Raw genomic sequence first — 61992 nt, forward strand, 5'->3', positions numbered from 1 at the left:
TAATCTCGTGATTTTGAAGGAATTTCAGAGAGACACCTAAATGAAAAACAATTACTTTTTTGCAGGGAACAAAGAAAAGGTTCCTGAAAACCTTTATGCCCCAACTGAGGAACAAAAAGACAAAGAAGAACAAGCTCAAGAGGCTGTTTCAACAGTGCAGCTCTTTCAGGCTGAAAAGAGGAGCAGGTAAAGATAAAAGCGGCAAAAAAGCCACAGTGGTATTGTTTCTTACTTTGCAGATGTTGAAACCGTACATTATTTAGCAAAACTGGTGAGCATTTGTATGTGTTTGTGGGAATTTTATAGAATGCCATTAAGCAAATTGATACACTCGTTGTGTCTAACACCCATTTACTTTTTTTCTCTTCACATTGGTCAATCATCTTCAAGGCTGCACTGTGGGCAACATAACCCAGGTGACCGTCGGCGACAATTCCTTCCCCTTTGGCTACGATCAGACGCAATTTGACCTCTGCCTAGACATCTCTTTCCTGAAGGACAACATCAACTCTATCTGCACCAAAGTGGACGACAATGACTTCCAGAAAATCATTCTGAAGAAGCTCAACCAGGTCATTTTTGTGTATGAAATGGTTGCTTAGTATGAGGCAGACAGTATTTAGATGTGTGTAATGGAGTTTTTCGAAACAAATAGAGAAATCTTGAGAAATAACTAGACAGGGATTGTTATAGGAATATATCAGAATGTGTCTCACTTTTTTTGAGACATATTTATTGTATTACCTGGTTGTTTTCAGTTGTTATTTGTGAATGGGTTTATCAATTTAGAGGTTATTGTGGTACAGCAGCTGTCATGTGACGGGGCACTGGTAAACGTTGTTTGGATTAATGTATTCATAAGGAAATTCGGTGAGGTTATTATTTACATGATTTCATTTTTATTTCAACTCACCGCCATGTGTTACTCCTCATTCTCTATTCTTCCAGGCATTCCCATCGGGTGTTTCCGATGAGCAAGTCCAGTCGCTCGCCTCAGTGTCTCGTGTGGCATCACTTGAAGACATCTCCAAGTGGAACGTCACCAAAGTTGACACCTTGGCAGCACTCATGAAAGCTGATGATGGATCATGGGAGACAGCAAAGGTACAATGAAGAGGGCCAAAATGTCTGAATTATGAATCGTAAAACTGTCTTATCTGTCTACATTTGTTCACTTCCTGTATCATCTTTAATGTTGTTTAGAGCAAAGCAATCATCACCAAGTATCTGAACACTTCTGGGAACTCCCTGGGAAGCATTGAGTTAAACAATATTGACTCCAACCTGTGCTCGCTAGACACCAGTACACTGAGGACCATCACCCCAGATAGTATGAGGTGGGTTGTAGCTTAAAGATGCCTTAACATGACCCCCGCGAGTGATGATACAGACTAAACACTGTATGTTACTGTCTCCTTGAACCTTGTCAGAAGTGCCAAACCACTGAATGTGACATCATGTTCATCGGAGCAGAAGAAAGTCCTGTATGACATCAGTAATACGTCCTTCAGCTCACAGCATCCCGGCTATTACAATTTGATAACTCCCTATCTAGGTAAGAGTTACCGGTCTTTTCGGCTGTTTCTCTCACTCGTGAAACTGCTCTCTCATCTCCTGTTTTCCGCTCTACTCTGATAGGTGGGGCACCTCTGACAGATGTACGAGCACTGTCAAACCTGAACATCAGCATGAGCGTCGACATTTTCCAGAGTCTGGATTCTAACGTGATCACCGTAAGGATACTAGAGTTGACAACAGAACGGTTTTTGGACATATAGTGTGGTAGACATCTATGTAGTAGTTTTGTTGAGAATATACGTCAATTGAGCCGAGACGGCTTTAATACCAAGGTATTAAAGGAATATTTATGACATTTAGAGAAATATGAATATTTTGTTTCTTGCAGGGAATGAGATGTAAATAAAGAGGGTGGTATTGATTTTCTCATCTATCTATTCCATTAATGGTTGTGGAGAGCCCATCAATGGCAGATGACTTTTTCAAGAATATGCATTTTTGAACATGTTATGAAAACGGTTTATACCAAAAATTACCGAAATTAAGCAACTCCTTTTAAATTCAATATTTTGACGGTTGCTTATATGTTTAAACATTCAGACCAATCTCCACACTGTTTCATTTGTAATGTGCAGGATTTGACTGTGAACAATGTGAAAAGCCTCATGGGTACCCATCTACAAGATCTGAAGACGTTCGAGAACGCTACCATAGTTCAGTCCTGGATAAACAACCAAACGCAAGCAGACCTGGACACATTGGGTGTGGGCCTAACCAGCGACAAAACCAACACGACCACTTCCAGCCCTAGCAGCAGCACAAATGCTGTCACAACCGCTGCCGCCAGCACTGCCGCCAGCACTGCCGCCAGCACTGCCGCCAGCACTGCCGCAAGCACTGCCGCCAGCACTGCCGCCAGCACTGCCGCAAGCACTGCCGCCAGCACTGCCGCAAGCACTGCCGCCAGCACTGCCGCAACCGCTGCAACCGCTGCAACCGCTGCAACCGCTGCAACCGCTGCAACCGCTGCAACCGCTGCAACCGCTGCAACATCAGCTGGAACCAACACAGAAGGTATATGAAGGTACATATTTTGACCTTTTCTCCTAAAGTAGTGGCATTATCTGGAATGAGAGCATTTGAGATTATAGCAGCTCTACTTTGATGGTTATCAAAAAAGTCTACAACTTCAAACCATTTGTCAAGCCACACACACACACACACACAAGCGCGCGCGCACACACACATGTTATTATTAATGGTTAATTGATTTACAGCAGATGAAGTAACACTGCTGCGATCTGCTGCCTGAATTTACACGTTTTAGTTTTAGTTGCATAATCCTTGCTTTGTTTGTTTTTTAACCATGTGAAAAATGACAAGAACCATTTAGAATATGATTCTGCATCTGTATTAAATGTAATTATACTATAAATGTTTGTTTTTTCTTTGCTTTCTAGCACAGCTTGGAAGATACCTAACATCCATATGTGTGGCAGCTCTGCTGACAACTCTGCTGCAAATTCTCCAACAACCAGTCTAAATAGACTAGTGATTTCCTAATCATATTAATAACTAATCAGTAACTATTCAATTATTTTTTTTTAATAATGCTAACATCTTGGATGTGTGATTCATGCACCTGTTATTTATCAATGCCTCAAGAAAATTGTTTTATTGCAACTGTTTAACCTCTGCTTCAGTCTATCCCTTCATGTTGTAAAACTATGTAATTAAACAATGACAGTAATTAGTTTTGTTTTAAATGGTGATCTGGATTATAATCTGGGATTTATTTTAATTAAGCACTGTCAATAATAACATGTATGTTCCATTTTTATGAATTTAAAATGAATCTTAATTTAACTGTATTATATATTATTACAAGTTAAACTGCATTATATATATCAAATCAATAAACACATACTACAAAATATCTAATGTGTGTGTGTTTGATTGACTGTCTCTTGGAGCTGATGTAAAGAAATTTAACAAATGAAATGTCCTGATTCTTATGGATTTTATCTATCACTATCAAATCCAATAGTACTAAAATTCTCCAAAGTGGCAGAGTACAGTGAAAAAGAAAAACATAGTGCCTCTTAAATGTGGACCTCAGTAACGAACAAAACGTGTTTTAATCCTGCCCTCTATGTGGACAATTAACTACACGTCTCTACACTATAAAATTGTGATTGTGTATATGCCAGATTTATGTCGCTATCGGGAAAACATGCTTTGAGATATCTGCAAGGCATTTGTAAGTTATGAAAGACTGGATAATGTATTTATTTTGTAAAATACAAAGGGATTTGTGAAATGCTAATGTTAGCATGCTAATTAGCTCACAATGTCCATGCTAACATTTAGCAGGTATAACCTTTACAAGTGACGTAGTACAAAGAGCAGCACAGTCCATTTACGGAGGAGGTCGTACTTACGTAAAGTCACTTTCGTAGTAATTTTAACCCAAATATTTTCTTAACCATAACCAAGAATACCGCAGGGCCTTGCACAGGGGCACTGGTCAGTTGTGTTGCAGGTCATTCATAGAAAAATGTATGAAAAATAACAAAATAACCTAAACACTGTATTAATAAATGAAAACAATATTTATTGTATTGGACAACACATTTTACATGATCTGGAGGCCAGATGAAAAGTTGTGGGATCACTAAAGTAAATACAATTCCTCCAGAGGGGAACATGCATGTGTGACCTGAATTTTATGGCCATCGATTTGTTGTTGGGACATAACACTCAGAAACACAACATTCAAACCTTCTGGTGCCCCACGAGAAAAAGCCTGGGGATCATCAACGTCAGTATCCTCTAGGCACCATTATGTTTGTAACAAATATCAACCCATTCAGTTGTTGTGGTAATAGTCAATGGTGGACTGACTGACGTTAACGTAGCAAAAAGAAGAAAAAAAAAACCTTTACAATACAGAAAATGCAGTAAACCACACACATTATTAGACCTTTATTTAACCAGGTAAAATCAATTGAGAACCAATTCTCATTTACAATGATGACCTGGCCAATGAAAATCAGAGAGAGGTCTTAAGAAGGTGAAATAGGTTATTTTTTCATTTTTTAATTGGATGTAAGGTTAGACCATGTATTTCACTTATTGGCAGCATTTGTGCCAAATGTAACAATCCATTTATGAGAGTCCTAAACTGTTGCGTTTTGTTGGATTCAATGCTTATTTTGCCGTCAGCACAGTTGCCCGCTGCTTAGCTGTTACAAGACACAGCAGAAAACACAACAACAGCAACAACATTCAGGTCAGATTTCGGTACGTATTGTCACGTCTGGCGGTCTGGCAAACGGTAATTCATCTTCTTTTGGATATCCAGCAGACTGGATGCCTTGGGGCACATTGATGCCTCTCGCAGGTTGGGATGATAAGATACAATCAAACCTTATTCCAGGGGAAATTGCAGCCGTTGCAAAACAAAGTAGGAGGAATATATGAAGACACAGTTTTTGTTATACCACCAACATTAGCAGAGTTAAATGCCCTTTTATTTCATACCACGTAAAAGCTCATTTGCAGAAGTACACCTTTCGTATTTATTTTCTTTCACATCATCTGCTGCTGTCATTCCAAATGAATCCTGCAGTTCATCTTCTCTGTCAGATTAGGTGTACATCGAAAGGTACAGCCACTGCAAATTAAGGAGGAATAGATTATTATGGTTAAACGTGATCATTTCATCACAAGAAGCTTAATGTGTAGTCCATGAATGACGAGTCTTCTAGTGCAACATACTGGGGGAATGGTATGAAACACAGACTTCTCTTCTTCAATAAAATATTTCCATTACTTTATCAAATCAACAGCAGTGCACATTTTGAAATAGTTACATTTTTTTAATTTGAAATAAATTAAAATAATTCACAACGTTCTGTTACTTGTCTTGGCCTACCTCTGATTTGTCAAGACTCAAATTCGTTCCATTGGACAACTGGTTGAAGATTTCTATTGAGAAAGACACAAATCTTTATTACGCCAGAAACTGCAAAGGCAAGAAGTGGGAATCCGAAGACAGAAGGCATTTAATGCCAACATCAACATGCTAACATGATTACAATATCAATTTAGGAGTATAAGGGAACAGGAAATGCAGATCTGTGAAATTGAGCAATGTGTTAACAGTGTGATATTCTGCAGTCCTTTCAGGGTAAATTGGATCTACACCTTCAAAATGAGCTAAAAGAGTTTGCTGATCACACCGAAAAGATACTCAATGTCAAGGACAACATTTTGAGAAAAGTACCTATGTCGATTTTAGTGTTGTCTACTGTCAAATATACTTACGGTTCATGCTGTCAAAACGAAGGACCAGACTGATAAAGTTTTCCAGCGTTATGTTTCCAGAGGAGGCCCCGTAGCGCAGAGCAATCAAATTCAGAATGTTATCGTTCATCCTCGTTCCTGACCAACATACATACAGAGGGCAACATTTTAACAAACTCTTGTTTTCATTCATGATTAATCTGAGGATTATTGTCTATGTCATTAAGCGAGGATGCATGAATGGAACAGAATTGTTAGTGTGATGAGAAGCACCTGTGCTTTTCTACGACAAGTGAAAATAAAAGTAAAGACATTTTCATCATCAGTGTTACTCAAACACAGAAGCAGGGGATCACATATTTAAAGTACAGTTGAGTATTTATATTGTTGACAGACAAGCGTGCTGCACTTTTATTCCACTTTAGGAGTTAAAGTTTGTAAATCTGGCCAAAAACATTTCCCAAACTTTACTAAACCTTCCTTTAAGATTTCCTGCTGCATTCCACAGCAACAGAAAATGTGCATACACCAAAATGCATTTAATACAATGTAGTTCGAAGACCCTGTACCAAAACCAGCCTTTGTTTCACCCTTATATGAATGTCGAACCCTAGTTGGTGGTTCACATGGTGGTACCAACCAGCTGTTGTACTGTGTGGGTTTGTGTGGGTTTTGTTTCGTGCATTCGTGATATAAATAAATAATGACTTCTGTGGTCGCTGACCACCAGGCACAGCTAGAGTAATGTGTTAGATGTTTTTCTTTACGCACAGCAACATGCATGTGTGGAAGGCCATACATTATCATGATACAAATCTTTATGAACACCCATTGGTGTGAAATGTGTGTATTCTTACGGCTGTCACTTGTGTGCACACATTATATATCTGACAACTGGTTTGATACAATGGTTTTCCATTCGTAAGATTTAAATAAGAACAATCCCTGGATGGTTTAGTTCTGTCTATTGTGGACAAATGGAAGTAGTTGATTGTCTACCTGAAGCCATGATTGCGTTCCTCAGCTCACTCAGTGACAGTGTTCCTGTTTGTGATACATCAGAACGGAAGAAAATGTCCTGGTGAAGGAGAAGACAATTAGTTACGTACAAGTCTGAGCTCGTCACAAAGCAAAACGCCTCAGAACCTTAAGACCGCACGCACCATAATCTGCTTTGACAGTTAGATCTGTGGTTCTCAAACTTTTTCTGTCACGCACCACTTTGGAGGAAGAAAGATGTTCATGCCCCAAGGCCCCAACAAAATGCTGGCCTTTTATTGAAATACATTTTTGTGATTCCTCCATCTGTGCTTTTTCAAATAATAGAATAAAGAAAATTGCAATCACTTTCAAGTAAACCAAATGTGCAATCACTTTGTTAGAGAAATGCAAATAAAGTTATACATGTGCAAAAAAGCACACTGGCAGAGAAATAGCTTATTTGGACTGCAATGAACCTGTTTTGCACTGGATATCTTTTTTAATATAATAACAATAAGTGCAACCTGTGAAAAACTAAACTAAACAAATATTTGGCAATAAAGAGTTTTACACTGCATACATTTCCAAAACAATAACGAGCAACCTGTGCAAAACAAAATGAGTGCAGATATGTGTGTCAAGTATTAGTGGCTGCAATGAGCCGCTTTCCACTACAAATATTTTTTAAACGGGGTTGCAGGCTTGATACAACCACTCTCAATTCATGCTCAATGTAGAACTCTTGTTTTGAAGGGCAACAGCGGAAAAGCCGATCTCAATTCATGCTCAATGTAGAGCTCTTGTTTTGAAGGGCAACAGCGGAAAAGCCAATCTCATAGAGATTTTTTTTTTTGGCAAAACGGCAAGAATCAGCGAGTCGCCAATAATCTTGGCTGTCGCACAAGTGTAACCTGTTAACGGCGAAACGTAAACATGTACACAAAGGTACAGGCATTTCAACATGTATTTATTAATGACTTAGTTTTATGTCTGTGTACTTTGAGCTTTTGTAATATGTGAAGTTCTCAAAAAAGGTCTTTTTGCATTTCCTCCTGCGCCCCACCTGTAATACCACTGCGCCCCACGACAGGGGCGCGCCCCTCAGTTTGAGAACCACTGAGTTAGACGAATTAACTCATACAGACATGGACGTAATTACTAGATGCCTAGTCATCTTTGTTTTATTATGAAATGATTAAACCTTCACTCTGTCCCCTTTTTTACCTTGTACGTGGCGACCTTCTTCCACAGACGAACAAATTCCTCACCATTCAGTTTGCCGGTAGTTGATGTCTAACCCAACATTAAGGTATGCAAGGTTTAATTTCTTGAGCTGACATGTTCCATCTATAAAAACCTGCCTGACCTTCTGGTGTTTTCACACCAGAAGGTCAGGCAGGTTTTGACATGTACTTATGTGTCTTATGCCTGGGAGAAATTCCTCCTCCAAAAAAACACTCAAACACCAATTCATAATGAATGTGACATAAGAGGATACATCCATCAGAGCAACCATGCTGCGACAGGCATCAAGGCTGAAGCCCCCAGATTTCAAGTCTCCTAAATGAAAAAAATAAAATAAAAGCAAAATAGCAAGGCTTAATTTGCCATACCAGTTGCGATACAAGATTATTTGAAAATGTCGTTGGCTCATATGTTGCCCTATGCTCGTAGAGTTTTACAGTCTCAACCTTTCAGGATGCGTTCATTGAGAAGGTCCTGGAGCAACTCAGCATCCACTTCTTCATACTGGAAATGGAAGGGAAACAATCATATTTGGCTCACATTTGGTTGTCTGAATCTTAGTTACCATAGCATGCTTCACATCCTGAGATTGATATAAATATGTGCAGATTCCTGATGCAATGGAGCATTAACCCCCAAAGAAGAAAATACAACACCAACATTATGAATGACTTTGCTCAAATATAGGAAATACAGTAGAGACATATTTCGTGAGGAGGACCAATAACTCTTCAAAATCTACACGGGCGGATAATGCAACAAGGCAAGATGCTTATTTTACAGAATGTTGAACTATTGCTTTAAGAAACACAACTTACCTTGTCCGAGTACTGACGGAAGAAGTTTCTCTTGTTTTCGTCGTCTCCTCCGTTCTCGGATTTCGAGTGCTGCAAAAGATTGCCAAGTGTTTTCAGCTCCACATGAATTACTGCACCATTCAATATTTTTGTGTCATATTCTATCTATACAATCAACACCAGTACCCAACATGTAACACAACAGTAATGCCAAAATGATACGACCATTGTCTATATATTTAAAAATCTTGCACACCTCTTCTTCTCTATCTTCATGTGCGTGGTCATGGCCACCAGAATTATCACTAAGAGGAAAGAGGAAGAGACATCAGGACATGTCTTGAGGCAGTAACACATAATTAGTAACACTTACTTACTTACTTAGTAACACATTGCAGTAACAAATAATGTAAGGCATTCCTATTTGAAATTCAGTAACATTTGCATGAGATTTGGTAATCCTATTAACGCTCCTTTAATTCAACATTTGGGGATCGACTTGTTCGTAGTCTTAACAGGAGTTCGTTGGAGGGGTTAATATCACTTTGCTCTCTTTGTTTAAAGGCATCTTTGACACATTACTTTTGCTCCTGGGTAATTAGTCAAATGATGTGATTGTTTTTTAAGAAGGAATGTAAGTAATTGTAGTAATCTTCTTCTTTAAAGTCTGGTAATATGTGGTGTGTGTCACATAGGTTAGCTGTACGAGATCTTTTAAAGATTAATTTGTGAGTGACTGACTGGACGTGGGTCTCTGCCTTGGAGATGATGGTCAGGATGAAAGAGGCCGTCTCGTTGGGATTGAAGGTGGATGGAACAATCAGGTATTCGCCAGGCTTCAGCCTCAGGAAGGCCATCACCTCGCGCCCATTGATGTAGGTTTTTGTTTGGCCAACAGGTGTGTGCCTGCTGAAGAAAGAGGCTGGGAACTTCCCCCTCTGTGCCTTGAACTGTAATGAATACATATGTCAGTTTATATCATAGCGGCACAATGTAATCGGTCATGTACTGTGTATGAGGAGAGGATTGGACTGAACATGTTACTTACTTCTTCAGTCACCTTAGAAAAAATCAGAAGAAAAGAAAGTTTTTGTTAGTGTCAAAAATGTGTAAATATATGAGACTTTGAATATGCTGCATTCAAAATGGCTTAGAGAACAGATGTTTCATGATGTTTCATTGCGTCGTTTAAAATATATGTATATGCTAACTTTCTGATTTAGCCCTGCTATTTGATACACAGGGTGACTAAGCCTATACACAACAGTTAAATTGTTGCTTTAATTTAATGTGAATACGTTCAACGGCCACCTGCCATGTCGATCTATGCATGACATATCCATAGTAGTCGTCGCACTGTGAGGAGAACAATGAAGGGCAGAATTTACCTCAAACACAGAGAATCCAATGTGGAGATTTTGGACGAGGCGTCTGTTTCTCTTGTCAGGCTTTTGCATGAGAGACACCAGCATGTTTTTCTCACCCTGTTTCGTAGAACATTTACTGAGTAATTCATCAATCTTGACACGGTACTGTGGATTAGTGCAGAAACTGTCTGGAAGGCAAAGAGGGAAACATTTTAGCATCGTACCATTTTAAGAGAAAAGTGAATCTGTTCATCATTATAAAAAGGTTTGAACCCAATTCTTCTTCTATGTATCAATGAAATAAACTGACAGCAATGATGGATGGATGTAAAGATTCATGTTGGGGACAGTGTGTGTGTTTTCTTTTCAAGTTTTTCTCTCATTGACAATCTCTATATTTTCAAAATGTCACGCTCCAGTCTCCATAAAGCTTTTGAGGGGACAGTTTTGCACCAAGTACCGAAGTTATTCATGCATCCTCCAGCGGTTGTTCCTGCAACCCATCGGCCGTCATAGAAGGCGGTCTTCCAATGGCATGAAGAGTTCTCATCAAGGAATTCAGGACACAGGCAGCAGATGTCAAGGTCTGAGTAGAACCTACAGAAGTCCTTCAGGGTCATCCTGTTGACATTGGGGATTCATTTAGATAACACATTGTTGTGTTGGCCAAGATTAATTTCAATCTAGCTCTAAAAAAATACATTTCAAATATGTTGACTCAATCAAAATGAACTGGATGTCAGTATATGACAGCTGCATCAACTAGACCAGTGATGAACTGCTTCCAGTGTCAACATGTCACTAGCCTCAAGCACTTTTCATTTCGGGAGAACCTGTTTCTTTTTTAGTATAAATAAAGTTCTAATCAAAGAACATTTTTACACAAAAGTTGTTGAGAAAACAAATAAATATGTGTCAGTTGCTGCTTTTTATTTGTATAAGTACATCACAAAACGTTTTGTATCTGGAGTTTTCAAAAATGCCTTTTGCCAAATGTGAGCATACTTACCAAAACTCCCCATCATCCCTCTTTGTAAGGCACATCTCACGATCTTGAGGACTCACAGTGTTCCATGAAGGCGACCTTTAGATGCAAATTGTCAGGGAAGAAAGAGGAGAGGCCATATTGTTTTAATAAGAGGCAAGTAACTTTTCCAAAAGGGGGCACAATCTCAGGTCCAAGAGCACACGGGTGAGGCCAGTTGGTTTAGACCAGATACAAATCTGGCACATCTTGGTGTAGTGTGGTACATATAGAGGTGTAAACTGGGCAGATTAATTTGTGTGATTACTAATAGTTTCTATGGCATCATCACAATGAATTTGAAAAAGCTAACGGATATGGTGCAAGCTAAATGTCATCTAAATGTCCATCAACACTCTGCTCGCCAAAACTTAAAAAGGTCAACAACTGTTGTGAGCAAACGGCGAAGACGAGTCAGCCAAAGATTTTTTCATAGCTCTGTTCCAAACGCTGTCATGTTAACATAAAACCACATATAGCTGAGGGGATTATACTTCAAAATGTGCACAGCAATCATCTAGTATAACGTGGATGACAGTATGAGACACAAGCACGAACTGGATACATCATTTTAACTTGTCTGCTGAGTTTGGACGAGTAATAATTTGGTTAAAGTTCAGAAGCTAAGATACTTTGAATATTGTAAATGTAGCTCATGTGAAAAGCAATGCCATTGTACTATATCAATGTAGAAGACCTGTCAAAACTTGGCATTAACTGGCACAACCATTTTAAAATAATGAGAAAGGTATTATATTTGCATTCTGAAGAATTGTAGAGGTGTGTGACAATGAATACATCCAAAATATACAATACTGTCTTTGGAAAATAATTTCAGTGTTCTATTGTCCGGAGGTAGCAAATCAGAGCCATTTCTCCATGTGAAACAGTCACTGTACTCGGGGTCGTTCTTACTCATCACTCCAGTCTCCAGTCCACTCTCCTGTGCCCCAGGGATTCCACAAACGCACCAGGTTTTCTGGTTGCCCTTGGCTCATCATCTTACCAGCAATTACCAGAGAAAACACAATTGTTATTTCCCAATATACAGTAGAGGCCAACTAAAGGCCTTTATTACCCTAAATCTCAATAAATTAACCAAACGTAAGCTTCCAGCTTAAAATCCTGACTGCTAGCATTTGGTAAAATATATACGGTACAATGCATTTAAAACAAATTCACCGTCTTCACTCCCGTGACAGTGTAGGCGTGGCCTTGGACAATTCCATTTGGTAGCACAGTGTTGGCAGATGTATCCTACAAGATATAGATACCGTTTATGTTATCATTGCAGGTAACATACAACATTGCAGGTAAAGTGCAAATTTTCCTGAACCATGAAATAAATTAAGTTAAAGAAGACCAACATTTGATTTGTTTACCTCTTTGAACACATAATTGGCAACAACAGCTCCAGATAAAATATTACAAATGTAGCAAAGATTCTATATAAAACTCTTTTATAAGCATCAGCACGAGTATTAGAGAAAACATAGAAATAGTACAAAAAGGCATATAGAGGCTTATGATTGTGACAAAAACACTAATGCCACTTAAAAACATGAAAAACATATTGATTTGACCCTCCGACATCATGAAATTCTTAACATGAAATAATGACCAGTTTACAACAAGACCTGTAAAAACAAGGTATTGTTGAACTGTAAAAACAAGAATCACATCTCTCCATTGCACCTTACTAACTCTGCTTCCTCCCCGGAGTCTTTGTGACTTCATGTCTCGTAGGGTCCATTGATGCGCCCCGCACCCCCTCCTCTCTACCTCCTTCTGTTTCATGGATTGTGGAGGTCTGGATCGTGGTCCATGCCTACTACTAATTATTCATACATTTCTGTCATATTCATTTGAATGTGTTTATGTAACTTTGTAACTCTGTTAATTCTGTACACATGACATCTGTTGTTTTTTGTCCATCCGGGGAGAGGAATCCTCCTTCGTTGCTCTCCTGAAGGTTTCTTCCCTTTTTTCCCTGTGAAAGGTTATTTTTGGGGAGTTTTTCCTGATCCGATGTGAGGTCCTGGGACAGGGATGTCGTATGTGTACAGATTGTAAAGCCCTCTGAGGCAAATTTGTAATTTATGATATTGGGCTATACTAAATAAACTGAATTTAATTGAATTGTATGTTCCCTCCTGAATCATTAATGTTCATCAACAAGTCTTTTACATGTTGTAAAATGAACTGTTGACTCAATCAAAATGAACTGGATGACTATGTGACATGACAACGTGATGAACTGCTTCAATGCGTCATTAGAGTGCAACCATTCAAAACCTTGACCTATCTTCCATCACATATTTGCTAACAGGTCACAAGCCTCAAGCACTTTTCATTTCAGGAGAACCTCTTTCTCTCAGCATTTATCAAAGGAGCGTGAATAATTATGAAATCATGCCAATGTTTAATTCACAAAATTGACCAGACCAGACTTAGACCAGTGTGATTCTGCGGAGCCATTTAGGGGTCAGTTTGGACAATTAAAATCAACAATGTTCATAGAGACAAATAACCAGTAAAAAAATTACAACAAGACTAATGGTTTTAACCATACTCTTTATTTATATTTTGTTAGTTTTATAGTAGTTTTACTAGAATATTCCAGCACACACTGAAATATCAGGAATTTGAGATAATACTTGAAGCAAAGCCCTTTGGACCATTTGTTTCCCTTTCTTATTGTACCAACAATGCATGTAGACTGAGTCATAGCGCTTTATGATATTTAGATTTTTTTGTTTTTTTAGACTGTGACCAACAGCATGCATCTCTGCTTTCTTAGACCATTAATGCTTTATGGTGAAATTTCCCCGAATTTCCCCTTGCCATACTTACTTTACAATTAATAATGCTAACATTAATTAAGCAGCAGGATGTCTCCCTCCCTATTGTGAGTCTGTAGCCAGAAAGGCATGCTCAGCACTAAGTATGTAAGTAAGTAAAAACATTGGTAGCCAGAAAGGCCATCCTATCGAGCATCCATCTATCAAACATCAAAGATTGAGGCTGCTAACTGGAGTGCAAAACATTTTGTATTACCATGTAATGATGTACTTTGACTAGGATCATCTAAGCCTTAGGATGCTTTTATGACACGTTTCAGCAAATCAAATCAAGAAGAACCAGCATGGTTTTGTGAGGAACGTTCGTGCTTACCCCTTGTGGTGTACCACAGCCCATCAGTGAATTGGATTGGCCAGCTCTACACATCAGTTCCCAGAGGTCTTTGGGAGGTTCTTGCAGATCAATACACATGTGAACACCACCAGTGAAGTCCACCAAAGCCTCAGCAGGGGTTCCCGCATTCATGTCCGAGTAGGAACCACACACTCTGACACAATTGGGTGTGAAATTACTTTCACAAATAGTCAGAAAAAGCCAAATATCACTATGTAAAAAAGCATTTTATGGCACAAGACATTATTTTTTCATACTTGGCATAGGCTTTCTCCAGCAAAGCAGGCCAGAACTCATTCGGGTCTTTGGAGTGAACGAAGATTAGTCTGCCATCAATTGTTGGTAGCTTATCATCAATGACGACATCCACCCATCTTCCAAATCTCCAGAACTGAGTGGTTGAGAAAGTAGAGAATATTAAGAGAGTTATATTAAAATGTGATATTTATTATTTAGCAGAACCTACTTCTTGACCAACACTTCTCGCAATGATTTACCCTGAAGTGGAACAGCCCGCAGGAGTCCTCATCATATTTTTGATCAAGAGGAACAACTTGCTGAAGGATGACATTTTGGAACGTCAGAGCTCCGATAGCTGAGAGAAACCAGCAGTCTCCTGTGTGAAAAATGATCATTGAGTTGGCAGGAAGCTAAGCAGGGTTTCCAGATTACAAACCATTGATAACAATAACACAGTTAATTAAGAATAAATAAAATGCATTGGTACAATATCTCCTATGACCTCCTTTAGTCTGTCTTCTACCAATTGTCTGTTCTTGTAAAATGACATTGCTGGAACAACAATTTATGCATACTTGTGAAAAGAAGCAATTTTCTTACCAACCATGCCTTGACCAAAGTCAAACCTGGAGATCCCAGCAACTTCAAAACATGGATTTTGAACCAGTTTCTTAAACAGAGCAATTGTTAAATGTTAAATATGTTCCGAAATGGCAGATAGCAATACAACAAAACACTACAGCAATGTTAGGTTTGTCTCTGACCTCTGTTGTTTATCCTGAAAAATGCATTAAGCAATATTTTTAACATCAATACTGAACCAAAATATGAACTGATGGTTTTGTGAAAGGTTTGATAGTACTGTAAAATATGCAACAGTTGCTACTCATGACACAAGCTAGGTGTACCAGCCTGCCAAACATTAACAAGGATTCAAATGAAACACTCACTGATGGTCTTATCCACACCACTCGCTTCAGGTCAGAAGGACTCAGTATCCCTTCGCCGATGGACCTTCTGTCAGGGGGGAACATGTCGTCGATGTACCTCACCAGTTTGATTTGACAGAACTGTTTCAGCTGTTCGTAGTCTTGGTTGAGGAACCGCTCGGGGTTGGCGAAGGTCCCAAAGCCATCTTTCATTTTGCGGGCATTAATAATGTTCATACACACACCCGGTGGAGCCATTGCTACGGTGTTGGAACTCTGTTCAGAAAAAGGAGATCAAAAGCTACTTCGTCATGAAAATTCTATGAATACTAAAGACTCAGTTGACACATTCATCTTTATCAATACCTGTTTGATTCCCCTTTTTCCTTAATAACTATGGTGAGCAAACAGCAGATTCAACCACATAGTTATAACCAAGAGACGGTGTGAAAAGATATGCGTAGACATTCTGAACTAATAATTTGCATGCAAAGGAGCTTCAGTTTTAGGATTCATTCACTTGACAAAGCTGACACTTTGTGTTTGGAATACACTCTTGAAAGAGAACGTATAAAATGTATAATAGATTGAGGCGACCACATAGCTGTATTCTTTTATTCTCTGTACATTTCAGTTCCTCCTTTCTTAGAAAGGAGAAACAAGTCTGTTTATGTTAAGGTATTATCTTTCTTTGACATATCTCTTTTGACAAAGAGGAGAAAGTCAGTCTGTTGTTACTGCATGCAATTTTAGGGTAAATGTTCAGCACAATAAATCAGGAACACTTACCAATCTAATTTCTCAGTTTGTAGTATTGTTTTTATGAACAGCCTATAGGTTGCTGGCTCAAGACAAAACCAGAACCACTGAATCACACATCACACCAACAGACTGAAAAGGACCACCCCCCAAAAAAGTCTGAAGATGGAGAAACACCATCAGCAGAAGAAACGTGGGCAAAATGTTGACTTTGGGATATGAAAGGAGCTGGATATCTGCATCATGCATAATAAACTCCAGCTAATGGTCCATGGCTGGCACACTGAAAATGAAAGACTACACCCAGAAAAAAATTTATATTTAAACTTCCTACTGACCATTAGTGGCTCGCAGCACTGCAGTGACCTTTTACACTTTTATATTGCATTTGTATAGGTGCATAGAGGTGATCTCCTGCACGTTCTGCCACTTTCACCCTCTCTTCCCTGACATATTAATTTACATCTTGCTTTATTATTATCAACCACACAAGATATGTCTCTAGATTAAAGCTGACACTAATAGCCAAGCATCTTGCCTTAAGCATTACAACAAAACAAAACGTGGTGTCCGTTGCCAAATCCAGGAGCCAACCAGCTCTTTGATGGTGCGACAGCCAGACGTTTCCCATCATGCCCTGGGCCATCTAGTCGGTGGAGAGCAGCTGCGGCGCCTGACTCTAAAATCTGAAGAATGTGAAACTTAACTGCCTGGTGTCCCCGTAAATGGCGATTGCTGTGTGGTTTGGGTGTTTCATTCTTTTTTGTTTCCGTCGATAGCTAACATTATGTTGTTGTTGTTGTTGATGTTGTTGTCGACTTGGGGGTAAATGATCCCGGATCTTTTCAACATATGCGATTATATTTCCGATAGGAAGGTCATATTTGTAATTTGTTGTTCAAATACTTTGTAGTTAGACATAGTTTAACATACTGTTGATGTTTTTACGGATTCTGAAGGCACCCATGTTTATAAATATAATAGTGTAATTCATATACCACACAATTAAATATTGTGCAGGAAATAGCCTACATCATATGTGGTAACTTTCCTGACAGGTAAAGTTGTCAAACGAGCCTTTGAAATAGGCATTTGACCCAAACTACATTCCATTCCTTTAAAATATAGACCACAACATGAACACGAGCTGTGTGGTTCACTCACATCAATTTCCCCTCGAAGGAACGAAGAAAAAAAAACATATTCATCATCGTCTACTAGTATTGGTAGTTGTAGAAGTACGCTTCCCAAATAGTATAAAAAAACAGGAAATCAAACACATGAAAGCATTTGAAACTGAGGCTTTTACTGTCAAAATGACCCATGAGAAGTGAAAGAGTGCAAGCCCCTCATACTGTTGTCAGTGTCTCAAAAGTAACAACGTCAATAAGACTGTTGGAAATTGCCTCTTCAATAGGACAATATGCAAAAGCATAAATCCACCTGATTGAGGTGTTACTTGCATATGAAGATCTCAATCTTACCTCTCCGGCTGGAAAAGGGCCCTTTTGAGTGTCGGTGGAAATGGAAGTAAAAAAGAAGGCGCTCCAGTTCTTATATCATACCTACAAACACCTGAGGCTCCTGCTGTCAGCAGGTAATGTTCCTCTATGGCTCCACCTGCGGCAACAGGTAACTTCACCCACCACAGCTTAGTACAGTATCCAGGCAGACATACGTGATAGTTAGACCAATAGGCAGATAGACAAAGAGGGTGGGAGAGGGATCGTAGAAGAGCTGTCTCTCTACATGAATAGAACATTTTGATTAGCTTTCATTTTGTTCATGCTGCCCTGGATGCAGTAAATTATTGCATAATACTGTGAGATGACCAAGGCTTACACATCGGGGCTTCTGGTTACCTCCATGCACAAAAACATTTTTGCTCTATGTACAAGTTCCAACTCGCCCAACCTGTATGTCTTTAGAGGAGGGATCCTTTGCAAACAGAGAGCAAGGGAGAGAACATGCAAATGATTGGAACTAAACGTGTGCCGATTTCACAAACACGTTTACGAGCCAAAGTCAAAGACAAATCAGGTTTGAGTTTTCGTTATGAAACTCGGGAAAGACTTTGTTTCCTTACAGTAGCACTTTGTGATGTCATACATGTCATTGCTCCAAGGCCATGTATTGCTCTAATTGACCATTGATGATAGATAGATAGATAGATAGATAGATAGATAGATAGATAGATAGATAGATAGATAGATAGATAGATAGATAGATAGATAGATGCAGAGAGTGAATCAATGTCGTTTGCAGGAGGCCAAATGTGTTTACATGTCTTGTGATACATGCCAGAGCTTAGCGTAACAAAGTTTAGACAAGGTGGGATCGATTATCAGACAAAAGACAGACCAGAAAAACACTTCATCTGGCCATAAACGACACCGGCCTAAATTGAAATAGGACGACTATAATAATATTCTCTTCTTCAAACTGAAAATGTACAGAGGAGCTAACATTATGTGCAACATCTGTAAAATGATTGAATGGTCTGTGATGGACTGATTTATTTTAGGATAATATCAGATAATAACGTTTCAGATCTTGTGCTCTTGTAATAATTTAATGTAAGCGTTGAAATAGTTTATATATTTTGTATAGGTTTGTGTAACTTTAGCATGTCTGCATTTCTCACATCAGGCAGGTGAGCCAGAAATATGTCCTTGTATGGATGAGAAGTTGAGCCAGAAAAATCTATCATTCTATTTCTATATGTTCAGGTAAAATCCTCAGATTGTACCCTGTGCTGTATTCATCCGCAAGATGGCAGAAGTGCAACTCTAATATATGAACATCTGAGAGGCAGAACAGGTTGTGTACACCCTGTATTATATTATATTACTAATATAACAGAACACTGTAAGACAAAACAGCTGGACACAACTAAACAAAACAGGTTGTTTCCACATAGTGTATGGAGCAATACTGGTGCAATAACCCTGTACATAATACCTGTACATAATATATAGTATAGTTATAATACACACTGTTTTTTAACATGTAAATTTCATTCATTTGTGTAACTTCTCACTTTAGGCAGGTGAGCAAAAGAAAACACTCTTTTGAAATAGTTTATATATTTTTCATAGGTTTCTGTAACTTTAGCTACTCCTGTATTTCTGGGTGAATAGTGCCGTCCATCTTCCTTGTTGAGTTAAGTGTACATTGAAATGTACATCCACTGAAAGTGATGGAGAGACAGGCCATTAATTATTGAAACATTTTGTCACAGACTACATACATAATTAATGAAAGAAAGAAATGTACACTTTTATTGATCCCCATGGGGGAATTCTTCTCTATAATGGACCCATCCTTAGTTATTAAGGAGCTGCAGTGAAGCGCCCGGGGAGCAACTAGGCCGGGGTTCAGTGTCTTGCTCAATGACACTTCCTCATGCAACTATGGGAGAGGGGGGATCCAACCGTTTTGCAAAACCCACATTTTCACTATATTTACAAGGTCTTGCCACATATTTGACATTTCTCTGCATAACGTTAATGGAATGATTGAAAATAAACCGATTCCACAAACTGCTGTTTTTTTAGCATCCATCAGCTTGAATAGACATGTTTGGTGTTTGTACAAGTTCCAACTGCCAAACCCGTATGTCTTTAGAGGAGGAATCCTTTGCAAACACAGACAGAACATGCAAATTCTCTCTCACAGATAAGTGGTGCGAGGGTTATTGATGTTGAGTCAATTTGAGGAGGATCAGGCCTGAGGTGATTTATTATAAAGTCTAATTGCAGTGTGCAGGAATGTTCTACTGTAACAGGAATGTTCTACTGTAACAGGAATGTTCTCCTGTAACAGTTGGTGAGAATGGGAGGACAGGTGTCTGCTGAGCTCACAGTCTGCACAGGATGGATCCCCACAGGGCTGCTGCCTCAGCCCCAAACTCTTCACCCTGTACACCCATGACAGTGTCTCCACCCAGGACAACACCATCCTCATCAAATACGCGGATGACACCACCATCCTCGGGTTCATCAAGGGAGGGGGGCGGGGGCAAGTCAGGGTACAGGACCATTGTAAACAACATTCTTGTCTACGGAGAAGAGAACAACCTCATTCTCAACACAGACAAGACCAAAGAAATAATCCTGGACTTCAGGAAGAATCCTCCCCCTCTACAGCCTCTCATCATCAAAAGGACTGAGGTGGAGAGGGCCGACAGCTACAGATTCCTGGGACTGCAGGTTACATCTGATCTGCTGGACTCTTAACAGCCACTGTGAAAAAAGCCCAGCAAAGGCTTTATTTCATCAGGCTGCTCAGGAAAGCTGGTCTGAACCGTCGCCCTCTCAGCCAGGCCTCCAGAGGACTGGTAGAGAGCATCCTCACCGTCTGGTACAGTACCACCACACAGGCACAGAGGAAGGCTCTGCAGAGAGTCATAAAGATTGCGGAGAGGATCATAGGGACAAAACGTCCTTCCATGGACTCTATGTATGTGCAGCGCTGTCTGAAAAGAGCAGAGGGAATCATCAGAGACTCACTCCACCCAGCTAACTCTCTGCTCAGACACAAACACTGCTAATACAACCTGAGACACAGCAGAGCGGACAGCATCATCACCCATAGAACACGCTTCTTCCCTGCCACAGTCAGACTGATGGCAACACAAAACCATTGAAATATGTTTAATAACCCAACACTACCTCGCTACACTTATCATGTGCATGCAATATGTGACATATTATAACTTAAAACTATATCATTTAAAACTGTATCCCAAACTGTACATATTAGCACCTCTCTTGTTCTTGTACATAGTACCACCTTTCTGTATAGTGTTTTCTTTCATATTTTGTATTTTTCTTTTTCTTTCTTATTATAGTGTTATTTCTGAACTGTTGACTCGGAGAGCCCTACACAAGATTTCCAATGCGTCTGGACTGTTGAACTTGGCACAAATGGCAAATAAAACCTTGAAACTTGAACTTGAAACTTCTCCTGTATCAGGAATGTTCTCCTGTATCAGGAATGTTCTCCTGTTCTCCTGTATCAGGAATGTTCTCCTGTATCTGTCCTCGTGAAGCGGAGCTGAAGCAGTCTGTTGGAGAACGTGCTCCGCTGTCTCTGCAGTAGGTGGTGGAGAGGGTGGTCCGGGGAGGGGGAGAGGGGGGGAGCAGATATGTTTGGTGTTTGTACAAGTTCCAACTCGCCAAACCCGTATGTCTTTAGAGGAGGAATCCTTTGCAAACACAGACGGAACATGCAAATTCTCTCTTACAGATATCCATGTGATGTGGCTGTCATGGAGGTTACAGATAAAGAGTGTTTCGTTATTTTTCTTTTTGCCAACGTCTACTCCACAGCCTGTGACGCAGCCTAAACAAGATATCGGGGCTCTATTTTTGTGAATTACGATGCAGAGAGCGAATCAATGTCGTTTGCAGGAGGCCAAATGTGTTTACATGTCTTGTGATACATGCCAGACCTTAGCGTAACAAAGTTTAGACAAGGTGGGATCGATTATCAGACAAAAGACAGACCAGAAAAACACTTCATCTGGCCATAAACGACACCGGCCTAAATTGAAATAGGACGACTATAATAATATTCTCTTCTTCAAACTGAAAATGTACAGAGGAGCTAACATTATGTGCAACATCTGTAAAATGATTGAATGGTCTGTGATGGACTGATTTATTTTAGGATAATATCAGATAATAACGTTTCAGATCTTGTGCTCTTGTAATAATTTAATGTAAGCGTTGAAATAGTTTATATATTTTGTATAGGTTTGTGTAACTTTAGCATGTCTGCATTTCTCACATCAGGCAGGTGAGCCAGAAATATGTCCTTGTATGGATGAGAAGTTGAGCCAGAAAAATCTATCATTCTATTTCTATATGTTCAGGTAAAATCCTCAGATTGTACCCTGTGCTGTATTCATCCGCAAGATGGCAGAAGTGCAACTCTAATATATGAACATCTGAGAGGCAGAACAGGTTGTGTACACCCTGTATTATATTATATTACTAATATAACAGAACACTGTAAGACAAAACAGCTGGACACAACTAAACAAAACAGGTTGTTTCCACATAGTGTATGGAGCAATACTGGTGCAATAACCCTGTACATAATACCTGTACATAATATATAGTATAGTTATAATACACACTGTTTTTTAACATGTAAATTTCATTCATTTGTGTAACTTCTCACTTTAGGCAGGTGAGCAAAAGAAAACACTCTTTTGAAATAGTTTATATATTTTTCATAGGTTTCTGTAACTTTAGCTACTCCTGTATTTCTGGGTGAATAGTGCCGTCCATCTTCCTTGTTGAGTTAAGTGTACATTGAAATGTACATCCACTGAAAGTGATGGAGAGACAGGCCATTAATTATTGAAACATTTTGTCACAGACTACATACATAATTAATGAAAGAAAGAAATGTACACTTTTATTGATCCCCATGGGGGAATTCTTCTCTATAATGGACCCATCCTTAGTTATTAAGGAGCTGCAGTGAAGCGCCCGGGGAGCAACTAGGCCGGGGTTCAGTGTCTTGCTCAATGACACTTCCTCATGCAACTATGGGAGAGGGGGGATCCAACCGTTTTGCAAAACCCACATTTTCACTATATTTACAAGGTCTTGCCACATATTTGACATTTCTCTGCATAACGTTAATGGAATGATTGAAAATAAACCGATTCCACAAACTGCTGTTTTTTTAGCATCCATCAGCTTGAATAGACATGTTTGGTGTTTGTACAAGTTCCAACTGCCAAACCCGTATGTCTTTAGAGGAGGAATCCTTTGCAAACACAGACAGAACATGCAAATTCTCTCTCACAGATAAGTGGTGCGAGGGTTATTGATGTTGAGTCAATTTGAGGAGGATCAGGCCTGAGGTGATTTATTATAAAGTCTAATTGCAGTGTGCAGGAATGTTCTACTGTAACAGGAATGTTCTACTGTAACAGGAATGTTCTCCTGTAACAGTTGGTGAGAATGGGAGGACAGGTGTCTGCTGAGCTCACAGTCTGCACAGGATGGATCCCCACAGGGCTGCTGCCTCAGCCCCAAACTCTTCACCCTGTACACCCATGACAGTGTCTCCACCCAGGACAACACCATCCTCATCAAATACGCGGATGACACCACCATCCTCGGGTTCATCAAGGGAGGGGGGCGGGGGCAAGTCAGGGTACAGGACCATTGTAAACAACATTCTTGTCTACGGAGAAGAGAACAACCTCATTCTCAACACAGACAAGACCAAAGAAATAATCCTGGACTTCAGGAAGAATCCTCCCCCTCTACAGCCTCTCATCATCAAAAGGACTGAGGTGGAGAGGGCCGACAGCTACAGATTCCTGGGACTGCAGGTTACATCTGATCTGCTGGACTCTTAACAGCCACTGTGAAAAAAGCCCAGCAAAGGCTTTATTTCATCAGGCTGCTCAGGAAAGCTGGTCTGAACCGTCGCCCTCTCAGCCAGGCCTCCAGAGGACTGGTAGAGAGCATCCTCACCGTCTGGTACAGTACCACCACACAGGCACAGAGGAAGGCTCTGCAGAGAGTCATAAAGATTGCGGAGAGGATCATAGGGACAAAACGTCCTTCCATGGACTCTATGTATGTGCAGCGCTGTCTGAAAAGAGCAGAGGGAATCATCAGAGACTCACTCCACCCAGCTAACTCTCTGCTCAGACACAAACACTGCTAATACAACCTGAGACACAGCAGAGCGGACAGCATCATCACCCATAGAACACGCTTCTTCCCTGCCACAGTCAGACTGATGGCAACACAAAACCATTGAAATATGTTTAATAACCCAACACTACCTCGCTACACTTATCATGTGCATGCAATATGTGACATATTATAACTTAAAACTATATCATTTAAAACTGTATCCCAAACTGTACATATTAGCACCTCTCTTGTTCTTGTACATAGTACCACCTTTCTGTATAGTGTTTTCTTTCATATTTTGTATTTTTCTTTTTCTTTCTTATTATAGTGTTATTTCTGAACTGTTGACTCGGAGAGCCCTACACAAGATTTCCAATGCGTCTGGACTGTTGAACTTGGCACAAATGGCAAATAAAACCTTGAAACTTGAACTTGAAACTTCTCCTGTATCAGGAATGTTCTCCTGTATCAGGAATGTTCTCCTGTTCTCCTGTATCAGGAATGTTCTCCTGTATCTGTCCTCGTGAAGCGGAGCTGAAGCAGTCTGTTGGAGAACGTGCTCCGCTGTCTCTGCAGTAGGTGGTGGAGAGGGTGGTCCGGGGAGGGGGAGAGGGGGGGAGCAGATATGTTTGGTGTTTGTACAAGTTCCAACTCGCCAAACCCGTATGTCTTTAGAGGAGGAATCCTTTGCAAACACAGACGGAACATGCAAATTCTCTCTTACAGATATCCATGTGATGTGGCTGTCATGGAGGTTACAGATAAAGAGTGTTTCGTTATTTTTCTTTTTGCCAACGTCTACTCCACAGCCTGTGACGCAGCCTAAACAAGATATCGGGGCTCTATTTTTGTGAATTACGATGCAGAGAGCGAATCAATGTCGTTTGCAGGAGGCCAAATGTGTTTACATGTCTTGTGATACATGCCAGAGCTTAGCGTAACAAAGTTTAGACAAGGTGGGATCGATTATCAGACAAAAGACAGACCAGAAAAACACTTCATCTGGCCATAAACGACACCGGCCTAAATTGAAATAGGACGACTATAATAATATTCTCTTCTTCAAACTGAAAATGTACAGAGGAGCTAACATTATGTGCAACATCTGTAAAATGATTGAATGGTCTGTGATGGACTGATTTATTTTAGGATAATATCAGATAATAACGTTTCAGATCTTGTGCTCTTGTAATAATTTAATGTAAGCGTTGAAATAGTTTATATATTTTGTATAGGTTTGTGTAACTTTAGCATGTCTGCATTTCTCACATCAGGCAGGTGAGCCAGAAATATGTCCTTGTATGGATGAGAAGTTGAGCCAGAAAAATCTATCATTCTATTTCTATATGTTCAGGTAAAATCCTCAGATTGTACCCTGTGCTGTATTCATCCGCAAGATGGCAGAAGTGCAACTCTAATATATGAACATCTGAGAGGCAGAACAGGTTGTGTACACCCTGTATTATATTATATTACTAATATAACAGAACACTGTAAGACAAAACAGCTGGACACAACTAAACAAAACAGGTTGTTTCCACATAGTGTATGGAGCAATACTGGTGCAATAACCCTGTACATAATACCTGTACATAATATATAGTATAGTTATAATACACACTGTTTTTTAACATGTAAATTTCATTCATTTGTGTAACTTCTCACTTTAGGCAGGTGAGCAAAAGAAAACACTCTTTTGAAATAGTTTATATATTTTTCATAGGTTTCTGTAACTTTAGCTACTCCTGTATTTCTGGGTGAATAGTGCCGTCCATCTTCCTTGTTGAGTTAAGTGTACATTGAAATGTACATCCACTGAAAGTGATGGAGAGACAGGCCATTAATTATTGAAACATTTTGTCACAGACTACATACATAATTAATGAAAGAAAGAAATGTACACTTTTATTGATCCCCATGGGGGAATTCTTCTCTATAATGGACCCATCCTTAGTTATTAAGGAGCTGCAGTGAAGCGCCCGGGGAGCAACTAGGCCGGGGTTCAGTGTCTTGCTCAATGACACTTCCTCATGCAACTATGGGAGAGGGGGGATCCAACCGTTTTGCAAAACCCACATTTTCACTATATTTACAAGGTCTTGCCACATATTTGACATTTCTCTGCATAACGTTAATGGAATGATTGAAAATAAACCGATTCCACAAACTGCTGTTTTTTTAGCATCCATCAGCTTGAATAGACATGTTTGGTGTTTGTACAAGTTCCAACTGCCAAACCCGTATGTCTTTAGAGGAGGAATCCTTTGCAAACACAGACAGAACATGCAAATTCTCTCTCACAGATAAGTGGTGCGAGGGTTATTGATGTTGAGTCAATTTGAGGAGGATCAGGCCTGAGGTGATTTATTATAAAGTCTAATTGCAGTGTGCAGGAATGTTCTACTGTAACAGGAATGTTCTACTGTAACAGGAATGTTCTCCTGTAACAGTTGGTGAGAATGGGAGGACAGGTGTCTGCTGAGCTCACAGTCTGCACAGGATGGATCCCCACAGGGCTGCTGCCTCAGCCCCAAACTCTTCACCCTGTACACCCATGACAGTGTCTCCACCCAGGACAACACCATCCTCATCAAATACGCGGATGACACCACCATCCTCGGGTTCATCAAGGGAGGGGGGCGGGGGCAAGTCAGGGTACAGGACCATTGTAAACAACATTCTTGTCTACGGAGAAGAGAACAACCTCATTCTCAACACAGACAAGACCAAAGAAATAATCCTGGACTTCAGGAAGAATCCTCCCCCTCTACAGCCTCTCATCATCAAAAGGACTGAGGTGGAGAGGGCCGACAGCTACAGATTCCTGGGACTGCAGGTTACATCTGATCTGCTGGACTCTTAACAGCCACTGTGAAAAAAGCCCAGCAAAGGCTTTATTTCATCAGGCTGCTCAGGAAAGCTGGTCTGAACCGTCGCCCTCTCAGCCAGGCCTCCAGAGGACTGGTAGAGAGCATCCTCACCGTCTGGTACAGTACCACCACACAGGCACAGAGGAAGGCTCTGCAGAGAGTCATAAAGATTGCGGAGAGGATCATAGGGACAAAACGTCCTTCCATGGACTCTATGTATGTGCAGCGCTGTCTGAAAAGAGCAGAGGGAATCATCAGAGACTCACTCCACCCAGCTAACTCTCTGCTCAGACACAAACACTGCTAATACAACCTGAGACACAGCAGAGCGGACAGCATCATCACCCATAGAACACGCTTCTTCCCTGCCACAGTCAGACTGATGGCAACACAAAACCATTGAAATATGTTTAATAACCCAACACTACCTCGCTACACTTATCATGTGCATGCAATATGTGACATATTATAACTTAAAACTATATCATTTAAAACTGTATCCCAAACTGTACATATTAGCACCTCTCTTGTTCTTGTACATAGTACCACCTTTCTGTATAGTGTTTTCTTTCATATTTTGTATTTTTCTTTTTCTTTCTTATTATAGTGTTATTTCTGAACTGTTGACTCGGAGAGCCCTACACAAGATTTCCAATGCGTCTGGACTGTTGAACTTGGCACAAATGGCAAATAAAACCTTGAAACTTGAACTTGAAACTTCTCCTGTATCAGGAATGTTCTCCTGTATCAGGAATGTTCTCCTGTTCTCCTGTATCAGGAATGTTCTCCTGTATCTGTCCTCGTGAAGCGGAGCTGAAGCAGTCTGTTGGAGAACGTGCTCCGCTGTCTCTGCAGTAGGTGGTGGAGAGGGTGGTCCGGGGAGGGGGAGAGGGGGGGAGCAGATATGTTTGGTGTTTGTACAAGTTCCAACTCGCCAAACCCGTATGTCTTTAGAGGAGGAATCCTTTGCAAACACAGACGGAACATGCAAATTCTCTCTTACAGATATCCATGTGATGTGGCTGTCATGGAGGTTACAGATAAAGAGTGTTTCGTTATTTTTCTTTTTGCCAACGTCTACTCCACAGCCTGTGACGCAGCCTAAACAAGATATCGGGGCTCTATTTTTGTGAATTACGATGCAGAGAGCGAATCAATGTCGTTTGCAGGAGGCCAAATGTGTTTACATGTCTTGTGATACATGCCAGAGCTTAGCGTAACAAAGTTTAGACAAGGTGGGATCGATTATCAGACAAAAGACAGACCAGAAAAACACTTCATCTGGCCATAAACGACACCGGCCTAAATTGAAATAGGACGACTATAATAATATTCTCTTCTTCAAACTGAAAATGTACAGAGGAGCTAACATTATGTGCAACATCTGTAAAATGATTGAATGGTCTGTGATGGACTGATTTATTTTAGGATAATATCAGATAATAACGTTTCAGATCTTGTGCTTTTGTAATAATTTAATGTAAGCGTTGAAATAGTTTATATATTTTGTATAGGTTTGTGTAACTTTAGCATGTCTGCATTTCTCACATCAGGCAGGTGAGCCAGAAATATGTCCTTGTATGGATGAGAAGTTGAGCCAGAAAAATCTATCATTCTATTTCTATATGTTCAGGTAAAATCCTCAGATTGTACCCTGTGCTGTATTCATCCGCAAGATGGCAGAAGTGCAACTCTAATATATGAACATCTGAGAGGCAGAACAGGTTGTGTACACCCTGTATTATATTATATTACTAATATAACAGAACACTGTAAGACAAAACAGCTGGACACAACTAAACAAAACAGGTTGTTTCCACATAGTGTATGGAGCAATACTGGTGCAATAACCCTGTACATAATACCTGTACATAATATATAGTATAGTTATAATACACACTGTTTTTTAACATGTAAATATCACCACTACCAATGTGAATCCAACCATGCTGTGTATACTGTATATGCTGTTTATGCCATCATATCAATACACTTTTATTATCATTTATATAATCCTCAGATTTCCCCTAGTACTGTTTCCAGCCACAAGGGGGCAGTAGTGCAACTCAAGTCTGTGAACATTTGAGTGTCAGTCTTCATAAAAACTTGAATTCTACACATTATCTATCCTAAACATCCTTTTTAAAATGGTGCATCATTAAAGCTACATTTTATTAAACATTAATTTTGTACTGATACGTGATTGACATTTGCAGTAAACAGGCGGCTGATAAACAAAATAGTGTCCCAACCCAAATCACCAAGTGCACACATGTTCACCAAATTTAGAGATTTATTTTTCATAAGAAAGTGGTCAAAACAATGGTCAACATAGTTTTGAAATGTGTTCGGATAATGTCTTCACTTTTGTAAAGCAGTATGAAAAGATAAGCGTACATTATAATGCTACTTATAATTTTAAAAAAGAAGTTCAGTACTCATTCCATCTCCAGTCTTACATAAAGTCTCCAAAGGTTTTTTGGCCTTTTTTTAATAGGATTGGTTATGTTATGTTTTCACATTATTGTTTAATACCCTAAGTAATGGCTAATTCGTAGAAAAATACATATTTCATTATGGAGCGTTAAAGTGCTTTGAGTGTTCAGAAGACTAGAAAGGTTTAATGCACTTATTGTAAGTCGCTTTGGATAAAAGCGTCAGCTAAATGACATGTAATGTAATGTAAATGTAAAAGTGGCTTTACGAGTACAAGTCCATTTACCGGTTACCCTCCACCATCCATCATGCAAGATTATAAATGAAAGAAAACAGTCTTTTAAAATATCTATTGCTTTACTTCCGGGTGAATCGTGCCGTCCATCTTCCTTGTTGAGTTAAGTGTACATTGAAATGTACATCCACTGAAAGTGATGAAGAGACAGGCCATTAATTAATGAAACGTGTTCATGAATGCACCTTTTGTGACAGACTACATACATAATTATGTGACATCATGTCATTTTATTTGAGACAAGTATTTCTTTCCTCTGTTTTCTAGACTAGATCAACAGATGGTGATGCTATGGGAAAGTTATCATATGAGATTCTGACAAGAAGAGTATCTTTTATTACCTCTGACTCTCGAAGTTTCATGTCTTTTCCATCAGACAATTGTTGATAGATTTCTGTTGAGAAATGTGCAAATGTGAATACATCTTATACCCTTAAGCCATAAACAATACAGATCTTTAACCATACAGGATCTATTAAGTGGGAACTTTCAACATCTCCAATATGAAATGTGCATTTTAACCTATTCACAAGGCAAATGTCCCACTCGACGTCACTTACTGTACATGCAGTCCAGGCGAAGGATGAGACTGATGAAAGTCTCCAGGGTCACGTGTCCAGAGGAGGCGCCGTAGCGCAGCGCCATCAAGCTGAGCATGTCATCCTTGATCTTCATTCCTGTTCGCACACAGCAAGAACTTCAGAGGCGTTTAAGTTATTCTCCTAAACATCACTTGTTTTGCAAAACCCAAATTCCCACTTACGCAATGAGCCACAAATGCATTTGAACATGCATCCGACTTTATTCTGTTTGTCTGTTGTGTATTTCGTTCTCAAAGCCAGTAATATTTACAAGGTCCACATATTTTACATTTGTCTACAAAACATTATTGGGATGATTGGAACTAAACGCGTGTCGATTCCACAAACTGCTGTTTGTTTTAATACAAATCAGCAGCTAGAACACGTTTAAGAGCCAAAGTCAAATACACAAATCAGTTTTTAATTTTCATTAAAAAACGCGGGAAGGACTTTGTTTCCTTACAGTAGCATTTTGTGATGTCATACATGTCATTGCTCCAAGGCCATGTATTGCTTGACCGTTGAATATGATCAGCTCCTTCTGATTATTGGCAGCTCAAACAAGCCATGAACACATTATGGAAAACTTGTATAGCAATCAGTGCCTCCACAACAAGCGGATACTCAAGGCTAGTTTCGGGCCACCGAGCACATGCAAATCAATACTCAATTTTCTCTGTTTTTTGGACTCCAACAACTTCTGGGGGAAAGATCTGTCTCTTTAGCAGCTGCATGCTCCTCTATGTTCCCCAGCTAGTTGCTAACTGTGTACGTCTGCAGTTTGGTGCTGAGCTTGTGTAGTACAGCTGGGTTATTAGAGATGTGTTTGGTGAAAACGGCTGGCTACTTTGAGGATGTTCCTGTCGTGGTGAGACTGAGCCGAAACATGTACGTTTTTCATGAAGCCAGAGTCTGGTTTGTGAATACGAGCAGTCATATTTGTATATGCTTTGTTAGCCGATGTCATCCTTATCAGACTCAGCTAAGCTGCCTCAGTCTATGTATGCCTTTTGTAGAAGAGAGTTGGAAATAACTTCTTCTTTGTAATTCATCTAATATCAGTGAAAAAAATAAAAGTGTACGTATGTACTTTTTCCACGTGTGCACACACTGTTCACATCGTTTTGATGTTTCCCTGTGGAGTTTGGTACTGTCTTTCAAATGGCACAACTATAAGTTTCTGTTGTTGAGTGCCACTCAATACATTTATAATCAGGGGAATAAATGAATGGTCTACCTGAAGCTTCGAAAGCATTCCTCAGCTCATTCAGTGACAGGGTTCCAGTTCGTGAAACATCAGTGAGGAAGAAAATGTCCTGTTTAAATGCAGAAAACAACAACAATGATCAGGTCGATCTTCCATATCTATATTTTGATGCGCTTTAGATGTGTTAACAACATATGTTTGAAGTGTTTATCCTGGATTTTTTACCTTGTATGTGGTGATCTTCTTCCACAGACGAACAAATTCCTGACCATTCAGTTTGCCGGAGATGGATGTCTAACCCAACATTAAGGTATCATATGAATCTATTGGTGTGTAAGTTATACCAGATCATAATAAATGTCACATCCATCACAAGAGGATACATCCATCAGAGCAACCATGCTGCGACAGGCATCAATGCTGAAGCCTCCAGATTTCAAGTGTCCTAAGAAAACATAAAAAAGAAGAAGACTAAACTTGAGGATTTATCATTCACAATTATAACAACGTCATTTTTATGGAGCTCCTGTGCTCTTTGTCAACCCTGTAAAGTCCAAACCTTTCAGGATTTTTTCATTAAGGAGCATCTGGAGCTGTTCAGCATCCACTTCGTCATACTGGAAATGGAAAGAAATAAGATATAAAATACTTTGGGGAACTTTCTCTCAAGCTTAAAGGGGGAGGGGCTTTGGGGGGGCGGGCTGAAGGGGCTGTTTCTACTGTACTCTTATTAGCTTTAAGGTCTCTTTTGGTCATCACCTTCTCCTGAGGTAAATAGCTGTCCCCGTTAGCTGCGAGGTGCTCCACATTATGTTCACCAGCTATCTGCTAACCTTGTTAGTCTGCTGTTTAAAAACAGCTGTGGCTGGAAATGACAAATTGAGGTTGTAGGACCCAAAAGTTGTTGTCCGTTAAATTAAATTAAACTGAAATAAAAATAAAATAAAATGCTCCATAAACCTGAGGGCGAAGTGATCAATTATGTTCCTACAAATTACCCCTCTCACTTTATACTGTACATAGTAATTTGACCCATTGTTTCCATCAATTACTAATCGTGTCATTCATTTTGAATAAGAGGTAAACTCAATACAATTAGGCTAGTTAGCAAATATAAATATTACAATGTCGGAGTTCTGGCGGAAAAAGTTTATCTTCATCTTATCTTCCTCCACATTTGAGGTCTTTTTGACCTGGGGATTAAAAGAAGAGAAAGAGGATGAGAGAATAATTTTGCCCCAAATTAAATTTGTCAAAACTTATCTCACATTAAGTACAGTTTAGAACACCAACATCATTGTGATATTATTTAATCTTGCACACCATTTGAACTGGCTCGTCTTTATGGTCACCATAATTCTCACTGTTGGGGGAAAGATCAAAGACATTACACATTAATATCAGTAATGTGGGACATGCAGAAGACTTTGGGGTGATTAGAGTGAGTATACTAGCTGTGAGTCTCCGCCTTGGTGAGGATGGTCAGAATGAAGGAGGCCGTCTCATTGGATTTGAAGGTGGACGGCACAATCAGGTATTCGCCAGGCTTCAGCGAAAAGTACTCAGTCACCTCGCGTGCATTCATGTAGGTTTTAGTTTGGAAAACAGCTGCCTGGCTGAAGAAAGATGCCGGGAACTTCCCCTTCTGCGCCATGTGCTGTAGTGATACATATATATATATATATTTCAGTTCCTTTTGCAGTTCATATCTTTTACCAGAGCCGCACAATGTGGATGGAGAAGATTTATTCAGTATTGAATAGGAATTGCTATGAAGTTGTTTCTTACGTGTTCCTTCACCTTGAGTGGAAGATGAGTTCATGTGGGGGACAAAAAAGCATGTCAAGAAATGAACTTCCAGTTCAAATAATGTATTATTACAAGCATACATACGGTCACACATTAAAAGCAGACTCTGACCAAGACTTGCACCTGCCTCGATACTTTGTTGTCCAACCTACAAACGGGCTGCCTGGACTTTGACTGTGGTCGTCCGTTTTCTGTGTTTACATTTGATTTACTGAGATGTTCTGTCAATGATTGAATGTTGAAAGCCCTCGTTAGCTGATTGAGTCACTTGTTCATTCTCTTTATTATTGACATTATTCTTACATTCTTACAACCCGCAATTATTCTTACACGTACAGTTCCCTCATTGGACCAGCATTACTTTGGAATGTGCAATGTCAGCTTCATTAATAGAGATATGATAAAGAAGGAGAAGGGGCATATCAATAAGTGATGGGGAAAACATACTGTACATGTTGAGAATAGATTACATTATTTTGGTGTTGTTTAAGGGATAGGTGCCGGCGCTGTGCATTGGCCGGTTCAGGCTAACGTCGCCACATCGTGCATTAATTCCTGGTTATGGTCACCTTGAAGGGCAATAATTTATATTTTCATGCGTTTCATGCGGCCCAAATCTAAAAATGTTAACAAGCCATAACTGTCAATGGTAACACCTGAAGGTTTGCTAATACATTAAACAATCATTACCATCCCATAATGTGCCTATGCAATGGTAATGTTGTTCACTACCACGCATATTTACCTCAAATACAGAGATTCCAATGTGGAGATTTTCGACCAGGTGTCTGTTCCGCTTGTCGGGCTTTTGTATGAGAGATAACAGCACATTTTTCTCGCCGTCTTTCCCCGTATATTCACCGTTAATCTTGACCCGATACTGTGGATTAGTCCAGAAAGTGTCTGAAAGAGAGAGAGAGGGGATACATTTGATTTGCATTGTATCATTTTGCAAAGAGTAGGGTGAGTAATTTGATTATCAACATTAAAATCAAATGTTATTGGGTATTACTGATGGAAATATAAGATTAAGTAGCAAGGCAAGTCAGCAATATCATCAAGTTGGAACTTGTAGAAATTAAGAATTTGTGAATTATTGGCACATAACAACATGTAGTGTAATAAAGTTTGAGGAGCATGACAATTATTCTTATTGTTGATTTTAACTGCATGTGTGAACAAGATAATTGACTGTGTAAAACAACATTACGGACAAGTCTTAATCTAATCACACTTTGTGGTGCTCTTGTGGCTATGCAAATTATATTTCTTATTTCAGAGGGATTATTAAAAGTGTGTGAGCCGTGAGTTAGCTAGTGGGTGCACTAAAAGGCACTCAGCCAGGCTATGTAGACAAAGCACAGAAAAGCTTGAATAACAACACACACGGGGAGGGCGACTTCCTTCTCTGCTCAAGTAGACATCACTCCACTATGTCTTTAGAAAGAACATACTGGTTCTCAAGGAACAAGTCTTATCTACGACATGGTGTGACAAATAATATCATAGTTGTATTAGATTCAAGATCAGATATCCGAGAAATACCTCTGTTGTTAAAGCATCCGCCGGCAGTTGTTCCTGCAACCCATCTGCCCTCATACGTGGTGGTCTTCCACTGACTAGAGGAGTTTCCATCAAGGAAGTCGGTACTCAGGGAGCAGATGTCCAGATCGTTGTAGAACGTACAGAAGTCCCCCAGGGTCATCCTGATGACATCAGAGATGTATTTTGATACAGTAGTACGAATAGTTCCTGGTTGTGATGCTGAAACTATGAACACCTAACTCTATAAATACAGTAGATTCGTTAAGAGTAGGAAGCATTTATGAATCCCTTTTTGGGAAATTCAATTACGTAAGAGGTGTGCAGATGAAATATTGTATATTCACAAGCGCAGCAAACGTACATGTACCTGTCTACTTAACAGCTCCCTCTGTGTATTTGGGAATTTGCAAGTTTGAAAATGAAAGACTAACATACCAATTTCACAAGGTACATTGTGTCTGACAAAATGTTTGCAATCCTAAAACACATGTTTTTTTAACATAATTGCCCAATCCCAATGTGCCCCCCTAAGGCCTTGAACCCTGAACCCTCAGGGTCTTACTTACGTCGCCTGTTAAGTGGTTGAGTGTGAGAGGCTGTGGGGGCTTAACATGGTGTAAATATGAATGGGACAACACTTTGCTGCAACATACTATGTGACAAAGACTGCATAAAAAAAATTAGGTGTACAATTGTGGGTATATATTTTATACTTTTTATTCCCCGGTTTGAAAGTCTTCCAGGCTCTTTCCTCACGAGATGAGACGTCATTTCAAATAATCTATTTACTCGTTATTGTCAACAATGTACCAGATACAATTTGCTTACCAAAACTCTCCGTCATCAGCAACTGTAAGGCAGTGGTCACGATCGTTGGCACTCAGTGTTTGCCACAGAGAAGACCTTGAAGACAGTTTGTGAAGTTGGAGGATGTATTAGTTGATTCAACCCTTTTAGAGACAAGTTGTAACACATGTTCTCAGGCTTTTTTTTTTCAACTAATATGCAAATGCAGAGCAGGGGCTAACATGCCTTCAAGGGAGTTGATTACAGCGTCTTACTTGTCTGTAACTGGCAAAACCAGTTTAGAATATGCCCGGGGATCTTTTCAGAGGAGATTTCTCACGCAACTTTTCCAAATAACCCTTTCAAGCCTTTTGTTTATATTATATATTATATAATATGATTGTCAAAGTAAAAGGTCATGGCCCTCATGTTCCTTTCCCAGAAGCTCTTTCTCAGTATTAACTACAGGAATCTACCGTAAAGAGCATGTAATTGGTTATATTATGAAAACACAAAAGACTTGCTTGTCTGTTACCAACCTGTTGGCTTTGAGCAAAAAGTAGATGTAAACAAGTAGTGAAATACATAAGACAAACTTATCTTGTCATTGGAAAATAATCTCAATATTACTGCAAATGAGAGCCGTGTCTCTGTGAAACAGTCACTTAGAGGAAGACCTTCTTACCCATCACTCCAGTCTCCAGTCCACTCTCCTTTGCCCCAGGGGTTCCACAAACGCACCAGGTTCACTTGTTTCCCGTGGCTCATCGTCTAACCAGCAATCATCATGGGAGACAGCACCATAGTTATGTTCCGTACGTTTTTAAAAAGGCAATAAATCAGTCCATAAATCATTTGCAAAAGAAAAAAAAGACTAATTTCTAGTCGTAATTTCAGTGTATTAACACCTGAAACTGAGTATGGTTGTTGTTTTGTTACCATAAAATAAGTTGTTTACATCTACATAGGTTGCGGGTCCTCCGCACGGAGTATGACATGTTGCCAATGTTTCTGCAGGAACGCAGAGTTGACGCGTTCTTACATCACCTGCAATGCTTGGAAAGAGGGGTTTCATAGATACCAATGCATCCTACACACTAGTCCTTTAAGTGTAATTCTTCACCTGTTTCACACCAGTGATCGTGTAGGCGTGGCCTTCGACCAATCCATTTGCCAATATGTTGTTGTCAGATGTCTCCTGCAAGCAAAACAAAACAATTCTTCGAAAACATTTATCGTTGATAAATGTCGACTGACTAATCAACACAACTTTTGTGAAGTCCTATGTGTGTCAACTGACGTGTCATTGTCAAGGCTGTTGCTTTGATGCCTGTGGCAGTCCGCTTACAGTTAGCTGTCAGGCCAAAGACAAAGTTAGACTTTTCTTACAGTGGAAACCATTTATAGTAGACCAAGGTTACATTGATCAACTATTTAAAACATGGATTGTTCCCATACAAATGCAGTTTAAATCATTTGTGAATCCATCTTTACCTCGTGGTAACTCGTCTGCTTCTGGCTGGCTATCTGACAATGAAATCATGACGGTAGAAAGAAAGTAATTTTCTCTCAATAAAAGACGTAGTCTCCTCAAAGCTTATGACAAACTCCAACGAGATGTGGTGTTCCTCGGACTACCCTGTGTAGTCTACTCAAACAAGGAGTTACGGTCCTGGCTGCTTAGGATGAAAACAAAAAGTACACGTGGTTAAAGCCGCCCCGTCGAGTGGATTGATCGTGCCCATTCAGGCATGTAATCGTGCCTGTAGGTGCAGTAACAGTACAGTAAATTGAAGCTGCATTTGCCAAAATGTAGTACAGTCAATACAATTCAGTACATAGCTAATCTCTCCCTTTCATTACTCATATTCATGTCATAAAAGTTCTGCATGGAAAGGAAAGAAAAAAAAGGATCAATAATCATCCGCTTGTAGAGATTAATTTCCACCATACAGACATCCTCACTATAGAGGTTTCCACTGTAAAACAGATGTGGAATGGCAGGGTTAAGGTGTGCCCTTAGCTTATCATGAGAAGACTTTTCTGAAAATTTTGCATTTTGTCTAAGAACATCTGGGAGGCACCCATCCACAACTCTGACGGCGTGTCAATCTTTGTAGACTTTTAGTAAAACCTGTTTTTTTCATTTCTCCACATTTCCATTTTGCTGTGGTTAAGTGGATGCTGGTCTTCACTTGAACCTGCATTTTTGTTCAAATGTAATTTATTGTTCCGCACCTCTCTAAATAGTATGTGTGCAGTCTACAATATAGATGGAAATGAACCGGCCTGTACTGGTTTTGTGTGGTGTGTGTGTGTGTGTGTGTGTACTTACCCCTTGAGGTGTACCACAGCTTATCAGAGACGAGGATTGGCCCGCTCTGCACATCAGCTGCCACAGGTTTTTAGGGGGATCCGACAGCTGGATACACATGTGAACACCACCTGTGAAGTCCATCATGGCCTCTGCGGGAGTCCCGGCATTCATGTCGGAATAGGAACCACACACTCTGTCACAAGTGGATGTGATATTAATGTTGCAGATTCTCCAGATACAAGACAGAAAGCATGCTAACAAAACACATTTATGACTGAGAAACAATGTTTTTTTGTTGTCATACTTGGCATATGCTTTCTCCAGCAAAGCGGGCCAGAACTCATTTTTGTCTTTGGAGTGAACGAAGATCATTCTCCCATTGATTGTTGGTAGCTTGTCATCAATGACGACATCCACCCATTTTCCAAATCTCCAGAACTGAATAGTTGACAAAATAAGAGAAGGGAATAAAAATAAATTCTATAATACCGAGTAATATCACACATATATAAATATATATATATATATATATATATATATATATATATATATATATATATATAAATAAATATATATAATAAATATTCATTTTGATTACATTGTTATAAGGATGAATTTCAAGTGCAGTCTACAAGAATTTGTGACATCATGTGTCAATCAGACTAAATGTGCTGAGTGCACATTAAAATCTCATTTCAATCTGTTTTTATACCGTAATATATCAATAACAAGTAATATCCAGTTGTGCTGTTAGTATTTACCCTGAAGTGGAAAATCCCGCAGTATTTTTCATCAAATGTTTGGTCAATGGGGATAACTTGTTCAAGGATATTTTGCTGGAACGTCAGAGCTCCGATAGACGCAAGAAACCAGCAGTCTCCTGGGTAGAAAAAAATTAATTGGTTTATTGAGTTTGTACAAGCCCAACAAACAAAAATGTACGTATGAAGACATTTCCCTACCAAGTATTCCTTGACCAAAGTCAAACCTTGAGATGCCGTCAAGTATGAAGTTTGGATCAGGAGCAATTTTCTGAAACGGGAGAGTAAACGAGTCAAAAACAACTACTAAAATGTTATTAATAAAATAAATATGCAGCATGGAGCAAACATTTGTACTGTCCCGCTTGCCGGTGGTACTGCACATTGTGTTGCTGTAAATCACACACACACAACATAAATTTCAAATTCTGTTGCCGGTAGGTGTTGCTGTTACTATAACAGTACTCAATATTGACATCCATGTTCTCAGGCCAGAACTCTCAACAAGCACATACAATTTCGTGGCAGATTTAACACTTACAGGAGAGTGACAACAGTTTCCCTGTTTAATGGCACAACACGTACAGTCTCCGCCTCCCCACAGCAACGCCATTTCCATGAAAGCTCAAAACCGTCGCAACTTAGCATCTTGAAGGTCTTTAGACCAAATATGAAGTTGTTCTGAATTAATCTGGAGAAGGAGTTACCAAAAGACACACAAAACTCAACTCAACTTCCTGTTGGCTTTAGATCATGGGCTGCTGGGAGTTTTTAAAGTCTTCATGGGATACATGTGCCCAACAAGTGTCGTACATCAAGGTGAAACATACTTCGAGTGCTGCTACATTGAAATTGTTTAGCAAATATATTCATAAATTAAATATTGTATTTAGATTAAATAAAATCTGAACCTATCATCTAATATTGAAAATCTGTAGAAAAAGGTTTTAGGATGGGATGGTTGGGTCCCTTCGGGTACATGATTGTACTTTACTGTATTTGTGGACTCTAGTATGATCGGTCAGTTTATTTCAAATGCAATTATTAATGCATGTCCTCCTAGAGCTAGCACAACTGTAACCAAGACGCTTAGTTATTTGGTTATTAATGAATCGATTGTATTGTTATTGTAGTATGTGTTGCTACTTTTTCTAAGCCAGAGGGTTCCAAAGAAAAAAATCCTCAGGATGGCCATGACTTGAAAAAAATGTAAATATAAGGGTTAGTTCCCCTTCCGACCTTCATCAATGATGTACAGTACATAAACATACGCCATCAAAGTGGTGTGTTCGGGATTGTCATTTTTTTTTTTGTTTTACATCTATTTTTAAAGAATTAAAGAAACTATCTGCAAAGCCTTAACCAGCAGCCAGTATTGCAGATTTTCAAAAATGTAAAAAAATAAACTTTAATGCAAATGTGCTGTTACACACATAGCCACACCTAACATACCATTTGGACAGGGATGACTCTAACCTGTCAGTCCACTGTAAATGGCATGCTTGATGAAACATTGACATTCACTGTGATACAAGTTCTCTTCGGCTTCGGTTTAAAACCTTCCAAAACACCCACCATTGGTCTCAGCCACTCCACGCGGGCCAGATCAGAGGCGCTCAGTATGTCTTCGCCGATGGAGATGTGGTCAGGGGGGAACATGTCGTCGATGTACCTCAATCCTTGGATGAGACAGTATTCTTTCAGCTGCTTGTAGTCTTGGTTGAGGAAGTTGTCAGGGTTGTCGAACCTCCCATAACCTTTTTGCTTTTGACGAGCCGCCATAATGTTCAGACACACACCGGGAGGAGGCATCGCTGCAGTGTTCAGGCTCTGTTTGCCAAAGTGAGATCCAGAACCAGATTTAGATGAGTGAGAAATTAAAAGCCAACAAACAGTGAAAGTAATGTTTTTTGCTTTGAAGGATGAACAAAAGATACTCCCCTATTTTCTGTCTAATATGTAATAAGAAGTTGGTTAAATTACACTACAGAATACTTTTTAAAAAATCCCTAGTGTCTCCTGCAGTAGTCAAAGTGACCCTTTGTGCTCTGCATGGAAGCACTGCCTTCAAAGTCCTTCAGTCTGTCAAATGTTTGTATCAGATATACATTCTACAACTTTCACGAGTCTGTAAGATAAACAAAAAGGAATGCACCCCAAAAGAAAGTGTGATTTTTAAAGCACATTACCAGTCATAGCATTCGTGATTTAAGTAGTGATAGTATATCTAGGATGTCAAAAGCATGTCATATCACCATATATAAATATGTACTGAATTTATTCTGAAGACAACTTTTTCACTATAGATAGATGTGTAAACGTCAGTCTACAGTAATCACACAAGGCTATGTGCCAATATGCAGCAATAGGCTACATGGGAAATCTGAATCCACCCGTTTTCAAAAATATATTCGGCATATGAAGATCTTACCTCAACAGTTCGTGGGAGGAAATGTGGGAGAGGATCTGCAGGTGAGAGCCACAGAGCACTCGTCCCTTATAAAGCGCCTGTAAACGCCAGAGGCTACCAGGAATGGTTATGCAAGATCATCTTCGTTTGATCTGTAATACCGTGGCGGGATCTGCATGTCTAGGATCTAGGATATTCTTGTTGTTACGAGTTTATTGTAAGTCACTTTGGATAAAAGCGTCAGCTAAATGACATACAATGAAATGTCAAAAATTACAGTTTTTATTCTGTATGCTTCTCCTTTGCATTTTTACCCCTTTGTTTCACTGTTGCTAGTATAATGACTTTTCTCTCTCCATTTCACAGACAGGCGTATTCAATGCCTGTCTGATGGCATCGTGCCATCGGGTCAAATGTCAATGTGACAGCAGACACGGACTCCTTCAATAGCTAAAGTTGATCATGTATTTAAGCAGTTGATGATGTTTATTTTACAAAGCACTTTCTCTGTAAATGGAGCAGTGCCAAACTCCATTTCTTTAGAAAGATGAGCCCAGATGCTTTAATAACAATACTTGTTTTCACATGTTTCACAGGCTGTCTGCCTCCAGCTCTGAGTATTGCACATGCTGCTATACCACAAGTCTATGTCATGACCAAACAAGGACTAGAATCCATACGCACGACTCAAGGCAAAGCAACAACAAAAAACGCAGTTATAATTAACTGAAAACAAACAAACAGGAAATCTACAGGAACAAAGTGTGGAAAAAAATAAATACATTACACTGTTGGCAAATAACTTGAGACACATAGGCTTGTATTACTTTATTGTTTTAACTTTTGACGCATGCGCAGTAAGGCCCCCTGAGGACAGTGACCCTAGAGTGGAAGCTCCACACAGCAGAAAGCTACAGAAAGGAACGGAGGGTGCCCGAGGGCAAGGACTCAAGGTTAGTTGAGAAGCACTCACTGATAACAGGGAACGAGAAGACAGACAGTGGCTTACTGATGCTCGTACACATAGAACAACTCCTATGCTGAGAGAACAGTTACAGCTAGTTCTCAGGAGCTGCAGCTGTGTTTATCAAGGCCACCTCATCCCGCCGACAACGCCATGCCCCCACCCTTGCACCCGACAAAATGCACACACACTGATGGATGAAGACCACCACAACCAATGGACGTGAAGCCAGTGTGAGTGGACAGTACTCAGTGCTCCTACCGGACAGGCTTGGTATAAACCTTGCCCCGTCTGCATCAGTTTTGACTTTTAATCTAATGGGACCTGATAAGAGGAATCCTATATGCAGCTTCTGCGCACTCTGTTTAAGCGCCTTTTTCCTTGGACACTCAACCCTGTTGGATGTTCATTTTAGGACCGTGCACGTTTAACTGTGCGGGAGCATTAACTCTGCTTTTATTATTGAATAAATATTGACAACTAACTTTAAGTTCACCGGACTCCGTTTGCTCATTAATTGTTGGGTTGTACTCCACAACAAAAGTAACAAAATAACATGAACTGGTGACTGGTGAATTTCATAGAAATGGCTGGTTCTCTGGCACAAAGGACAAGACGAACTGGCCCAGGACAAAGGGAGACGCAGACAATATATACACAGGGTGAGGGCACAGGTGGAAACAATCAGGAGCGAGGAGGCAGCCTATCAGACCAGAGGGGAAACGCACAGGGGGAGGAGCAAGTTGCCTGAAACAGGAGGAGAGTTGACTTTCACAATAAAACAGGAAATCACAACACAACATGGACACAAGACACAAAACTGATTAACTGAACCTGACAGTTTCCTGGACATGACAGTCTAGGCCATGACCAGGGATCTTCACCACTGTCCTTGGCAGCCACACCGGCATGTATGCAAGCTGTGAGACACCTCCCTCATGTTCTTAAAGAACAGAGGGAAGGGATGCAGACTGCTCTCAATGACTGACAGCCCACCCAGGAAGATATCCAACAGCACTTTAACCATTGTGGTTTCAACTGGCAACAACTAACAGACTGGAGTCAGTTTAAGTAGGTCTGAGCGAGGTGATGCAGTCCCATGTGTGTAGCCCATATTGCCATCTCGTGGACGTTCTGTAGACTTTAGGATAGCAATTTGTACAGCGCTTCAAAGGGTACTCAAAGGCACTTTACAGTGAAAACAATGAAAGCAATTGCAATACAAAAAAGAGAGATGACCTAACAGTAAGAAACAAAAACCAACAATGACAATTTCCATTCAGTTGCAAGTTAGGCTGGGCTAACTTACTTCTCATAGACAAGAATTACAGCGACAGTCATACCAAAGCCACTACTGCCCCCTTCTGGTGAGAACTATTAACGCTCTGCAACTACTTTAGGTGAAAGCAGGTGAGTTTTAAAAAAGTCACACAAAGCGTTTAAAGTGATAAGAAGCAGAAGATAATACCTATCAAGACCAACATGTTGTGCAGACGCTTGCCATAGCCGTTGATGCACACCGTAGCTTGGCATGTCTCACTTCTTGAGAAGCAGTGGGTGTATTTAGTGGAAATGGGGGTTATAATACATTAATGAATGCCTGTATAAAATGTCATGTCCATCCAATAGTTGTTGAGCATTGCTAAAAACTGACAGCCCCGAAGTTAAAGTCCATACTTTACACTTGGTACATTCAGTGGTGGGAAAGTATTCAGACTCTTCAGACCACTCCAGAGGAAAAAAATTGCAATATAACAATTTCAAAATATGTTCCAAGGAAAAGTCCTGCATTCAAAATCCTTCCAGAAAAGAAAAATATATTATATGAGTCTCGGTGCTGCACACATTTCTCTGACGTAACTGCCGTCTTACTCCATTTCCTTTAATTGTAGTTGGGGCATTTCCTGTGTTTTAACAAAAACAAACGGAAAAGAATCAAGCCCTATCCATTCCCCTGAAGAGCAAACAGAAAGCAGGAGGTTTGAGGAAACTGCATTATTATAGTTTTTTATTTTTATTTTTATTTTTTTTGTATGTATTTAATATCAGTACCTTTATTTTTTAAAGTACCTTGATTTGTTGACTAAATTATAAATCGGGTGGCCAATAATACGATTTTCTATTAACTTTGTGTCGTGCCACATTATCTGATATAATACCCACTAGGCAGGCTCTGCACCGCTCTTTAAAAAAATAAATTCAAACCATATACCAGTGGAATAGAATCTGAATTTGGGCATTACGACTACAGAAGTCAATATTTAAAGGTTTTATCTCTAGTAATGATAACACAGTTAGACACACAATACAGTCAATAACTAAAGCATGACACACCTGCAGACTGGCAAATAAGGTCACCAACTATTTGTGACACAAGGGATATTAATATTACTAATAATATGAATAAAGTGTAGGTGTACTGTAATCCCTGTGGCAGCAGGATTGATCACATCCAGCAGCCATTGTGCTGCCATCCAGAGCGTTGATTTAAAATGTCAGAGTGTATCTGAGACTCTGACCCCTGTATGTTCATGTATTGTGAGACGGCACAATGAAGGGAGTCTGCTTCAAATAATGAAAGCCTACTGGGGCCGGAGACATCTGGAGAGGCAGTCAAAACACTGGGGAGCCTGCCATTGTTTTTTTATTTCAAAACGGAAGTGGTCAGCGGGGGGGGGGGGAGAACACGAACCCATAACTGCTGCTAAACATGGTTTCCGTTTTTAGTTTTTGTCCCAAACAGGATGCCTGAGCATGAACGTTAGTCTGAGACCCGCACCACTTGTATTTGGCTACGAATGGACAACCACATATTGGCCACGATTCACACCCAAAACTCCCGGGGACCTTCTGGATAATCAGCGTATTTACTGATCACTTTGGCAATGATGTTGTGGATTGTTTTGCTGCAGCTCTTCAACAGCTTTGAGGGTTTATCCGGAGCTGAACATGACACGCTGTGCACCTCCAACACCTGCCTTACCCTGCACATGGACAGAGTGAGCTTTAAGAAGGCCGGTCAGAACTGTGTCCACAATGGAGGTAATCTGATGACAGTCAGAAACCTAGAAGAAGAGGAAGTGCTGCGCTCGCTTCTCTCACGGATCAAGAGACAACCTCGGGACAGGGCGCTAACATTTTGGATCGGATTAAAACTGCACAGTGGGGACTGTGTGTTGGCCAACAGGAATCTCAGGGGGTTTAAGTGGGTCTCTGGACAGAAAGATTCCAACTACTCCAACTGGGGAAAAGAACCCGTCACCACATGCACGGAGGAGAGATGTGCAAAGGTTTATTACAATCCATCGGGTAAGAACCAACTGAAATGGACTGCCGGACCTTGCAAAAACCCTGCTTTTTATGCATGTAAGTTTTATTTTCAGGGAATGTGCAGACCTTTGGCTCTATTGGGGCCTGGACAAATCACCTACAGAGTGGCCTTCTCCGAAGAGCCACAGAGAAGTGAGATGCAAGTACTTCCGCTCGGAACATATGCTGATATTACATGTGGTGACCAACAGTCTCATTACTCTGTGTGCATGGGGAACGACGACGGTTGGACAGACCCTGGTCCATTCTGCGCAACAGGAATGCGTTATTGCGCGCTAAACAACGGCGGATGTGAACATTTGTGCCACCAGGATGCAGATGAAGTTCGGTGCTTTTGCAAAGAAGGTTACGACCTGGACGAGGATGGACTCACTTGCAGGATGAAAGCAACGTGCGGCCCGGAAACCTGTGAGCATCAGTGCGTATCGGGGGAATCTGGGTATTCCTGCACATGCCCGGACGGGTTGAAACTAGACGCGAACCAGCGTAACTGCTCTGACATTGATGAGTGCCAGTCACAAGCCTGTACGCATCACCTGTGCCTTAACACGCACGGCAGTTACACGTGTGCGTGTCGAGGCGGCTACGACTTGGTTGATGGTAAGTGCATGGATATCGACGAGTGCGCGCTCTCGAGTTGCGAGCACAGCTGCTCGAACAGCGTCGGGTCCTTCTCTTGCTCCTGCAACGACGGCTTCACTTTATCCGAGGACGGCCACTCGTGCGTGGACATTAACGAATGCGCGAGTCATCTCTGCCAGTTCCAGTGCGTCAACGCGGACGGCAGCTTCTTGTGCATGTGCCCGCACGGCTTCTACGTGGGGGCCGACGGATCGACGTGCGCTCCAGATGTGACAGAAGCATCGGCCGCTTCATCTGATGATGCGGCTGATGATGACGGAGCATCTGATGACGGAGCATCTGATGACGGAGCATCTGATGATGATGCAGCATCTGATGACGCAGCATCTGATGACGGAGCATCTGATGACGGAGCATCTGATGACGCAGCATCTGATGACGGAGCATCTGATGACGGAGCATCTGATGACGCAGCATCTGATGACGGAGCATCTGATGACGGAGCATCTGATGATGATGCAGCATCTGATGACGCAGCATCTGATGATGATGCAGCATCTGATGACGGAGCATCTGATGACGGAGCATCTGATGATGATGCAGCATCTGATGACGGAGCATCTGATGACGCAGCATCTGATGACGGAGCATCTGATGACGGAGCATCTGATGACGCAGCATCTGATGACGGAGCATCTGATGACGCAGCATCTGATGACGCAGCATCTGATGACGCAGCATCTGATGACGCGCCGGAGGAGGAAACGCAGGAGAACTTCACCAGGACCACAGTGGAGCTCCAACACCCGCCCCCTCGCACTGACGCGACGATTCTCGAGCTGGTGAACGATACGCACGGGGGTCAGCAAAGCAACACGTCCTTGGTGACAGGTTTTGCCAAGACAGTTAATTCCAGGGTGCTCGTCTGCGTCCTCGGTTCAGTCATCCCGGTGCTGCTTTTGCTGGCAGTGACTCTGGCTATCGCAATTGTTCGATGCAGTCGTTCCAAAAAAGAAGCGAAGAAAAGAACCACCGCAGACGGTTACTGCTGGGTGCCCTCTGGTTTGGACTCGCGTTTAGAGAAACTCTACGAGTCCATTTTGACTGATGACCTATGACCTGAGAGTGATAAGGAAGACTGTCGACATGGATCATTGTGTTTATTTATGTAATTTATGTTGTTGCAACCTCCCTACATTAGGCTATGTGTTGTTGGAGAAATTATCAAAGCACTGATCGGACAGAAATGGGAAAAATCGAAAGACAAATTGTGAATCTGAAAAGAAGTAGCTTCGGATGTGATCAGGGGTAACTTGGGGTAGTTTGGACTGATTTATTTGAGTTTAACAAGAAAAAAGTTGGCCCAGGATGTAATGTTGAAAGTCAGCTCATTTTGTATTTGGTCTTGTCAAATGTTCTGCCATTTTACCGATATACATGCTTGAGTAACGTATGCACCGATATCTGTTCACTTAACCTGTGACCAGCTCCAGGCCCGAGAACGTTCTTGTTTTTATCGCATGATTTAAATGACATAACGTTTTTTTTTTTTACAGTATGTTCACCTTTCAATACCACACGGCCCTGCGATAACGATCTTTCATTTTTCCCGTTGAATGGAGTTTGCACATCTGATGCTGGTGTAAATATAATTTATCTATAAACACATAGAGTATAAAATCAATACTGTATGTAATGTGACGATGAAGAAGTGCTATGAGAGAAAATCTAAATGAATACTTTGCTCTGATATATGAATAGGATTTTGTTATTGCATTATGTAGATCCTTGCCTTCATCAACCGTGGAAAAAAACCCAGCAGTCCAACTTTATCTCATTTCCTTCCTGTCTTTTACGTTGTCATTGTCCTGGTGGGTGGTTCCTTCCTGAGTTGCTAGCCCCTGACTCTAAGATCTCCATAACTTTAGTCAGCCAACATTATCAGAGTATCTACAGCACGACATCATGGTCTGCTTGAAACTGACTACATTTGAGCCATTGAAGGCGGTGACAATGACTATTTTGATGTCAGTGTTTATTTTCCCATCTATTAAGCCAGGATTTGCCATGAAGCAGACTGTGGCCTGCAGGCCTTTTTGCACCGGGAGTGACTGCATAACTGTAAACCGGGACAGAGTGGATTTTCAAACAGCCGAGGAAGCGTGCCGCGACAGGAAGGGAGAACTGATGACGTGTCAGTCCGAGACAGATGAGAGCACACTTGACATTTTGAGTCAAGAATTGCATGGAAACTTCTGGATTGGACTGCATTTACCAGCTGTCTCCTGCAGCAACCTTTCAGCTCCACTGAGAGGCTATGAGTGGACGTCTGGTAGCAGGCACAGAAGCTTTAGTCCAGACTTCAGCCACTGGAAAGACAGCGTTAAAGTCTGCTCTCCACGCTGTGTGTCCCTTTCCAGGGATCAGAAGTGGACCGAGAGGCTGTGCTCAGACAAAACCGATGGCTTCCTGTGCAAAACGAAGCACAAAGATGCATGCCAGGCACGGGAATTATCAGACCCAAATGTTATCCAGGACTCTGAAGGCTGTTCAGGTGCTCCTTGTCAGCAAATATGCACAGAGGTAAAAGGAGGTTATATATGCTCTTGTTTCACAGGATATATACCAGACAGCAGGAAGCCCGGGCTGTGCAAAATACACTGTGCACAGCAGAAATGTCCTGCGATATGTGAGGGAGGCGCATTTGGTTTATGCTTCTGCCAGGACGGCTTTGTATTGAGTGAAATGTTTTGCGAGGACATTGATGAATGTGTGAGCGACGGATGCGAGCAGGAGTGTGTAAACACTTTTGGAAGTTTCGTGTGCTCCTGCCGAGAAGGATTTGTGCTGAAAGACCAAGTCAAATGCATCGAACGAAAGGGCAGTGGAAGTGTTGTTGTCACAACCCCCTTGGCCTCAGGCTTTGTTAAACCAGCCAACAATGATCAAACACTGAGGGCTTCTTCAGTGCCCGCTGGAGGTTTCCTCTGGATGTGGCTTCTGGCTGTGGTGGCTGTGGCGGTGCTCGTAGTTGTGATCAGGTTTTATGTTGTGAAGCGTCAGAAGCGCAGAGAACAAAACTCCAATCAGCAGCCTTCTGTTCCTGCGCACAATATTGAGTGTTAAATCCAGTCTGAACCACGATGAGCACCTGAATACTAGTAAATATAAATACGTGGAATGAAGGTGAGCTTTTTATAGTAGGTATTTCAGAAGTGGGTGGACTGGGCCACTGAGTTATTCATCTGCATAATTAAAAGATGAAGTAAAGATAAACATCTTAACACAACATATATGTAATTTTATAAAGAGCATACTTATGTACAAGTAGTGTGTTATCATGTTGCTGCTGTTGGTGGAACTGAGAGGTCGCTTGGATATACTGCTTGGTGTAAAGTCTGCACTGTTGTTATTTTATATGAGTTCAGCATATGTTTAGAAAGAAAGGTCTCGCAAAATGGAAATCCTTTGGTTGCTCTTTAAAATGTTAAACTAAATGTACTGTGTTCTCCTGAGCCCTGTCTTTACGGAGTACACATGCATATGTGTGCATATGGGTTTAACTTGTAAATAATGAGTTTTGAAGTCTGTGAAATGATGTACAATAAGGACCACGATGGTGACTTTGAGTATCATTTTTTGTTAATTTACTGAAATAAAATATGAATTAATTCATAACAAGACCACTTTTGTTCTTAGAGCGCCATCTACTGTTTTTTTCTCGTGCTGTTTGATTGAGAAAAATTCAATACTGGGAGACCTTTAGTAAGACAACCTGCATTTTTCCAGACAATACATTTCCAAAAGTAAAATATAGGTTGTTTTCTTGGAGGACATTTTCAAATGTCACAGGATGGACACAGAAAATAAAAAAATATAAAATGATTTCCACCAGTGATCATTTATTTACCTTTAAATTAAATTAAATTCAAATACATTTAAAAAACCACTGTAGGACAGTTGAATACAACCAAGTTATATTTAATGTGATATTAACACCCATATTTTTGTTATTATTACAAGTCATATTGTCTCTAATGGCTTATTGCATCATGTCTAGATTCAAATCCTATGTGGTTTTACATGCTGCAATATAACAAAGTATTATGCAGCATCGTTGGCTCTCTGCTAAACAGATGGTCCAGCTCTAGATCAATTTCAGCTTCGGTTTCCCTGAGAATAGCGTGTTGAAAGTGACAGATTGTCAGGTCTGTTGCATTATCTTCATTATCCCTAAACATCTTTTACAACCGGCTGCATTAACCGTAATTACTTCCTTTTTTCTACAGCCAGGTACATAATGACTTTCTTATGCAGACTTAACTCACTGTTTTGAGATATGTCAAGCTTTTCTCACTGGAGCGTCCTCTAGAGATGGAGAAGCGTCTGCCTTCGCTTCTCCATCTCTTCCTGTAGGCGTCCTTCGATGTACAGTTTTACAGAGTGTGCAAATTAAGTATTTATTTTGCAGTATACATTTTTTACTGGGCTTTTTTGTTTTGTTTTAGTTCAATCGTGTTGCAGTTCCATACAGCTGCCACTAAATGTTGCTATTGACACATATTTTACTGATAGCACTTCTCCGATAACCAAATACTTCCTATTTAAAAGGACTTACAGCTGATACCTACTCCCTATAATTCCCAAATTGAAAGTATTGATAATGTTATGACACCTGATGGCAACTGGGACCTGACAGGGGTTATCTTTTAGACAAGTTAAATAATCAACCACGTCAACTCTGCGATAGTAAACTCCCAGTAATTTATCTAAATAGGAGAGGAGACTTTGAGTGCCAGTGAGCGCTGCCTTTATGTCACTGGATCTATCGTGTGTTTCCTCTTCTCTCCCAGATAAGAAGCAAAGCCGATACAACCACTACTAAACAGGAATTCCAGCATTTAATCAATAAGACAACAAGACTGCAAATGAACAAACACCATAGTAAACAAGTGGGCAAAGATAAGTGGTGACAGAAATCTCGCAATGTGCTTCGGAAATGAAAACCAAACAACTGCATACTAATGAAAACAATGATTACATATGAAGGCAACGTCCAATTCATTCTGAATAACGTCCCATTGCAGTTCCAAAATATACTAAAATATACTGAACATATTGAATAAATTCATCACATCATGATATCTCCCTTAAATAATGATCTGCCAGGTTTGTACTGCTGCCATCTGTACTGTGCTTTGTATGAGGGCTTGGCAAAGAACAACATAGAAAGCCAATTGCATAATGCTTTCTTTTATAAGTCACAGAATTAACAGAATGGGTTCCCATCTTAACCAGTAAGCCGTGCAACGGCCCGAGAGTAGATCATTGTTTTCACAATTATTATTATTGGTTGAACTACAATTGCAGGCCACTGTGTGAACCCATTCTGCCCCGGAGAGAGCTGTGTTGATAAGACTGGGTAGTACAAACCTAACCTGGATGGCACCGGTTGAGGCTGACACAACCTCACTTCTCTCAGTCAACACATGGTTCGTCATGAGCTCAGTCAGCCAATCATAACAGAAGGAGTAGCCTTTTTAAGAGGGATACAAATAAAATAAAATAAAAAAAGGTTGGGTTGTCTTTTATGCACGGCAGACCCCCTCTGAGAGAACTTTGTGTTGGCTACATTTGTGTTGCTTTGATCTTAATTTGGTTTTATGCATTTTTTTTGTTTGTTTCAGGTTGTTTTTGTTTTTCCAGAGTTGTTTATGTACTTGCACCAACTGCATTTAGATAAGTGCTAGCCAAAACAAGTACAATATAATGTATCTTGTGGCATACAGTTGCAAATAAACCATATCATGTTGCTAACTTCATTGCTATAAGTTTGTAAAACTTTTAAAGCCTCTATTTCATGCCAAGCTGTAAATTGAACGATACAATTTGAGTGAGAGGATTTCCTGAAGTTATGGCGCCCTGAGCAATACCTTACAGGCAACGCCTTATAGGTTGGCTAAATACTAATTCTGGCTAAATACTAATTCTTGCTAAATACTAATTCTGGATAATTCAGCAGGCTGACTTACCTCAGATATGTAGTAACTAAAGTATCTAATCGACCTGGTTGTACGTTGCTTTATATTGCAAAGTAGAGTGTAAATGATCCTGGGAGGCTGAATTAGGGGAATAATTACATTACCTAGTCAGGGACCTCGAAGTGGAGGCCCTTGTTTCATCCTATCAGAAAGAAGGCGTAAGTTCAAAGCGTCGTGTCATTGGGTTAAAGTTTGTCCCCCGCCTCCTCTCGTCGCTGACATATATAATAACAACCGGAATCTGGACTAGCATGTGGAGACAGCCCTGTTCGACCACAAGTAGCTCGTTTTCCTGCCCACGCAAAGCAGTCCGGTTGTTGAAGACTTCGTTCCTGTGCCGAGGAAGCTGAGACACGACACTCGACCGAGCAGCAGCATGTCAGCCGACGGCGTGTTCAGGACCCGCTCTCTCGGCGTTGCCGCCGAGGGTCTTCCGGACCAGTATGCCGACGGCAAAGCGGCGAAAGTCTGGGAGCTGTACATCGGAGACACGCAGAGTAGGACGCAGGAGTACAAGAGCTGGGTGTTGTCTTTGCTGAGAGAGCATGGGGTGCGGAGAGTACTGGATGTAGCGTGCGGAACAGGGTAATGTCAGGCCGACTCTGCAGTGGGCTTTAAATCCGAGCTGACGTGAACGTCTCGCCAAACTACATTGCACATTTGGTCAATTAAACGAATGCCCGTGTATCAGCAGCAATAACACAGTCAGTCCAAACCTTTATGCATGTTCTATATCTGCACAACCCCGTGTTTAATTCGGCATTAGTTGTATACATCAAGTCTCTGTTATTTCAATATAATAGTCGTAATAGCTATGACGAGTAGCAACTGGAGTAAAATCAGTGATGTATTGAGAAGTTTAGGTTTCAAAAGATGTGCTGTGTATGCCGAATTGAACACCGCACCCAATGGTGCACTGGCTATGCACATAAAGAGTTTAGTGACGTGGGAAAATCGGGCTTTCATAATCACCCTCCAAGTTTCTGACTGGGTGTCACCGTAAAGTACATGTCCATGTGCAGCTCCATAGCAGTCTACTTTTGTAAAATGTGACTAATGCCATTGTTTCTCCTTTTTCAGTTTTTTAAATAAACGGTATTGTTTTTTTTGTTTGTTTTTTTACTTTCTGGTACTTGTAACAGAAAAATAGAATACCTGCATTAAATTAGTTATTTTCAGGTTTGGATCATTTATCATGTAAAAGTAGCAAATATTCCCATTTTGTTTAATAAGAAATAAGATTTATAAATAAGCAAGTTAGTTTGACCGTCCTGGAATTTCAACCAGGCCTTTTAAACTCTGGACTCGACCCCGATTGGGTCAGAGTGTAATGAATGAAAGTGCAGAGTTGCACCTGGCACTGTGGCAGTTCCTGCCTGTGGCAGCAGTCTGGAGCTGGGACCCCCAGTTCAGGTTGTGGATTATAAGGGCTTTTATGTTTCAACTCTTATGGGGCCAAAAACAAAAGCATCAAGACAGAGATGTTGTTCAGTAAATCTCTATACATGTTGACATTTACGCCCACGTTATCCACATTTGAAGCACATTCTAATCAACATGGTAAATGTGTGTGAGATAACAGATGAAGGTTTTAGTGGTTGATAAACTGGTTCTGGGTTGCCGTATGGAGTTTTGACTGGTTCCATGCAGTCTGTTTATCTCTGCTGATAATGTTTGTGTGCCCTGAAACAACAGCAAGGTCATTGACTGAACTCAGACAAGCGGGCAAAATACTTGAACCTGTCCATGAAGCCTCCCAAATGGCGTTTCTGTTTGCTCGATGCAATATGTTCACATATTTTGTAATTTATTGGCATGTACAACAACATTTTACATGCAAGCATCCATTCAGTGAGCTGTCAGTTAAGTTTGAGCCGTCTGCAGAATGGGCTCCTGAAAAGTATATATTTTTAATCACCTAAAAGCAGTAATTACAGCCACTTCTATTTGCCGAATAAATATTACAGGGTTCAATAATCTTCCACTCTTGGTTGACACCACAATCATTTGCATCTCCCAAAAAGTAGACATTGTAAAACTTAATATCTCTCACATGGATGCTGGGGATCCGATATGGAGAAAATGAGAACACAGACTTGAAACCCCATTCTATAGTAAAAGTGTGTCTGGGGCGACCTGAACACGTTCCCAGTGGAATGAGGTCACAAATGGCCTCCCTATGTTTGACTGTCTCAATGTGCAGTGGTTCTGCCATCAGCGTTAGTGGAGATTCATGCAAGAGCAAAATAAGCTGCCAGATCAATATTTCTATCAATGTCATCATCGTCCTAATCATTTCCTTTTTGTGCTTTTTGCTTTGCCTAACATTTTTCTTTTTGTTTGGGTAATTACAAGTGAACCACTTAAAATGTAATTCTGTGCTGTTGCGTATTGTTGCCCATTAATCATACCATCGTTTGCCCTGAACATTAACTCACAACTAGTAACTATTTGGAAATATATGAAAGCGCACAAGAGACTTCAGTGTAATGAGAGTCCAAAGTGTGTTATTGGCAGAGCTCTTGAGGTTATGCCGCTATTTTAGACTGAACTTGTATTGTGTCTTATGTTGTAGAGTTGACTCCATCATGTTGGTGGAGGAGGGCTTTAATATGGTCAGCGTGGATGCCAGCGACAAAATGCTCAAGTATGCACTGAAGTCGAGATGGGAGAGAAGAAAAGAAGCAGCTTTTGACCAGTGGGGTACGCCATCTTTCTTTTTATTGAGATCATATTGTCATGTTTGAATTTTCAAAGCACTTAACAGTAACTTAAACCAGTGTCTTTGTAGGATAACTGTGCACGGCATTTTAGATCCTGTTGAATCAAATCACTGCAGTGTCCGTTAGTTACCGTTAGGTGGCATCCTGGTGTTTTCCTCTTTTTGTGTTTGTGTTGTTTTGACCCTCTTGTTCTCATCCTCAGTGATTGAAGAGGCCAACTGGTTGACGCTATCAGAGGATATTCAGAAACCAGGGCCCGGCTTTGATGCCGTTATCTGCCTTGGTAACTCATTTGCCCACTTACCCGACTTTAAAGGTACGTGAGAGGTTAAGGTGCAGCACCATTACTTAAGGAATACGTTTTTCCAAAGACATTGTTCTTGAATTTGCTCGTTAACGTTAAGGGGAAAAAAGAGTGATATATATATATATATATATATATATATATGGGATTCATTGCAGACTTTCTCCAACCCAACTCAATCCGTCCTCGAAGTAATGCTAATGATTCACTGCTGTCAAGACGCCAACACAATCTTATTCTAACAATGTGAATTAATTGAAGATCGTTCCGTTGATGGTGTTCATGTTATCGCTCTCAGGGGACCAGAGTGACCAAAAGTTGGCCCTTCAGAATATTGCCAGTATGGTCAGACCAGGAGGGATCCTTATCATTGACCACCGTAATTACGACTTCATCCTCGAGACCGGCCGGGCCCCACAGGGCAAAAACATCTACTATAAGGTACTAAACTGAATGTTTCCTTCACAGTGGTGCACATTGACATTGAATGGAACATTTTGTAACCCATCCAGCCGTAGTGCCCTGTATCCAACAGCTGGTGTGCTGTCAACTGACTTTTCTTGATAAGACTGTTGATATCTACAAATGCAGTAGCGCTTTTTGGTTTCTGGATGGCGTCAGAACGATCTTTCAAAATTCTGATCACTTTTATAAAAGTGCAGGTGCCAAAGTTCTGTCATGGCCAAATTCTCCCAACAAACAGGCTGCATTCGTTGGTGGGAAGCCAGAGTGGGATCAGTCCTTTGTGTTTCAAAGAAATCATCTTATTGTCTGTCCCAAGAGGCAAACCTCCGGTGCTGAAAAAATACAAAATAAAAATTGGAAGTGCCAAAAACCGGCAGTGTTTCAGTGGCTCCAAAAGCGAGAATCTCCAGAGAGCTCCATGTTCTAGCATTTGTAGTTCATCTCTATAGTTAATGACAAACGGGGGAATTTTTATATAACTCACCTGTTAAAATATCAGGCTTAACGTTTAGCATAATATATCTATATATATATAGATATATGTGTATGAAACAGCCTGTTAAATGAACAGGCTGTTTCATGATTCTGGAATGATTGAAAGAAGAGGAACAAAGGCCATCCGCAGAATAATACAAAAAATGCAGTTTGTAATTTAAAAGTCTGCTATATCTGACTTTCCGTTGCTTTGTGAAGAGGAGTTGGACAGACAGAATTGCTTATGAATGGTTTATTTACACCATCCCTAGCAGCGGCTTAGTTTAAGGCCTAAATCTCTATCTAGAGCCTGCCGGATATTGTGAGATTTTCAATGAAAGTGGCCTGAGGAAAGCAGAAGGAAATGAGGATGAGATTGGCAGCTTTTAAGACTTTTGGCAAACAGAGATAATAAGTTTGGTGTGTTCATATGTGGCTTACAATGATGTGTGGCATCTGCCTTGTAGCTAAAATGCACATTTGAAAAATGTAAGTCAACAACCAATCCTGTAATTTATTAACTCATCTTATTGGTAAAAGTGGAAAGATGTAATATGGAAATATGAAGATATAACAGCAGTTGCCAACAGCAATGAGGCATATTTGATTTATTTTCCACAAAACAAGTTCCATATTCTTTAATCTAGCGAAAGTAAGAACCAACCAGCTGGGAGGCCTAAACAAAAATACTAAGTCAACAGTCGTGTGCGAGTGTAAAATCCACTTGTGATACCTCTGTAATTCCAGAGTCTGCTCTCATGGTCCAACTTCGTCCTGCTTCACAACAGGAAGAGCTGCCTCCTGGTTTTGTTTGTCGCTCGGTCATCCCCGGAAGAAAGAGGAACGGCCTGTGAGAAGTGTTTTGGTGCCTCGTACTAAACCAGCCTGTTTCATAACTGTGTGCGTTGCAGAGTGATCTACCTCAGGACATCTCCACTTCGGTGCTGTGGCTCGACAATAAGCCCCACATGATCACTTTGGACTACACCATCCACGTGCCAAAGGCCACCATCCAAGACCTTCCTGAAGTCAGGTAGAGCGACACTCTGCTCCCGGTTCTGCTCACCAAACACTGAATGCAGCGTACGACATGCAAGTTCTCGAGCTACAAGCTGGGGAGTTTCGGTTAAAGGGGAACAGCAGCCATTTTTTTTCTTTTCATGGAGGTGATATAACTTGATAGAAATATATACGCGTATATTGCAAGGGCATGTCGGGAAACCACGATGTGGCAGCATTTTCACAGTCAACAATAACTGCCTGCCAGTGTTGACATAAACACAATATATCATTTGCTTGGGTCCAGAACCTTGGAGTTCACTGATTTGTCTGACATTGTGACCTGAAGCAGCGGCCTCTCGGTTGAAAAAGCATCGAGCAACTAATATTTGATTAGTGCCAGGGGCGGGGCTAACACTGCACCAGGGGTGGGGCTAACAACTAGGGGCGGGGCTAACACTGTCCCTGGACTTCTCTCTCCAATAGACAGCGCTTGCATAAACTATACCTACCGGGAGACAAAAGAAGTCAGAAAGGCATGACACAGTTTCTCATGAGTGTTTATTGTTAACATAAAATAGATTCAGAGAGTGAAACTAAGTTTATACGTATTTCAAATCACTGGCAGTCAATTCCTGTTTACTGCGATTCCGTTTTCACCTCGTAGTTTCCTCATATTTCCATCATGTTATATAGCCTCCGTAATTAGTAAATGGACAATGTAGTCTTTTAATATTGTACACGTGTGAACCAGTCTGCTAAAGCATTATGCCCTGCAACTGTATATGAAGTGTTACATATAAATAAATGACCTTGCCCTAACTGCCAATATTATAAGAGCTACACGCGTCAAGCTTCCTGATGCTTGTCCTTCTAGTGCATTTTCAGATCAGTGTCTTTCTAGCATTCAATTCCTCAAAGGATGGATTTCAGGCGTCACCATGCATTTGTGTGACCCGTTCTCCTTTCACCTTTTCACTCGCAGGTGTTTTGTGTGAACATTTGATATTTCTCCTCCAGTCTGGCTTGTTCTTCCACTGTGAAGGCTCTTGTAACGTTGTTTTCTGAACCCCTTCACAGTCGTGTTAAGATACTATTTCTAACGTGTGCATGCTTTGTCCTCCTCAGTAAATTCCGTTTGTCCTACTACCCTCATTGTCTGGAGAGCTTCACAGCTTTACTGAAGGGGGCCTTCAACGGCAAAATGGAGCACAATGTCTACGGAGATTTCAAGACGTACGTCCCGGGCCAGTCTGAGGCCCCGTGCTACTTCATCCATGTCTGTAAGAAAACAGCCTAGGAGCCCCACCAACCAGCTTGCAACACACAAACACGTAGAAAATAATAGCCCTTAATATGCTCATACTGTCGTCCAGATTTGGGCAAAGTCATATATGAATATGTTTGAAAAAGTATTTTATCTTAGATCTTTGTAAACAAATAAAGAAGAAAAAATGTCTTAACAGTGATTTTTTTTCTTCTCCCTATGGTCTGGAAAGTTGTAATTTATAACTGTGTGCAAAAATGTAAAGCTTTACGAGAAACAATTGGTTGATTCTGATCCCTCTTTTGACTTAAAACCCAGCGAGTTCCTAAAATGCTCAAATAGTAACCGTCTTAATGCCGAAAACACACCAGGCAGCTGTGAAATAGTTCATGTTTTCTGCGGCCCGGAGGCGTATTTATGTGTTTCAATCGAGAAGAAATCCTTTGTCACATCGGGCGACACGTCACGGGACTGTTCACTGATTGGCTGCGGGTAAACTCGGGCCACACTTGGCTTGTTTTCAGCACAAAAAAAAGCTCCATGCAAGTTTGAAAACCAATATATTCAAAATGTGTTGGACCACTGTGTTGCTTCTGTTGTACCAAAGTGCTGCTTCTGCGTTTACCTTATTTCCTCTTCCGCTGCCCGCCTCTCTAAACTGTGAAACCTTGAAATAGTGCATTTATGTACAAAGTGATGAGATATATTCTTAGACAATTGTATTTTTTTAAGTTTACAACAAGGGTCTTAAAAACAAAGATAAAGCAGCTGCTTCTTGTGAATAGGGTAGTCGTTCTTTTGCTTGTGTTTTCGAGCTGGAAAAGGAAAATACACGGATCCTAAGGCCTACTGCCTTTCTTTAAGTTCAGGCAAATCTGGCACAGCCTGATGGCAGTTTTAATTCATTACTTTTACAGGGAGTCTCCCCCTGTCAGCCATTATTAATCCCATTGAGGATTCATCCAAAACCAGAGGGCAGAATCATTGTGGGAACACTCATGAAGTCAATGACTTTAAGGCGAGTGTACTAAGTTGGTACAAAAATTAAATAAATGTAAACGGTTGCATTACAGTAATAAAACGGGAAACCCAACGGTCTTTTAAAAATGTTATCAACCAAAGATATTTGAAAAGTGTTATCTTCTGCTCAATCTTGGAATGTTTTTTTTAACTTAAATGTTAAATAATTGTGGTGCACATAAATAATGGGGTTTACCCAAAAAATAAGGGAAACGTGATGGAAAGAATAATTTATTTTCTGTATTATTCAGGTTAAAATACATTTGCTTTGAAAACCGAATTTAAGAATGAGAAAGGAGCTCCTCATGTAGAACCAAATGTACGATACGCAGTAGTTTGTGATTTGAGATCAACAGCAGGTTCAGAAAGTGGTAAGAATGACCACATGTGTGAGTGTCGCTTTGGATATAGAGATCAGAGTATTTCACAACAGTCTTATATGTATGCAAACATTTTGTAATGAACAACGACTATTGGAATTCTTTTGCATGAAATTAAAGACCATTTTTAAAATGATTAACCTGGTTATGACATTTTTATTTTCAATGACATGTGTCTGTGACATGAGTGGTACTAATTCAATTAAAAGATTGAGTTTGGGTTTAATTTTTAAAATCCCGGTGATCGCAGGAGTTGACTTTATTAGTAGATCAAGTAAAGATATTTGTACTTGTATATTTTAATTCCGTGTGAACTAACACGAAATGCGTGAATTTCACTGTTTTCAGAAACGTGAGCATCATGACAACCGTGTCAAAGCAACCGATAAAAACTGTACATTATAGTCTAGATCTTTTCTAGATATTAAATGACAGCAATTGCCATGAGCTCCTAATACTGCCTACTAAAAAGGCATCAGTTGTCCTCGGAAGTGCAGAATACAGGCTGGACACAAGAGGGCAGTATTGCATTACATGAAGCAGACAAAGTCCCACAGATGAGGACCAAACTCCATGAGTGAACTTCTTTTGTCTTTCTGATTGTTAAAATGTATCATTACACAAATGCCATTCTTCAACTTAATCAAAGTAAGTTTTTAATGTTGAATTTAATTTAAATGCCACTGGTCTGCTGTGTTGTGAATGCTAAACTCTTTGATCACCCACTTTAAAGACCCGAGGCCTTCAAGTTTAGTTGACTTGTTTTATTGTGTAAGGTTTAAACCTAGATGAATATATGTATATATATATATATATATATATATATATATATATATATATATATATGTATATATGTTTTTCTTTCTAGATACTGCTACAACACAATCCAATCCAAAGTGCAGTAGAAAGTCCTCAGCCCCGATAAAACCAACTGCTTCTTCACAGTTGGACACTTTGTCAGTGAGTGACATTTCCTGCCTCGTGCGTCTGACCTCTGAACATGAACTTGCTCACCATCGTCCAGCTTGTCCTCCCTGGAGTGGAGGGTCTGCAGCTCATCTCTCCCCATGTCTCCGAGGTATGCGATCCGACTCTGTGGTAGACGGCCGTGCAAAGGAGCCGATATACAAACCAGATGTGAGAACCGTTTGCCAGATGTGGTTGCTCTGCTTCGCTCCGGTTCGGGGAGTCAAAATGGTCAAACCGTGGCTGGCTTTACTGGGGAGGATCGCTTTCACGGCACGTCATTGGCCAAATCAAACAAAAACAGAGAGGGCTGAGAGCGTCCGATTGGCTGGAAAGAAGGTGATGAGTATTTATGATTAATAATGGTCATACTGAAGAGCCGTTTAAAGGAGAACGATGTTACGTGAAGTATTTATGCCACACCGTGTGTTCTTGTGTTTCTAGGTCTCGTCGCTTTCACATCAAATTCACCCGTCACATTTTGATTTCCTGGCCTCGGCGTTCGTCACGGCCATTCCTCAATTCAGCAGCCTCCAGTTTTTAGCTCCAACGCTGCATCTCTACCCAGTGTATCGATGCCCTCCGTGCACTTGTTTGTAACATAAAAGAGCAGCAAACTTGCAGCCAATCAAATGTCTGCTCAGCATTTTCAACATCATCCAGATTTCTTTCTTTTTTTCCTAGATCTTTGCCATCTTGAAAAGACAAACATGCTGCTCTATCAATTACAGTAACGCAGCGTACAACTGTACTATTCTTAGCCTGAGTCGTGTTTCATCTGACCTGGAACCGGGCCCGCCAAAAGTCCTTCAAATGTTGTCGCCTGCCCAACACCACACAATAGAGAGAACAGTTAGCGAATAGTGATGTAAATATAGGCAACAGTTTGGTAACTTATCAACTTAGCAACTTTACAAGGTGATCATTTGTCATTATTCTGTTTACAGCATAATTCTGTTGTCGTTAAGTGGCTAATACAATTTAAAGAAATTCAGCTTTAAAGATTTTTTTTTTTACAAAAACCCTCTTTTGATTTATTGCTGAAAATCGTAATTATAGTAATTATATTATGTATGCGTTCATTTTTGTCTATGGACAAGGCCAGGCCAGCTGTTGGCTCCGGTTTCCAGGCCTTATGCTAAGCTAAGATAACATGCTTCAGAACCGGACATGAAAGTGGTGTCGGTCTTATTAACTCTCAGCAAGCACAAGAGTATTTCCCAAAAGGTCCAACTATTCTTTTGAGCGTTACTATTATTTTCCAGTAACATTCACCAACCTAGCTTGAGCCGGAGTTCTATGAGACGAGAGAAGAAAATAAATATGGACGTCTTTGATTACTTCCTTAAAAAAGAAAAGGACATTGGAGGTAAAAAAATAAATAAAAGGTGAGAAACAAGAAATAAAAACAAAAGTGTTTTTTT

General features: G+C 40.4%; 5 protein-coding genes across 7 annotated transcripts in view; 3 read left to right on the top strand and 2 right to left on the bottom strand.

The window, feature by feature from the left end:
* The window catches only part of LOC117751551, a 51818-nt gene extending 48406 nt beyond the window's left edge, over positions 1-3412 (top strand). Inside the window, exons 175-182 of the mRNA XM_034563471.1 lie at positions 66-186; positions 391-572; positions 949-1104; positions 1204-1337; positions 1431-1555; positions 1639-1733; positions 2154-2592; positions 2979-3412. Of these exons, the coding sequence (XP_034419362.1) occupies positions 66-186; positions 391-572; positions 949-1104; positions 1204-1337; positions 1431-1555; positions 1639-1733; positions 2154-2592; positions 2979-3061 (1335 nt within the window). The 3' untranslated portion in view covers positions 3062-3412. The remainder of the gene's footprint in view (positions 1-65; positions 187-390; positions 573-948; positions 1105-1203; positions 1338-1430; positions 1556-1638; positions 1734-2153; positions 2593-2978) is intronic.
* Positions 3413-5024: 1612 nt separating this feature from the next.
* On the bottom strand, positions 5025-18036 carry zgc:136872 (uncharacterized protein LOC678524 homolog). Its single transcript, XM_034525631.1, has 22 exons — positions 17848-18036; positions 15626-15880; positions 15276-15345; positions 14933-15051; positions 14693-14826; positions 14415-14589; positions 12423-12497; positions 12156-12241; positions 11226-11300; positions 10677-10837; positions 10238-10404; positions 9898-9909; positions 9591-9799; positions 9106-9154; positions 8871-8939; positions 8499-8556; positions 8306-8367; positions 8032-8100; positions 6826-6904; positions 5848-5964; positions 5456-5508; positions 5025-5194 (listed from the first exon to the last, which is right to left on the bottom strand). Exons 2-22 carry the CDS (start codon positions 15860-15862, stop codon positions 5168-5170), a joined length of 2103 nt encoding a protein of 700 aa, XP_034381522.1. The 5' UTR covers positions 15863-15880; positions 17848-18036; the 3' UTR covers positions 5025-5167.
* Positions 18037-29553: 11517 nt separating this feature from the next.
* LOC117725466 (calpain-1 catalytic subunit-like) lies at positions 29554-41148 on the bottom strand. The gene is made up of 22 exons (XM_034525650.1): positions 41075-41148; positions 40219-40473; positions 38845-38914; positions 38644-38762; positions 38187-38320; positions 37901-38075; positions 36689-36763; positions 36251-36336; positions 35608-35682; positions 34780-34940; positions 33980-34137; positions 33214-33225; positions 32877-33082; positions 32749-32788; positions 32550-32618; positions 31985-32042; positions 31809-31870; positions 31651-31719; positions 31456-31534; positions 30198-30314; positions 29979-30031; positions 29554-29767 (listed from the first exon to the last, which is right to left on the bottom strand). Exons 2-22 carry the CDS (start codon positions 40453-40455, stop codon positions 29741-29743), a joined length of 2082 nt encoding a protein of 693 aa, XP_034381541.1. The 5' UTR covers positions 40456-40473; positions 41075-41148; the 3' UTR covers positions 29554-29740.
* Positions 41149-43932: 2784 nt separating this feature from the next.
* LOC117751384 (complement component C1q receptor-like) lies at positions 43933-47072 on the top strand. Of its 2 annotated transcripts, none has more exons than XM_034563217.1 (2): positions 43933-43996; positions 44745-47072. In XM_034563217.1, exon 2 carries the CDS (start codon positions 44903-44905, stop codon positions 47045-47047), a length of 2145 nt encoding a protein of 714 aa, XP_034419108.1. In that variant the 5' UTR covers positions 43933-43996; positions 44745-44902; the 3' UTR covers positions 47048-47072. The 2 variants fall into 2 exon arrangements, with proteins under 2 accessions (XP_034419108.1, XP_034419109.1); XM_034563218.1 differs by having other exon boundaries at positions 43957-43996; positions 44930-47072.
* Positions 47073-47125: 53 nt separating this feature from the next.
* On the top strand, positions 47126-59738 carry gnmt (glycine N-methyltransferase). 2 transcript variants are annotated; one of them, XM_034563220.1, is made up of 6 exons: positions 47126-48512; positions 54546-54673; positions 54896-55009; positions 55296-55438; positions 56848-56969; positions 58064-59738. In XM_034563220.1, exons 1-6 carry the CDS (start codon positions 48247-48249, stop codon positions 58233-58235), a joined length of 945 nt encoding a protein of 314 aa, XP_034419111.1. In that variant the 5' UTR covers positions 47126-48246; the 3' UTR covers positions 58236-59738. The 2 variants fall into 2 exon arrangements, with proteins under 2 accessions (XP_034419111.1, XP_034419112.1); XM_034563221.1 differs by lacking the exon at positions 47126-48512 and adding an exon at positions 52165-52555.
* Positions 59739-61992: the final 2254 nt, after the last annotated feature.

This window comes from Cyclopterus lumpus, chromosome 22 (genome assembly GCF_009769545.1).
Source record: "Cyclopterus lumpus isolate fCycLum1 chromosome 22, fCycLum1.pri, whole genome shotgun sequence".
In the NCBI taxonomy this organism is placed as follows: domain Eukaryota; kingdom Metazoa; phylum Chordata; class Actinopteri; order Perciformes; family Cyclopteridae; genus Cyclopterus; species Cyclopterus lumpus.

Bases quoted from the DNA above. Each gene is read 5' to 3' on its own strand.
- zgc:136872 (XM_034525631.1), bottom strand. From the start codon at position 15,862: ATGGCTCCACCGGGTGTGTGTATGAACATTATTAATGCCCGCAAAATG. The intron at 5,965-6,825 runs GTAGACAATCAA...TATGTTGGTCAG, and splicing joins GAACGCAATCATGGCTTCAG to GAACGAGGATGAACGATAAC. The intron at 5,195-5,455 runs GTAGGCCAAGAC...CTTAATTTGCAG, and splicing joins TGAGTCTTGACAAATCAGAG to TGGCTGTACCTTTCGATGTA.
- LOC117725466 (XM_034525650.1), bottom strand. From the start codon at position 40,455: ATGCCTCCTCCCGGTGTGTGTCTGAACATTATGGCGGCTCGTCAAAAG. The intron at 38,763-38,844 runs GTAGGGAAATGT...TTTTCTACCCAG, and splicing joins CTTTGGTCAAGGAATACTTG to GAGACTGCTGGTTTCTTGCG. The intron at 38,321-38,643 runs GTAAATACTAAC...TCAACTATTCAG, and splicing joins GCGGGATTTTCCACTTCAGG to TTCTGGAGATTTGGAAAATG.
- LOC117751384 (XM_034563217.1), top strand. From the start codon at position 44,903: ATGATGTTGTGGATTGTTTTGCTGCAGCTCTTCAACAGCTTTGAGGGT.
- gnmt (XM_034563220.1), top strand. From the start codon at position 48,247: ATGAGTGGACGTCTGGTAGCAGGCACAGAAGCTTTAGTCCAGACTTCA. The intron at 48,513-54,545 runs GTAAAAGGAGGT...CTTATGTTGTAG, and splicing joins GTCAGCAAATATGCACAGAG to AGTTGACTCCATCATGTTGG. The intron at 55,439-56,847 runs GTACTAAACTGA...TGTGCGTTGCAG, and splicing joins GCAAAAACATCTACTATAAG to AGTGATCTACCTCAGGACAT.